At 32.7% G+C, this 72089-nt stretch overlaps 2 protein-coding genes across 2 annotated transcripts; both read right to left on the bottom strand.

Annotated features, from left to right (window-relative positions):
* Positions 1-24399: 24399 nt before the first annotated feature.
* LOC143066552 (uncharacterized) lies at positions 24400-36830 on the bottom strand. The gene is made up of 7 exons (XM_076239444.1): positions 36715-36830; positions 35251-35376; positions 34657-34695; positions 33073-33216; positions 31552-31689; positions 29647-29784; positions 24400-24466 (listed from the first exon to the last, which is right to left on the bottom strand). The coding sequence occupies exons 2-7, from the start codon at positions 35333-35335 to the stop codon at positions 24447-24449; spliced, it is 564 nt and encodes a 187-aa protein (XP_076095559.1). The 5' UTR covers positions 35336-35376; positions 36715-36830; the 3' UTR covers positions 24400-24446.
* Positions 36831-38431: 1601 nt separating this feature from the next.
* LOC143066789 (uncharacterized) lies at positions 38432-63284 on the bottom strand. Its single transcript, XM_076239600.1, has 14 exons — positions 63278-63284; positions 55887-55928; positions 52921-52977; positions 51212-51376; positions 49880-49933; positions 47122-47262; positions 42762-42902; positions 42124-42180; positions 41564-41689; positions 40977-41102; positions 40435-40500; positions 39602-39727; positions 39016-39141; positions 38432-38541 (listed from the first exon to the last, which is right to left on the bottom strand). Exons 1-14 carry the CDS (start codon positions 63282-63284, stop codon positions 38432-38434), a joined length of 1344 nt encoding a protein of 447 aa, XP_076095715.1.
* Positions 63285-72089: the final 8805 nt, after the last annotated feature.

The following is a 72089-nucleotide window of genomic DNA, read 5'->3' as shown; positions in this document are numbered from 1 at the left end:
CTACAGAAAAGCCACAGGTCCTCCGCCATTGCCGGTCTCAAGCACGGATGAGAAAGGGAGGAGAGTTATGCATAGGGCCAGCACCCCTATCATGTAAAAAAAACCTACGCTACGGAAACCACACTAGTAAATCAAAATAACTTCACCGGTACTCAAGGAGACATTCATCAAATTGTTGATGGAATGACTGTTATTAGTGAAAGCAGAGATGAAGCTAATAACACGAGAAATGGACTTCTGAGGCCAAAATCCCTACTTAGAGTGGGTGGATGGAATGTCCGCACCATGTACGAAGTAGGAAAAAATGCGCAAATTGAAAAAGAAATGTTGAACTATAACATCGATATACTGGGCATAAGTGAATGCAGATGGACAGGTTATGGGTCAGTTATAACAACAAATGGACAGAAGATAGTTTACTCTGGGAGAAAAGATAATATCCATAGAGAAGGTGTAGCCATCATAATGAATAAGCAAGCAAGTAAAGCTCTTATAGAATGGAAACCTATAGATGAGAGAATAATAATAGCAAGATTCCATTCAAAATATGTTAAACTTACTCTGATTCAATGCTATGCACCAACTAATGAAGCAGACATTGAAACTAAAACCGACTTCTATGAAAAGCTCAGAAGTGTAATGGAAGGAGTACATGCCCATGATGTTGTACTGGTAAATGGAGACTTGAATGTAGGTAATGACAGTGTGGAGAGAATAATGGGTAACAACGGATGTGGAACTTGTAATGAAAACGGAAACCTGCTGATTGAATTTTGTGGACTAAATGATCTGGTTATTGGTGGTACACTATTCCAGCACAAAGAGATACATAAACTTACATGGACATCGCCAAACAGGAGAGACAAAAATCAAATTGACCATCTAATGATAAATGGCAGATGGCGGTATTCACTGAATGATGTATCTGTAAAAAGAGGGGCAGATTGTGGAAGTGACCACTTCCTGATTATCGGCAAAATTAAATTGAAACTCAAGAAAGCTCCGAAGATAAACGAGCTGAGCAGGAAAACATTTGATCTGCAGAGACTGAAGGACAACAAAATAAGACAAAAATTTAATACTGAAGTAAAAAACAGATACCAAGTACTCCGTGAAATTGATGACAATAATGAAAACATGGGTGAAAACATAACTGAAATTTGGGATAACATAAAGGAAATTTATACTAAAACAGCTGAGAAAGTATTGGGTTTAAAGAACAGAAAAAGAAAACAGTGGCTGTCAGACAAGACTTGGGAAAACATCAAGGAAAGGAAAGCCATAAAAATAAAACTTAATGCATCTAAATCTAACAGATTGAAAACCAAATTGCAATCAGACTATAGAGATAAAGACAAAGAAGTTAAAAAAGGGGCAAAGAATGATAGGAGAAACTTTGTTGAAGAACTTGCAAATGAAGCTGAAGAAGCGTCAAAACGTGGAGAGCTCAGTGTAGTATATAAAATCACTAGACAGCTCTGTGGAAAGTCCAGGAATAATGATGCACCAGTACTATCCAAAGAGGGGAAGCTACTAACTACAGACAAGGAAAAGTTAGATCGTTGGGCCGAACACTTTAAAACTATCCTGAATAGGGCTGAAACCAACAATGATATACCAGACATTCAACCGTTTGGAGATGCACTTGAAATAGACACAGAAGCTGTATGCAAAGATGAGATCCAAAAGGCAATAAGACAACTGAAAAATGGTAAAGCACCAGGCATAGATAACATCAGTGCAGAATTATTAAAATCAGACATACAATCAACAAGTGAAATACTACATTATCTATTTACGAACATATGGATAGATGAAGAAATACCAACTGAATGGGACAAAGGAATCATTATAAAACTGCAAAAGAAGGGAGATCTGAAACTTTGCAACAACTGGCGAGGAATATCACTACTTTCAATCCCTAGTAAAGTATTCCTTAGAGTCATCAAGAATAGAATAACTGATTCCATTAACAGTAAGCTGCGTGAAGAACAGGCAGGTTTTAGAAATAACAGAGGCTGCATCGACCATCTATTTACCCTCCGAAACATCATAGAACAATCCATAGAGTGGCAGAACAAAATAGTACTAAACTTCATTGACTTCCAAAGAGCATTTGACAGTGTTATAAGAGAATATATTTGGGACATACTAAGAGCATATGGAGTACCATCGAAAATTATCAAGCTGATAAAGATATTCTACGACAAGTATGAATGTAGTGTATTGCACAATGGACAGCTTTCTGATTGGTTCTCAGTGGATACAGGCGTCATACAAGGATGCGTAATCTCTCCTCTTCTCTTCTTAATAGTTGTTGATTGGTGTATGAGATCAACCTTAGGAAATGGAAACACTGGGATAAGATGGACACTCAACTCCTTTCTTGAAGATTTAGACTTTGCAGATGACATTTGCTTACTATCCAGCAACAGAGCACAAATGCAAAAGAAAACATCAAGACTGAACACCATGTCAAACAAACTTGGGCTCAAAATAAACATCGAGAAAACGAAAGTCATGTCAATCAACGACCAATCAAATAAAATTCCATTAAAGATTGGATCCGTGAACATCGAGGAAATAGAAGACTTTACATACCTAGGCAGCATAATAAGCAGTGATAATGGGACCACCAAAGACATCAAAGCAAGACTGAGTAAGGCTAGAACATCCTTTTGTCTACTCAGACCAATCTGGAAATCGTCATCCCTTGCAAGAAACACAAAACTCAAAATCTACAACAGCAATGTCAAATCTGTACTGCTTCATGGATCAGAATGTTGGAGAATTATACAAACTGACTTCAACAAACTGGCCGCATTCCACAATACCTGCCTGAGAAGAATATGCAAAATCTTTTGGCCAAACAAAATATCCAACCAGGAACTTTTCAAACTGACAGCACAAAGAGATATAAGAGACGAAATAAAAACAAGAAGATGGAAATGGATAGGTCATGTCTTAAGGAAGGAACCAGCAAACATCGCTAAAGTGTCACTGAGGTGGACTCCAACTGGTAAGAGGAAAAGGGGGAGACCTAAAGAAACATGGAGAAGAACAGTGGAAAGCGAGATGAAGGAGGTTGGGATGTCTTGGCGAGAAGTAGAGAAGAAAGCACAAGACAGAGTGTTATGGAGAGAGCTAGTGTCGGCCTTATGTGCATCAAAGCACGAAGAGGAATTAAGTAAGTAAGTACAACTTCAAGTTTTGAAAACCTATCAACTAGCTACAATGAAAAGCTCACACAAAACAACGAATCTCACACCCTAAACTGAAGGTAAACAGTTTGTCGTTGTATTTTAAATCGTCAAAGCTAACCTGGTTTCAACATTCTATAAAAAAAAAATGCACAAATGTTATTATAGTTATTTATTTATAACACATTATCATTGGGATTTAATACTGGTGGTTGAAATATGTCACCAAAATAATAATGTTTTGTGTTAATTTCAACAGCTTTTGTAAGACACAATTTATCTAATTTAAGACACATAAAACCAATCAACAAACGGGCGCGATACAAACAAAAACAAACAAAACACATTTGCCTTTAATGATCTCCCATATGGTTAATAATGTACTTTTCGGTGCCTTTTGTTAAATAGTTATGCTCTCTTCAATTTTGTACCATTTTTGTTTCATTGTTAAAACAATATATATTAGAAAATGTCAGTATATGCATTGGTTCTCACGTGCAAAACCTGTAACACTTTCAAAGATAGACCTCAAACATTTCCTTCGAAAAAAAGCCTGTATCAAGTCAGGACAATAACAAAAGTTTTCAATCGGTTCGTAGATTTGTTACATTTTGTTATGTCAGTTTTTAAGGACTTCTCCTTTTTCAATTTACCCTAATCTTTTTGTTATACTTTGTTATACTTTTTGTCATTAAAATCCCTTAATAAGATAGGTTTCTTGTATAAAAGAAATACATGAAAAACTAATTGCAATAACATGATCACTGTTTGCATGCGCCTTATTTTCGTTTCCTTTTTTTTTTTTTTTTTCATTTTCAGAAGTTTCTTTTTATACGTCTTGAAAAAAGTACAATAACTGACCAACAACTTGAACAATCTTTCTTCATACATTCTTTAAATTCTGTCAGGCATGTATAAGTCTAATTCAGATCATTGATATGGTCTCTGTTATATCTAATCCCATTTTCCTAGCTGAAGGGGAAATGTCTATTCTTGAAAACCGTACGTTGTCTTATGTTCGGTTTTTTTTTTGTGAGTAAAATCTTATTGACGTACACTCGATACTAATTGTGTTATCTTTTCACTTCGTATATTAGTATAAAGATAAAAGATTTTGGTAGGATGGCCAATGAGACAACTATCCATAAGTGACAAAATGACACAAATATTATCAATTAAAGGTCACCAACTTCAACAATTAGCAAAACCAAAACCGCATAGTAAACTATAAAGGCACCGAAATGCCAAATGCTAAACAATTAAAACGAGAAAACAAACGGATAAATTAATGTTAGAAAAATAAACGAAACACAAATACGATGCACATTATTAAACGAAAAAACGGAATTAAAGGTACCTGACTTTAGACAGAAGGTAGCGGAGTTATTCTAGTTTGAAGGCGCAAACTTTCCCCTAACCTGGGATAGTGGTTTAACATTTCAACATAAGAAAAAAACTATAAGTATTGATTCAAAAAGGCTTAACCCATCAGATGGATACCAATATAAATACACCTAACGAAAAACACGGTGACCGTGGCAGGATACTTTAACATCCTGACAACAAAAAGACACTAAAGTGCAGATCTGAGAATACTCGCAGCTACTGACAGGTTATTCAAAGCCAATGACAACTGATAAAAAACATAACACCTCCAAGACTGAAATATAAATCAGTCTACATCAAACATCTCAAAATGGATTAAGTGTTCCCGTCATTAACAGTCAGAGAATTAAAAAAAAAACTCTTTAAATTTGCCAACTTACATTGTTTTATATCTCAGTGATGCAGTTAACGGTCTTGGATTTAAAAAATTGAAATACAACCTACAATTTAACGTCAACCTACCCAATCATGGATAGAAATACTTGCAGGAAAGCTTTAATGGCCCAAATAATGCACACCTATAACTTCAAATGGTATTAGTTGTATTTATGTAAAAAAAAATATTCAATTCTTTGTTTGTAGCAAATACAGAGTCTACAGCATTCAAATGACAAACATATTAAGGTAAGAATTGATAATGTGATCATTTACCAAGCTGTTATTTAGATTTTAAATGAATCTTTCTGCCAAAATGTATACGTTAATATCATCATACAAAAATATAAACTGCAATAACTAATTTTAACAACGTTTCATATTCTGTTTAAAGTATTCAGTTATAGAGATATACTATATAGATTAATGGTACCAATAATTTTAGTGAAGCCTTTATGCTTAAATCGATCGTTGTGAAATATTTGTGTCACATTTGTTAAGAAATTTTTTAGTTATCTGAGTCAAAATCCTTTGTGTTTTTCCCCGATTGTATCATCAACGCAGTGATTTGTCACCGAATTCTTACTTACCATGTGCAATAATTGTGTGTCAGTAGAAGATCTGCAACTTCCTATCCTATCGGATCACTTTTTGTGTAGTTTCTTTTTATTTGACCCTACTCGCAGTTTAAAAATTAAGTTACAAGCAGAAGTCCCTGAAATAAAACATTAAAATGATAAAATTTCAAAGACAAATATTGACCCACAGAAAGACATGAAAGACATTTTCAAGTTATTCATGATTAAGGTTTATGATTCTTGTCATATTCATGTGTGTAAAACGTATATCTGTCACATTTTCATTTATTGTTTTTATTTGTATCAGTAGGTGGTTATTGTTTATGTGGTTAATTAACATTCCCCATACGACTAGCCTATCAAATGAAAACTGCAACAGCGACAGATATAATGAGGGTGAGGGATCCGACAATAAAGACGAGTGTGATGGTGGTAGAAAAACGGAACAACCGTTGCTGAAATACACCGAGATGGAAGGGTAACTATCATTTTTTTGTTATTATCATTATTAGCAACCTTACTACATCTCTATATTAATAGAAACAAATGTCCATGTTGCTCAGTCTTGTGTTGTGTATTGTGTACTACTGTTTGTCTGATTGTAGTTTTCTTTATTAGCCACGGCGTTGTCAATTAATAATTTGCTTGAAGCAGCCATTTTGGTTAAGTTTTGTCAAAATAAGCAAATGAAAAACGTTAATGAATTGTTCACTTGCAAGTGAATAATTCGCCCTCGTTAAGTATGTACGCATGTGAACTGCAATTCAACCCTAAGCTAGAAGTTACGCATGAATTAATCGTGTTTAGTTACTCAAAAGAAAATACTTTCAATAGTTGAACTGAAACATGGACAAACCATTTGGTTGACTGATTCGATCTACACATACTAATTTTTATGCAGGAAAAAACAATATCAACATAATTTTTAAACCCATTATATGAAATCAAACAACACTAGAAAAGTACAATAGCACGAGCTCGATATATATGTGTATGTTTATGTCGGGTTATACGACCGTTTTTATAGTGATTAAGATTAATAACACAATGTTGACTTTTTACATATTATGTCTGTTTGCTTTGTTGACATATCGTTGTCAATATAAGCGAATTTTATATGACTGACTAGCTATACAACCAGGTTAAATTAACCATTTTCTACATAAAAAATGCCTGTACCAAGTCAGGAATATGACAGTTGTTGTCCATTTGTTTGATGTGTTTGAACTTTTGATTTTGCCATTTGAATACGAACTTTCAATTTCGAATTTTCCTTGGAGTTCGGTATTTTTCTAATTTAACTTTTTGGCATTCTTTGGAAGTGACTGCGATGGTGAATTAAATGGCGTCTTGACTAAAATACACACGAAATACTTATTCATATTATCGAGTCCATGCGTCGTAAATGATTTATTTCAGACTTTTTAAATATACGTTTTAGTGTATTATATGTGTCAATATGATAGTTTGGTCTCAAATCAGTGGATATGATTTTGCCAACTGATGTCCCTTTCAGTTGAAAATATAGCAACAATCATGTCTTTGTGAAATTTAATAACAAGGTTTATCTGATGATGATGCTGTTATTTGATAGCGTTTTCTTCATAGCTAAACCACAGCTTATTGAAATTTTTAAGCTTGGCGTAAGCTTGTTCCAATTCCTTGTTTATCTGTTCCTGTTTACTATACTTATATGTTCTTACACGGTTATGATCATTTATAACATGTTTGTCTCATTTTTTGCATCAAGGATGTTTTCGACTCTTATCATTGTATTTTTTCTCGCCAACTCTTACTTTTCGTTTCATAGTTTCATTACATAGGGGTTGAATATCTAATGAAATCCTTGTTATTTTTTCACTGTTTTTTATATAAAGAAAATGGTGCCAATGTTAAATGAATGAACAGTCTAGAATGAACTATTTCCTGTGACATTTTCAAAATATTATATCTGAAAAACAAAAACACGGACCTGTCCTTTTTTTTATTGCTGAAGTTCCGTTATTGGTAATCTACCAGTGGATAACCTTTTAAAAGCTTGACATTTTAAAAACAAATTTGAGAACAGCATAAACTTAAAACATATCAAGGCTTTTTGTAAAATGTAAACAACTGTCCCGTGGGCAGGCTTTATCATATGATGCACATTTATATTTATCCCTTATGAACTTCTCTATGGTCGGGTTATTGTCTCTTTGACACATTCACCATTTCCATTCTCAATTTTTTTCCTATTGACAGAACATTTACAGCAGGAATATCACTAATGAGCAATAGCTCTCAGTTCAACTAGTGTGAATTTGTGTTGCAAAATGACACTTGGTTATTGCAACTTGATACAAAAGAGATTCGAAAGATACAAACGGAGCATTTAAACTCAAAACAAAATGACAATGAATGTCTCGACAAAAAAACTAAACCAAATCGACAGACAAACAACAGTGTACTAGTACTCTACAAATCAAGACAGCAGTAGTATACCGCTGTTCGAAATTTATTAATCGATTGAGAAAAAAAAAATCCGAATTACAAACTAAAACTAAGGGAAACACATCAAATATAAGAGGTGACTTACTGTTTGCAAAAGTATGAATTATTCTAAATAAGAAGGATGGTTTTATCCCAGGCATAAAATCCTAGCCGTATAAGGCACAACGTTTTGGAACGTTTGGTCTCAATGCTCTACAACTATATACTTGTTTTAGCTTTCGATTTTTTTCATCTGAGCGTCACTGGTTAGTCTTGTGTGGACGAAACGCACGTCTGGTGTATTAAATTTTAAACATGGTACCTTTTCTTAGCTATTATTCGTGTGTTTCTCTGTCATATTTGTTCTCCCATTTATTTGTATTGTAGTCCTGGTGTGTAATTTTGTAATTTTAATGTTATAATTAACATTGCCATAAAAGCGGGAGCTTTCTCATGCCACAGAACAAGGTTCAACCCACCATTTTTTTCTGAAAATGTCCTGAAACAAGTAAGGAAAATGGCCATTGTTATAATATAGTTCGTTTTAGTGTGTGTTACATTTTAATATTGTGTCGTAGTTCTCTTATATTTGATGTGTTTTCCGCAGTTTTAGTTTGTAACCCTGATCTGGGTTTTTTTCACAATCAATTTATGAATTTCGAACAGCGGTATACTACTGTTGCCTTTTTTCTATGTTGCTTTAAGTGCAAACAAGATGATTGGAACATATCCGTCTTCATCTTTGTTGCCCTTTTTTTTAAAATGATAAATTGAACAAGGTCATGTTTTCTCTGACTGTTAATGACATCTTTACAATAAATCATTTGAATGTGGGATCTGTTCTAATTGGTATTTAGTCTTAGACACATAATATCTGTTTTATTAGTGCTTAATTGCTTTGAACTAGCTGTTAGTAACTGGAAATACTTTCAGACATGTTCTGTTTGTCATTTTGTTGTTAGGAATGTAAAAATACCCTGCCACGTCGTGTCGGTGTTTTGCATGTTTTATATGTTAATATGTTAAATACTTAATGTAGTTTTATCGATCAAAAATTGTACTTCAACAACATCATTATTCCTTTTTAAGGTTTGGGAGCTCCCAAACATTTTAACATCGCCTCATTTTGCATACGCCTGTCCCATGTATGAAAGTATAGTTCAATGGATGTCTTTGGATCATGTCTGTCATATTTGTTTTTCGTTAATTATTTTGTTTGAAATAAGAACTTAAGTTTCCTTAATTGAATTATTTCATATTTTCCATGTCTGCCCTTTTATGGCAGAATTTAAGTGGGATACTTTGTCACTGTTAAAGCCGAACGGTTGGTTTTATTGGTAAATTCCACTAATTTGAACGTTGGTAAATAGGTGTCTCATTGGAACGTTGGTGAATAGCTGTCTCATTTGCAAGCATACCCCATCTTCTTAAATTTATATTGCACATACTATACTGTTATTCGATTTCGACCATTTCTTATGTTCTCATAAATGGCTGGATTATTTGCCATCATATTTTGTTGAACATATTATACTGTCATAAATTTTCCAATTTATTCGATATTCAAGAGCTTTCAGCTCCTACTCATACTTTGTAAAACGTCATCAGTGTCTCAGTAGAAAGTTGATGAACCAGGGGTATGTCAAAGAACGTCTCGTCCTTTTCCTAAAAAAAAGTTTATCGGAAGGTACCAAGACCTTGTTGATAAATATTCCGTATCAACTTCACAAATAATACATGATGGTCTTGATGTATAGATTCTGCATACTAATGTTGTTTATCATCTTAACAACGTGTTATGTTGTTCTTTCATTTGTCATTGTTCTATTATTAATATTATTTACTGTTGGATTGTTTTATGTGATATCCATTTAACGTGGCTCGGTACTTTTACATCCCGTCAATTTGTTTGTATTATCTTTCATTTTTTGCTGGTGTGTTTTGTATATCCGACTTTTTGTGTTTCTTTGGTTCTTATAACGTGACTCTGTACTTTAAAAGATCCCGTCAATATGATATTGTTCTATATATCATTATGATATATTTCTGCTATGAATTAGAAAATACGTTAAACCACAAACGTCAAAATTATTCCGAATCGGAATAAACTATTTGTTGATTCTTATAAATTCTATGTAACTTTTGGTCTATTTTGAATCTCGGTCTATTTCTGAAATAAATTCTTACACACTTTGATTTTTTAACCCTGTATGCTAACATTGACCATGTGAAATTTTTAAATTGTTTGTAAATACATTGAACGACAAATGTATGTGACGTTTAAAATTTTCTGACTTCAGACACACGAATCAATGAATGTGTTTTCAGATAGATGTTTTTTTGTGTTCTGTTAAATTGTTCCTTTTAAAATTGTTACACGATGATGACTGCTGTGCCCATATTTTGACTATTTTATTTATTATGTCTGGTTAGTTTACGCATCATTGTAAATATAACGGAATTTGATGAGACTGCGGTCATCAAAGTGAGAGGTTTAGCGCTATAAAACCAGGTTTAATCCGCCATTTTCTACATTTGAGAGCCTGTACCAAGTCAGGAATATGACAGTTCTTGTCCATTCGATTTTTAAGTGTTTTGTCATTTGATTTTGCCACGTATTTCTGGACTTTCCGATTGGATTTCCTCTGAGTTTAGTATTTTTGTGATTTTACTTTTTGATTGACTATATTTTGAGAATTACACCTAGAATGCGATCCGAGACTCCTTAATAGAAAGTTTCCATATTTTTAAATAGAAGTTCTGTGACTTTAACTTATTGATTTATTATCTTTTAAAGTAAACCAATCATAGCCTATTTGTTAACAGCAACAACCAAAAGCTTGAAGTTATCTTATTGATATATTTGTGTTTCTGTTGTAAATCTTTGTGCTATTCCTCTACCTTTTGCTTTTTACACAGCGGAATGAGGAGGATAGTTTATTGCAATCTTGTTAATTTTGTCTTATATTTGTAACAGGGCAAATGAATGGATGTCGCTTCCAGAAAATGAAAAACAATTATATGATTTGTTTCGCAGTGGTAAACGTCATCCTGCAATGAAGATGGCTGATACTGCAATGAAAATGAGGAGATCACCAAATCAAGTATTTATATTGCTTGTTGGGGTAAGTGGCTCTGGGAAAAGCTCAACGGTAAATTACTTGTTCGAAACAAATATTGCAAAAACGGACGAGAGCAAGTCAGAAACCCGCTCGACAACTGAATATAAATTACAGTTGAAATCAACTGAATGGAGAATTCCAGACCTAACGCTTTCGCTAATAGATACTCCTGGTTTTGGTGATACCGACGGCTTGGAGCAGGATTCCAAAAACATTATGTCTATTAAATATTTTCTTAAATCTCATCCAAACTTGCGACAAACCAGTTATCCAAATTTGGTGATGATAGTACAGAGTATTAATGACAACCGAATAGAAGGAGAAAGCTCCAACTTTGTTAAAATGTTAAAAGGATTAAGCAAAATTGGCGCAATTGACCATAGCAATCCAAATGTTGTAATTGTTCTTACGCATGCTACATCAATTGCTCGGAATCTTAAAATTTGGATAGAAAAAGTAAAAAAGAAAAAGGAAGAAATTAAAGCAATTGTTCGACTTTTTCTAGGGGTTAAACCAGAGATCGTGATTCAAGAAAATTTGCCTGAGGACAATGATTTAGAACGCGATGGCGATTGGCATATTTTACCTGATGGTGAAAAGCAACCAAAGATTCTCTATCAAGCATGTAAAAGAATTCTTAATCAAGCGGGGGACATAATAGGACATGAAGCCGTTGCAGTTGGCTTTAGGCATGGTATGAACAAAAAGGTTGTTAAGGGAAAAAGAATTTCATCATCAGAGGTTACACGAAAAGATGAGGATGACATGCGGACAATCTTAATTCAATCGACTTTACTTGTACCTTCTTCATCTGAAGTGGGCAGCATGCTAGAGAACTACAAAAAAAAGAAAAATATGAAATCTCTTGAAAACGATATTTTGATACTTCAGGTTAAGTTACGAGATCTTTATATTTCCAAAACGAGTGATCTGCAGACCATGACTATGAACCAATTAATGACGATATGTCATCCATTGCAAATCACATCGGAGATGCAAAAAATTTTATCAGATGTTTTTGGTTTGCATTATAAACAAGAAGCAGGTTTTGACTACCATATTGGAAAAGGTTACAATATTTTGACTGATTCAGCGACACTGATGTCACCGCTAGTGATGGAAAAACCTGGCAACCAGTATGGACTACCCGTTAATGTACAGTTAAATGAATGTTCGGTGTTTAAAATGACATTTGATTCTGTTAAGGATACAAAGGAATATATAAGAGAAAGACTAAGAGAATTACACCTCAATATTGATGGATTGGTAAACTTTAAGGCCTTTAACACAAAACTTCGAAGTGGTTACAATAAAGAAAGTTCAAAAATTCAAACTTTTGCAGTCGAGCATAGAATTAAGAAAATAGCAGTTACTCAGCCATTTCAAATAAATTTAGATTTTAAAGATGATGTCAAAGATCTACCTGCAGACTTTGACCTAAAAAATGATAACAATGTGATGAAGTGGAGAGCTTTCTTTGATAAGTGGGGAATGTATGTGGTGATCGGTGCATACATAGGTGGGTCCGTAACTGGTCGAATTAAAACAGAAAATGATATCTCCTTTGACGATGCTCAAATTGCGTTGGAAACAAAGTTCTCATTTCTAATGAGAGATGAAGAAACAGATTTTTCCAATACAGACAAAGAAAGTAATTTTCGCAAAGGTTCATCTGCCGTTCGTTCAATGTCATTAGAGTGGATCGGTGGTAACATAAAAACATACAAGACATCTTTAGAAACAATAGAACAAAGTGATTGGAAAGCATGGGTTGACTCTTTAGAATATTCTCCAGTTCCTCTATGGAGTTCTCTTGACCTGTATCCTATATATCAAATTGCATCAGAAATAAGCAAACAAAAAAGCTTAATGATGCAAAAGGCTATGAGTAAAGCTCTTATTGACGAGTTCATTTATCGGGATCCAAAAGCAGAAGAAGATAATAGGGAAATTACAGGTAAATCAGATGAAGCTGGTTATTGTTTTCATGAAGATTCGATTATAGTGCTCCATGGTGGGAAAGAGAAACGGATAAAAGACCTTACAGTAGGTGATAGGGTTCTCGCATTAGACGACAAAGGTTATCTTGTGCAAGGTGAAATGATTGCATGGCTGCATCTTCTAAGAACTGGTATATTCAAATTTCTTAAAATAACTCATGACTTTGGAGAAATCAAACTAACACCGGATCATGTTATATTTGTTGGAGAAAACAGATCACCACAACATGCCTCCACTGTCAGACCAGGAGATAAACTTAGTTTTTTAATGACTGCGCAAGACCGTAAGACAGTATATATGACAACTGTAATATCAATACAAACAGTGAATGGAACAGGAGTATATGCTCCCTTGACCTACAATGGACGCCTATTAGTTGACAATGTTGATGTTAGTTGTTACAGTACCCTGGACCATCTACAAATCATGGGACAAGATGTAATGTCATCACATGCACTTGCACATTTGGCTTTCCTCCCGTTGAGAATGGCTTTTACATTTGGTTTGAATATAAATAATAATGAATATGATGACGAAACTGGGATTCATGGGTACGCAAGATGGTTAATGAAGTTGTACTGGACTTAACATATCAAATAAAGATAGTGTATACATATACACAAGACGTTTGGGTTAGATGATATTCACGTAAAATTTACTAGTTAATTGTGGATTTAATTTGTTAACTTACGTGCTCTCTATACAAAATAATATGTATGTTAGTATTTTTTTTAAAGTATAATTGTTGAAGGTTTCACTTTGTAAATACAGCTGTTTCTCAAACCATGCCTCTTTGGGGAGATTTAGAATATTCAAAGAAAATTAATTTTGTTTACATACTGGTTCCCAGTTCTGATCTGTAGGTTGCATCTCATGGACACATAACTTGGGAAAGTTACCAGAAAATATGCATGTGAATATTGTTTATATTGAAATCTATGGTATCCCTTCAGTCGAGTGTTAGTTTCAACTCTTAGAAGTTCGGGCATATAAACGTTGAAAATATGCCGCACAGCCCTATATTTTGACCTTTGAAAAAATAGTGGTGCACATGAACTTTCCGTTCTAGGATAGGATTTTTATCAAAACTTCATAGTAAATTAAAAGTGATACAGTTTAAGCCGTAAAGAGAGTTCCTATGGGAATATGCATTGACAATATTTATAGAAATGCAACCTGAAAGCATATTACGTTGGTATTTGTTGAGCATTGGAGTTCTGTGTAATGTGTGAAAATATTTCCTTTTAGTGTTATAAAAACATGTAAGTTATGTTTATAAAAAAATGCATGATTAAAATGATCAGACGATTTTCCAAAGTCTAAACCCGAACACAAAAAAAAGAGACCGGATTGGTCTATATGCTATATAGAAAAGTAGCGTATATGACGCCAGTTTAATTTGCAATAGATTTACAAAAAGAGAGAATACTCTATTTCCCTATTTCGATGTCATTAAGACAATGAAGACACTTAATCGAAATGATACACGCAGCACCAGAAGAAAAACAAAAGAAAAATCAGAAGCAAATGAGCATCTATACACCCATAACATTAAGAAAGTGAACTCAAGTGTTTGGGAGAGACATATCAATAGGTCGATGATTCTGTCACAATTCAATTTTTTTGTAACTTTTTCAACATTTAGTTCGCTAGTAAATTTATCCGTTTATGGCATAATTTTCAGCGATGAACTTACTTTACTAGATTGTGTCTTTGATGGAGAGATATCTCTTTTGGCAATAAATCCTCTTATTTTTCTATATGCAAAGATCGTTTTACAAAGGGCAACATGACACCACTATGATCCTGAGGATTTAAATGATTGAAGATATTGCACATAAGTCAATAGATCAGCAGCCGAACGATAAAACTATCTCTAAGCTCTATTTATGTATTAGTATTCGGATAAAATTTGCAACAGACGGACTTCATAAATGGACAAACGTTTACAACATATACAACGATATGTACCGTCCTTACTTTTTATAACATATTGTTTTCAGAACATTGAATATTATGTATGATGGTCTTGCTAATCAGGTCCTGATAGAAAGTTTGCATAAGCAGTGCAGCTTAGTCTGCGTCTGTTGTTACATCCATATTACATGGACGCCTGTAACGCCACAACAGCAACATGCATGAAAATAAGCAGTGTTGCAGTGCGATGTTTTAGTATTGAATTATACAGGTTAAAACGAGCTCAAATTTGTATACTGTATAGTGGTAACTTCAATAATAATTTAAATGTTTCACGCCGTAAAATTATATTAGCTACAATGCACAACATTGAACAAAACCTGTTTAATTACCTTTAAAAGTCGAAAAAGAAAATCGAATAGTGAAGCCAGTAAACAACTATTATTTTTTTTTTTTAATCTGAGCATCCAAATTGAAGGATTATGATATTTATTTTACATTAAACACATTCGTTAAACTAGACATTTATCATAAGAGTCCCAGACACTATATTAGTTGACATAGTCCCCACAAACTCCAAGTGTATTTAAGTGGTAGCAAACTAGTAGTAGCTCACAATGCACTGTAGTCCATTGATTCGATTGGTCAGTTTTTCAAGGCCATTCATGCCTTCTCTCTGGGAAATTACTACGTAATTATATTTTGACGTAAAGAAATCTCGAGCTTCCGACCTGTTAACCAGTATAAATAATAGAATCAATACCTAAAGGGTTGATTTTGAGTTTAACCGTATAAATGATATTACCAATACCACAAGGGTTGATTTATGGTCATCTGGACTTCTGATATCCTGCTTGGTTGTATGGTAGACATCTATACTCCGTCAATTCCAATTAGAACGATAAATCGGAAGCCCTTTGAAAGGAGTGTGTAATTATTTTTATGTCTTAAAAAAGCCTTATGTCAACTATTTTACAAAAAAATACCATGGCACGGTAACTCAATGGCGGGATGTATAGATACCGAGCAAGACCAAAAGGTAAATACAAAATATGACTTAACAGTAAACTTTTAAAATATACAAAGACGAATAATAAGAAAACTATAACATGTCATTACGATGATTAAAGACTTCAGTACATAGAATCTTTACTTCATTTGATCTCTTGTGATGAGTTATCTCATTGGCAATCATACCACATCTTTTTTTTTTATTCCAGACCTTCATGTATTATTTGTGAAGTTTATACATGTATATCTCATATGCAGGTGAATATGGTATAATGCTCCTCAGGATGGGAAATCTATAATCCAAAACTTAAAATCGTCTCGTTTGTCGTAGATTATGGTACTGAAATGACTGGTTGAGCGAAAGGTAGCCGTATCTGTAGATAAGGAGACACGGTGGGTATGGTTGTCCTGCGAGAGAACGTTCTGTGCTGGTGATTTGGTCCTGTCAGGTGCTGGTGGGTCCTGATTCTGTGCTGGTGGTTTTGTTTACATTGTATCAGAACGGCAATAAAACGACTGTTTTGTTGCTTAATTTTTCTCTGATGTGTCATAAGTACCATGCAAAGTATATTACAACAATATTATATTGCAAAAGTCGTGAAAGTTCGTTAAATGGAATTGTCCTGACGCTGTGCTGGTGATAAGAAAAACGGTCCTGGTTCTGTGCTCCTATGTCCTGGTTCTGTGCCTTTATATTTTAGTTAAAAGTGGCATATATTCAAGATCATTGATGCTGTACTGTTATTGACTAATTAACTGTTGTCTGCTTTCTTGAAATTGACATTGTTGTGAATCTGTTTACTGTTATTATGAGAGAAAAAATACCCCTATTTTTTTTTTTTTTTTCCTTAAATTAACTGTAATCTTATTTATTGGCCTGTTAATGGAACCCTTCTTGCCGCCTTTTAAGATAAGAAAATATGTTTACGATTTTCGGGATTACGATCATTTTGCAAGATCACCAAAATACGTTGTAATTTATACAATACTTATATAAAGTAGATGATGTGGTATGTTTGTTGTCAATGGACAAATTTCCATAAGAAACCAAAAGAAGTATGTGTTAACAACCATACGTCATCGTACGACCTTCAACAATAACCCATAAAATAAAAATGTAAAAGGTTTTGCATAAAAATGGAGAGCAAAAATATAGAACAAAGGAATTTCTGAGCGTTTGAAACAAGTGTCTTTAGCAGCTTAAAACACATTTGTGTGTGAACAATTTAGAGCTGACTATAAGAATGACAATAGTATTGCGGGTTTGTTTGTTTGGTTATTTTTTTTTTTGGGGGGGGGGGATATTAGTTAGAGCGAGGTTACAGTGAAAGTTTTAAGCTTGGAATAGTTTCTCGTAAGATTTAAAAGTTGTATTTTAAAAGAAAAATGTATCTTATAGCTATTAAGAATCACTTTCTGTATCTGTAAGATTTTTCAACATAATTTTTTTGTCTGAACGGTTATCAGGTATTTTTTTTCTTTTCGAAAGTTCGATAGGCCACTAAAAAAATTCACTATTTTATGAAAGGGCAGACTAGAATATGTCAGAGAATGAAGACGAGATAACCTTTGTACAGAGATTTTTGTTATGTTTAGCATGGGTTCAACACAAGGGTACATTATCCTTAAAGATCTATTTAAAAGTATTTGAAACTACCGTTTGCTTTGTCAACTGTGCCTTCAATTTCAAAAATTAAAATATCTCGTAGCTTCATACTACCAATTGAGTATAAAACAAGTATATAAGTTTAAAAAAGAGATTCTTAGATTAAACACCTACATTAAACTTTAAAAGGTCATAACAGTTTAAAACAATACAAATCTACACACACAAAAAACTGGCTTAATTTCAACTGGTTATTAACCCGAATCGCTATAAGATCATATATAAGCTCACCTGTGTCGAGGGGTCGTGTGAGGTTCATGTATTGTCTTGGCGTCCGCAATTACAAAAAGATCTTTTCTGAAATTACTTGACCAAATGTTACCAAATGATTTTTCAAGAGTGAATCTAGGAAAAATAATATTCATCAACAAACATGACCAGCAGGGCCGTAACTACATTGAGGCAAATGAGGCATATGCCTCATGTTGGAGATTTAAAAAAAATAAAAAATAATGAAACAAAAGATTGCCTTCATATCAAATTGCAAGAAGCTAGTTCTCTTCACTCTCTAATGACATCATGTCGCCCCTGCATGTTTTTCTTGATCAATGTTTCTATTTTACTTTTAGTTTTCAGAGTTGATGGTCTATTGTTTGTACTTCTGTGTCTCGGGTTTATCTTTTGTTCATTTTTTTTCTCTGTATGGCTATAGTCTGAGTGTTGATTTTCATTTGTAAACATGGTTCTGCAATGTTGCATGTCCACCGATGTCCAGACATTGTGCTAGAAAGAATATACGATGCCACTGGACACAGAAAATAAATGGTCGTTTCTGCATGGAGAATTGAACTTGATATTAAAGAATACAGAACTAGCTCTTTTTTTTTGTAGATACAATTGTCTAGACAGCTGACATGGTTTAAATTAAAGTGGTAAAAACATCAATGTATTGCCACGTGACCTTTTACATTGAAGGGTTAACTGACCTGCATTAATTCGTGTTCAGACCCTTTAACAGAAAATATAGGAATATGGAGTAAACTTGCAGGGGACCTAATCTCACACAAAGTCAATGCATAGAAAAAATACAAATGATCAATGGTCAAAGTTTTTATTCCCATTCTTCATCTTGATAGTTGCTAGAGGGTCTTCAACAATGAAAGAATCATTAATAAATGTACCGTTAAACAAGTTCATTATGGTCCATAGTGTCGACTTAAGCAGTACTAGTACTTAAATTATAATACTGCACTGTTTAAATCTAGTCATAAAAAACATCACCAAGGTCTAAGCAAAATACAAGACAAGAGCAGACAGACAGATACGGTTTTAATGATTATGAGAATTATGATTTTTGTTTTATCCTACATATCGGTCTAGTTTCAATGATGTCCCCGTAAAACCTAAAAGTCTAAAATTACAATGAATTTATATATTTACTTTGAGACAAGAAAAATGTCGAAAAAAATAGCTAAAATTTAATTGCGTTTCAATGTAAGAAAGAGTCTGGGAAACGCTCAGAATGCACGATTTTGAGTTATTTTTCTCAGAGCTCCTGGGGGCCTTAAGCGACCCCCAGACCCCTCGCCAAAATTTTTTCGCCTCGCTGCGCTCGGCGAAATATGTTTTGCCTCACTAATTAAAGAGTCTAGGTACGGCCCTGGACCACTGTCTGTTAAAATGTATTCGAGTTTTTAGTTACAGCCGATTCCATTGAGTATGTAGACAAAGGTAATATCTTTGGTTAGCTTGCTTGTTAGTTAAACCGTGAAGTCATTGTTAGGTAAGGTATACTACCCTCCTTTCGAAGTAGCCTGGTCCTACAGACAGAAAGATGTGTCATTTGTCGGACTAGTCTACTCTTAATTTAGGGTAGTTTACATAACCTAACAATGACTTTTCTGTTCAGCAAGCAAGATAACCAAAGATATTCCCTTTGTCTACACACTCATTGAAATCGGCTTTAATATTGCAAAAGTTCAAGCAATTAGGGCAAAACTTACCGAGTAAAAAAAATCAAAAGGCCAATGTCTATCTACCTTGCACATTTCAGAAAATTCAGATCAGATAACGAAACTGGGTCCAGCAACATTTATAAGCAATTTAAGATTTTGACCCTCACAGTTTCCATTCACCACAAATATTCTCGTTACAACGAATCATTTCAAATACAAAAATACCAGTTGCAGCCTTTTGTTTATCTATTAATATATGTATACTGATAAAGTTATGAATAGCAGCAGAGTCACCAGGGTGAGGAGTCCATGTCATCTGAAATAAATGCTAAGCATAGATCTAGAAAGCGACAGATAATCATGACATTAAAAAAACTCTCTTCTTTTCGATTTTTTTTTCGAACAAATTGACACATAAAATGAATTATATAGTATTGTGGAATTTTTAACTTGTGTTCAATTCATTGGTTACACCTTTCACTAGGATAACAATCCTGTCAAGTATGAGCTGGGAAAAATATTTCAGAAAAGAAGATGGAAATGTGAAAGTTTCCGTGCGTCAGGTGCAACAGCATACGAACAGCTAACATGTCTTGTCAGGGTGGAAGCTAAAAAGTCCACGAAAATTTGATTTAAAACCTTTATTCGTTCCAACAAAGTTATTGAGATTTTGTTGAGGATTTAACCATCTAGGACAACAAGAATTTTTTTTTAAGAATTTACAGCTCTTCTATAAATATATGCAAAGCAAACCATTGATCAAATTGCTTGCTATGATTGTTTGGATGTTTGTAAACGACAGGTAAGTAGTCTGTTTACTATATACTAGAATTTGTTTGGACAATAAACATTAACTTCAATTCCTGTCAGTTTGTATTTGTCCAATCAAATCCCAGTATGTATTGAAACTCCGCCTACCTTTTGTTTGAAAACATCCAAGCAAACATAGCAAGCAAGTCAATCAAAGTTTTTTTTGCATGCTTTTATAGAAGAGCTGTACAATATAATGCAAAGAAGCGTTTAAGTCTTTCGCCAAAAAATACTATCAATTTCTTTTTGTCCTATGTAAACTTCCGTACCATTTCCTTCCATTCATGATCATTAAATTGAACTGTAAAATATTTCTTGGTACCTACTTAATTCCTTTATGAGTCTTATATAAACATAATTATGACAATAACTGTTGTGAGCACAAGATTCACTGCACACTTTTAAAGTTCTGCTTCATCAAACATTAAAATGTGAACTTAAGTTTTGAGACTTTTTTAATCGACACGATTGGAATTTTTGTATATGAAAACATGGTTTATCTATTAGTTGAAAATGCGGCTTTGAACTAGCTTTCAGTACCTGCGAGCATTCGCTGTTCAATAATGTGTGTCTTTGTGTTATCATTTTATGTGATAAATTGTTTTGTTGGTACACCACTGTAACAATGAAGGAGGAAATGAGGAGGGTTGGTTGGGTGGAAGTGGGGAGGGGTATGCGGAGCGCTAATAAACATGTCTATGCGGCATGGGCTTTGATCATTGTTGAAGCATCAATGTAAGGGGCATTTAATATCTTAATAAAACTATTCTTATTTTAGATACTATATATTGTTATCTGATATTGGACGAAAGATGTTGCCCTTTTATGTAATTATGTAATACAAGTTACGATCATTTGAAAACACATATTAAACAGCCAAATGGATGCACAAGAGCTAAAATAGGAGTCATAGATCCTATTGACAACAATTATCTGCCAAATTTTATTGATTTTGTAACATTTGTTTCAAATATGACCAACTTCTTATCCAAAATCACCTGCACCGTATCAGGACCCACCAGCACAATGACAGGACCCACCAGCACAGTATCAGGACATGACTAAATTGAGAAAATGCTAAATTTTAATAAATTGCAATGTTTTTTCACAAAATAGTTTTGTCGTGTGGATTGCGGTATAGAAAGCGGACTCTATGAGCATTTTTGTTTTATTTTTTCAGTTCTAGATTTTCTGAAAATGAGCATTTTTGTGTTACGCTTACTGAAACAGTTTAGAGGGTCAAGTTTTTAATGGTTTACATATTAACCCATAAGAAACAAAATTGAAAAATCTCAACTGTTTTCTTCCATTTTTTATGAGTGAAAACGTCAAAAATCATCATTTTCGTCTTTGTTTACATTTTTTCATTGATCCCCAGCACCCGTCAGGACCGAATCACCAGCACAGAACGTTCTCTCGCAGGACAACCATACCCAACGTGAGGAGAGGCGCATTTTACTATCGAGGATTCGACATGGTTAAAAAAATACCATTTCCATATTCACAATACACAGATTTTCATTGTTGCAGTTTTACTCCAGAACTGTTTCAGGTTTGTGATGCACAAATATTATTTTTTTCTATATTTTATTCGATTTAGTTCATACAAAAAAAAGTTGAAAACATATTTGAATATTTTTTTAATGTTGCCCATATGATTCGTTTCTTTTATCTTCCAGCTGCGAATACGTCAGTTTAAGTGTATATTATAGCTATGTGTGTTTCTGATTTCCTTTTAAAAAGAGCATTTTATGGTATTACACATCTGATTTGTGTAGCATCTGATCGTTGTGCCGCAACATTTGTAGAAATATATAAACAAACTTCTGTTACACGCTTAGACGATACAATTATGTTGGTTTATTATTTTGACGGGGTTCGTGTTATTCAGTCTTTAGTTTTCAATGGTGTGTTTTGTGAACTGTTGCTTGTCTATTGGTGTAAGTCCTTTTAAAGCTATGGCGTTGTCTGTTTGTTTTCGACATAAGAGTCCTCCATGGGATGGGCAACTGGGGAATACTGTGAAATATGGTCACTTGTTCTTCTTCAGACCGGTAGTAAAAAGCTTACCAAAAGTTGGACGTCTGTTTGGCTGTGCGAGATGTACAGGTTTACATCCAAGTCCTGTCAGAATAGGGACGTTAAATCCGATGCCTCGTGTTTCAGGGGTCCGTAAGTGGCCTGTTGCGGAACAAAATTTCTGACCCTACCCTTTAACCTCATTTTTCTAGTGTTACATGTAGTCCACATTAACCCGACCAATATTCCGGATGGCCTCTATTACAAGAACTACTTATTGTGTTTATTTTTTTACTCCTCCTCGTCCTGAACATGCATCAAATATTTGCCACTGGACGTTTAGGAGCAATCAATCAATTAATAGACATATGAGCCTGAATGCTCTCTGGTATCTCTCGTCCCTCTTATAAATATTAGGCGTGATCATTGTTCCCTTTTATAACGGGGACAGCGACTGACTTGCGTAGGGTTAATTTCCTAACATAGCGAAATGAATACAAACGAAACGCGACAATACATCGATGTACGTTTATATATTTATACATTTGTGTGCTTTTATATGTAAATGCTTCTGTTAACCTCAAGAGTTAATAACAAAAAGAAAAACAGATTAGAATTTGTTTACACATCAAAAAGTTAATAGTCTCGAATAATTCGACATGTAAAAAGCTCGATTTATTCTTAAACTTAAAAGACCAGAGGGACATTCAAACTAATAACCCCGCCATATTCTGTATGTATGTGCCTGTCCCAACTCAGGAGCCTGTAATTCAGTGGTTGTCGTTTTTATTGTGTTACATATTTGTTTTTCCGTGCATTTTTTACACGTAAATTAGGCCGTTAGTTTTCTCGTTTGAATTGTTTTACATTGTCATTTCGGGGCCTTTTTAAGCTGATTCTGTCGAATGGGCTTTGCTCATGGTCGAAGGCCGTACGGTTACATATAGTTGTTAATTTCTTTGTCATTTTTGAAGTTGTCTCATTGGCTATCATACCACATTATTTTTTTTTGTAATAAATCGAAAATAGACTGCAGACAATGCCATGGCTAAAAAAGAAAAAGACAAACAGAATAACAATAGTACTCCATACACAAGACAGAAAACTATAGACTGAGCAACTTTAACCCTATTAATAACTGGGGTCTGTTTTAGTTGCTCCGGAAGGGATGGCAGATTCTGCTCCACAAATGACACCCGTTGTGTTGTTCATGTTAGTGAAAACCTGGCAACAAGTCTTTTTCGGTAGGTCACATTCGTGAAAGGGGACGGGATTGTAGTTATGACATTTGGAACATTTCTGCTATTATCTGTGTAACAGATATCCCATAACGGTCAACCAACTCATGATGGCGTCCATACAATTTAGGCAGCAACCATTTGATTTTCTGGGGGGGGGGGCTATGGTTTTTTTTTCTGGACAAATTTTTTTTTTCGCCTGCGGCGAAAAACAATCTATTTTTTTCGCGACAAGTCGAAAACAATTTTTTTCTTTCAATTTTAGCATTACATATAGTGGCAGCTGAGGGTGAAACAAACAATTTTTTTTTCTCAGAATCAAAAACAAATTATTTTTTTCTCCAAAAACTGGAAACAAACTTTTTTTTTCAAAAAAAACCATAGCCCCCCCCCCCCCCCCCCAGAAAATCAAATGGTTGCTGCCTTACGAAGGAATGATTTCAACTTCACAACTTGGAACTCTTGGTTTAATCGCTTCCTTGTAAGCAGCAAACATCTTTCAAAAAAATCATGATAGGAAAATTAATACAAGCCCGGGAATATCGTATTAATTGGGAGATATATACTCCGTATGCAGGCGCTACATAAATATAGCTACATACAAATGAAAAGTTCACAATTGGCAAGCTGAAACTTTTGTTATTTGAGCTAAGCAAAGTTTATACTTTTCTACAGAAGCGACAATGATAAACAAAATAAACAAACACACGTGTAAGTTGAATTTGTTTAATAAAGTTATAACTTTGACATGTTGCAACATCAACCAGGTAGCATGTAAACTGTAAATAGAAAAAAGTAAATCAATGTTACTAGCATTTAAAACAACTTTTGACAGTTGCATGGTTGTATACGTTTTATTTGATCTGTCGATGAAATTTAATTCAATATTTTCCTTCTTTTTAACAATGAAAGCTATTGGAAAATATGATTACAAAGGCGTTTTGGATGAAATCATGTTAATGGCTCCAGTTAACTGCACCAGATGCGTTCGCTAATAACAATAATCAGTGATGTTTGAGGCCAAAATATTTATAAACGTTTAAATCCTTATTCAAACGTTTAAGTAATGATAAAACGAAAAAAAGGACCAAGAGTAAACTCAAACCCAGATAAACAACGAGGGTTAACTTAATAAATCATAAACTATTTCAGATTATTTGAAGAAGTAAAGTATCCATCTGAAAAGGAGCCTTTTTCAACTGACTTTTATTGTTAGTATTTATGTAGTAGTCTATCACCACTCTCCCTGGTTAGGAGAGGGTTAGTACTTCTGTTGTAGCTATGCAACATACTTTTTTCGTTCATTATTCTGTACATAAAAAGGCCGTTGTTGTTGTTTTTTTTTTTATTTAGGTTTGAGAGTTTACATTTTTTAGTTTTGAGCCTTTTAAAGATGACTATGCAGTATAGGCTTTGATAATTGTTGTAGTCCGTACGTTGAACGATGGTTGTTAATTTCTATTGTATAAAGTCTCTTGTTGAGAGTCTCTTTATCAACCATACCACCTCGTCCGATTTTATTCAAATACCACAAACACAAAAAACGCAAGACGAAGAATAGACACAAGTTCACAATATTGTTTCATGAACGAAGAAATGTTAAATCCATAAAAATTGTAAAAATATAACGGAAACAAAAAATATATATCACCAGAGTGAAAACATAAAATATCAAATGCTAAACTGCGCCTCTTAGATATCAAACAAACGTTTTTCAAACTGATTTTTAAGAATTTCGACAGAACCGCTAAAAGTGCCCGCACACAAATTTTAAGGTATAAAACATAACATTCTCTTGTTAATCCTAACGAGAGGGATCGTGCTTGATATTCACATCATGAAGATATACTATTTCAATCAGTTCAATGGAGGTTTGAAACTGGCATTGCAGTAACTGCTATTAGTCCTTTGTTGATTTATGTATCATTGACATTATGTTCAGTTTCTTCTGTTACCATTTCTGACATCGGACTTAGACTACTTTTAAACTGAGTAATACTATGCGTATTGTTGTGTTTGTTTTTTTTCTACATTGGCTAGATGTATAGGTGGAGGGTTGAGATATCAGAAAATTATGGTTAACCCCGCCGTATGTTTGCGCCTGTCTGGAGCCTCTGGCCTTTGTTAGTTTTGTATGATTTTAATTTTAGTTTCTTTTATATATTTCGGAGCTTAGTATTACGTCCATTTTCACAGAACTAGTATACATTTTTGTTTAGGGCTAGCTGCAGCAAGCCTCCGGGTGCAGAATTTTCTCGCTGCATTAAAGACCCATTGGTGGCCTTTTGCTGTTATATGCTCTTTGAACGGATTGTTGTCTCTTTGACACTTCCCCTATTTCCATTCTCAATTTTATCTTATGTTGGTGAAAACAAATTAGATATTGACCTTTTAATTACATCTTCTGAGGTGCGTTCGACTTTTGTAAACAATAAATGCTGCCACCTCATTGACAAACATCAGGTAAGTTACCCATGTTTAATCTTTAAAAACGAACATCTCTGTGATCAAGTCTATAGATTTTTGCAAAAAGCATAGTTTTCTATTGAATATTGCTTTGAACCACTTTTCCATTGATATATGTACAAAATGGCACGTCACTTGTATTCTGTATTTTTACTGTTTTGATATCATAGAACTTTTAAAATTTCGTAGCATACAGGCTTATATGAAGGGTCCTTAACATTATTTACAAAAATATGTAAAACAAATCTAAAAATGAACAAAACGTTATAAACATTTAGCTTGCAAATATATCGTAACATTTTATGTAAAATTGAAACGAATTAATAAACCTAACAAAGACTCAGACTCTAGAAATAGAACGGACAGAAACTGATCTAGGATAGAACTGCCAAGAACTGATCTAGGATAGAACTGCCAAGAACTGATCTAGGATAGAACTGCCAAGAACTGATCTAGGATAGAACTGCCAAGAACTGATCTAGGATAGAACTGTCAAGAACTGATCTAGGATAGAACTGTCAAGAACTGGTCTAGGATAGAACTGTCAAGAACTGATCTAGAATAGAACTGTCAAAAACTGATCTAGGATAGAACTGTCAAGAACTGATCTAGGATAGAACTGTCAAGAACTGATCTACGATAGAACTGTCAAGAACTGATCTAGGATAGAATTGTCAAGAACTGATCTAGAATAGATCCGTGTAGACCTGTTCTATGAATTGATTGTCAGAATTAATTCTGTGTTAAAATTGTCATTCCGTCGGTGCGTCCGTTTGTCTGATCCTCCGTCATATATGAGCATATTATATATTATGTGAAATTAGTAAACTGTGTCATTCTTTGTCAGTCACCACGTACGAACTTCATGTTAATCAATTTCCTTCATATAATTACGCATTATGGCCATACATGAAAAAATACGAATCAGAGAACGCCGCATTTTAGAATCATTCGTATGAGGATCATATACCCTATGGTGCACTCTCAAATGTATTTGTCTTTTTTTTACAAACGGTTTACTGAAAACGTACGGTAGGTGAATCCTTAGTGAGCAATATGTCACTGTTCAACTTGTTTGCTCCTTTTTTTCAATATATTGATATTCGAACGTAGGACGAGGATTATGAGTATTGCTATTTTTGTTTCTTCGTGTAAATAAAATGTAGAAAGACGATACATATATGTATGCCCTTATCCTAAACAATAAATGAATTTAATGGTTGATTTCAACAAAGATGTCACAGTACCCGGACACATTATTTGAACACAGAACCGACCAATTTTTTATCTTTCTCCTATATAATCGTGCTTAGACCATGACAACTAGCAATAGACATAAACACGCTGACACGAGACTCCAGAGCAGTTAAAAGAAGTGATATTATTAATATATATATATATAGATTAGATGATGACCGGTTTTACAAAAAACTTAATTCGGACCCCACCCTCCAATTCAGCGAGGAAATAACAGAATGTTTAAAGGAAATGTGTGACAATAACATCATTGATATAGATACTTTCAAATATTTAAAACCTGAAAATTCAAGACCTGGGCGATTCTACCTGCTCCCTAAAATTCATAAACCTGGTAACCCAGGTAGACCAATCGTCTCAGCTAATGGTCATCCCACCGAAAAAATATCCGAATTCGTTGATTACTATCTTCGACCACATGTAGAAAACTTGCCATCTTTTATTAAAGATTCTACAGATTACTTACTAAAGATGCAGGATTTAAACCCTCTACCTGCCAATACTACTCTTGTCACTATGGATGTCACCTCTCTCTATACGAATATTCCCCATGCGGATGGTATTGAAGCATGTAGAGAAGTTTGGGACTCTCGATCTCCTAAAATTCCACCTACTGATTGCTTAGTTGAAATGCTTACTATGGTCTTGAAAAAGAACAACTTCACATTCCAAGGAGAACACTATTTACAGACAAATGGCACTGCTATGGGTACAAAAATGGCTCCATCTTATGCCAATATATTCATGGGTAAATTTGAAAAGCAACTGCTGGAGTGCTCCATCGAAAAACCGCTTTCCTGGTATCGATTTATTGATGACGTTGACATGAAATGGGACAAGGGAGACCAAAAATTAGAAACTTTTATAACAAATGCTAACAATCAACACCCTACCATCAAATTCACCCATGAAACATCTAATTCCACCATAAACTTCCTTGATACATCTAGCACCCTCTCTGTAGGTATAATAAACACAGATATATACTCTAAACCTACAGATACTCATCAATACTTGTCGCCTGAAAGTTGCCATCCTCCACACTGCACGAAGAGCATTCCATACAGCCAAGCTCTCAGAATAAGGCGAATCTGCTCCTCTGAAGACACTGCAAAACAACGTCTGGGGCAGCTTAAAGGACATTTAAAAAGAAGGGGATATAAACACAAAAACATCAAAAATAGTTTTCGAAATGCGGAATCCATCCCCAGAAGCAGTCTGCTAACTTACAAAGATAAACAGAAAAGTAAAAGAATCCCATGTGTGCTCACCTACCATCCATGCCTGAGAAATAGTTTCAAGACCATTCGTGATCATTGGACAGCAATCGAGAAACATTCGAAGTTATCCAAAATCTTTCCTGAGCCTCCCATGATTGCCTTCAAACAACCTAACAGCCTGAGAAATATACTTGTCCGTGCTGACCTTTCCAAACCTAACCATACTGTAGGTAATTGTCAGCCTTGTGGGGACAAGCGCTGCAAATGTTGCAACCAATTGCAGAATTCATCAACATTTCACAGTAAGACCACAGAAAAGACATACAAGATATTTTGCAATGTCAACTGCAAAAGCTCAAACGTGATTTACGTTCTTGAGTGTCCTAGATGTGGTCTCCAATATGTTGGTGAATCTATGCAGCCATTTCACAAACGCCTCAATGGCCACAGGAGTGACCTTACAAAAAAACCGTACATTCCTGTCAGCCAACATTTCAGGTTACCAGATCACAACCTGAAAGATTTTGATCACATGAAGATCCTTGTGATCGAACAGCATTGTACATGGCAAAATAGGCAAAGAGAAAATCGGGAGAGGTTTTGGATAAAAACACTGGGTGTCCTCCATCCAGATGGAATCAATAGAAAGAAATAATTAAATTTACAGTCTAGTGTTAATATTATTATATTCAGGATTTTGGATTAAAATCAATCGACCAAAACTTACCTGTATTATTAGTGATCTATGTTTACACCTTATACATTATATCTCATTATTGTTAAAACTTTTGTCACCGAAGAAGGCCATTTGTTGAGCCGAAATATTTGCAATTATTGTATAATTTATATCATCTGTTCAGTTTTTCCATCTTTGTGCAATGATATTCAACACTTTTTAGTGTTTTGTTTTCCATCTATTTATCGGTATTGTTACACAATCTTTCAGACTCATATATATATATATATATATATATTTATCTTAACTGCTGAAAAAAAAAGATCTACACATATATTACCATTTCTACAACACACCGCATATTTATCAGTAGGATGAACGTTGCAGTAATATCCCCTTGGACAGTTCTGACGATTCAGACCACGTCCACAGTTAATGTTAGATAGAGGTTGTCCTACTCTACAAATTGGTACATTATCTAAAAAGGAAAAACATATATCTTTTAGTCAGTAAAAATATAAATCAAAAGTATTACGTGACAAGCGATTACGGTGTTGAACTCATTTTACATTATAAGAATTATACCGTGAATCAACACGTATATTAACTTCGTAATTAGATAAAGTTATAAAAACGACCAGAACTGTGTCCAGAAGTCATATCTAAAAAGAAAGATATTTGGAGATTAAGCCTTGTCCAAGGTAGATTTAAAAAAGAATTATAAGAATACTAGAATGACCAAATTGCAATTCTAAATGCATAACACAATACTATATATCAGATGGATTGATATTTGAAAGAATTACTGTATTCAATTGTTGTCAAAAGATCAATGAACACCTTGTCATAATTAAATAACAGATAACATGTCATAACACACTGACTAGTTTGTTTCACAAACAATCTTTTCGTCACTTGGTCACACTTAGTTCGATGTTTTTTTTATATAATTAGGAAAGAAATAGTCAGTAAATAATTTGATTGAAATTGAAAACAAATGCAAATTTATAATAGTAAAGTTAACATTAAGTTTAGATATTAACAAAGTATCAAACTTCATCTCTATAATTGCATTTAGAGAAAACACAGATATATGCATACCTCGAAACAGAATGCGCATGACGGATAAAACTTTCAAAACCCTTTTGATGATAAAGTGTAATAGTCGTATTGGATATACTTTTTACGTGTAATTATACTTTTTTTTTTAAATCAATACATGGAACAGTTACTGCTAAAATCTTTTGTGACCTCATATTGTTTTCCGAAATGTTTGATTTTATTTTCACTTGATAATAAGATTTACAAAAGTGATGTATAGTTCAATGCATTACTTGGTAAAAATAATTGCAATGTAAAGCATTGCTTTGATAAATACATGTAATTGTAACTGTAATTCAGTGCAAGGTTTGTCAAAGTTATTGCAATCTAATGCATAGCATTGCAATATAATTCGCTCCTTGTCTGACCCGAAGTCAGATTAAAAACAAGAATGTGTCCATAGTACACGGATGCCCCACTCACACTATCCTTTTACATATTCAGTGGACTGTGAAGTTGGGGTCAATACTTCAATTTGGCATTAAGATAAGAAAGATCATAACATAGGGAACATGTGTAATAAGTTTCAAGTTGATTGGACTTCAATTTCATCAAAAACTACCTTGACCAAAAACTTTAACCAAAACTTTAACCTGAGCTCCGCACTATTTTTTTTTTGTTCAGTGGACCGTGAAATTGGGGTCAAAACTTTAATTTGGCATTAAAATTAGAAAGATCATATCATGGGAAATATGTGTACTAAGTTTCAAGTTGATTGGACTTCAACTTCATCAAAAACTACCTTGACCAAAAACTTTAACCTTAAGCGGGACGAACGGACGAACGAACGAACGGAGGCACAGACCAGAAAACATTATGCCCCTCTACTATCGTAGGTGGGGCATAAAAACGCATGCTGTTTTAAAACATTTGAATATATTTTGCTTTTATTCCATACTTCTTCAATTTGCTACACATTTTATTACAAATGTATGTTGTTGCGATATTCGCTGTAGTTTTCCAATAAGAATCTGTATACGTTAAATGTATATAAGGATCTCAATAATATTTGGTATACATATCATATTTGACTCCTACAATGTAAAAATGTTAGGAGTTGCACGTTACATGTTGTAAAAATAATTTATCAAGTATAAGGATTAATTTCTATAGTTCATATAAGTCACTATTCATATTAAATTACCATTTCGGCAACACACAGCATATTTATCGGTAGGATGAACGTTGCAGTAATATCCCTTTGGACAATCCCGTCGATTTGGACCACGTCCACAGAAAACGTTAGATAGAGGTTGTCCAACTCTACATTTTGGATCATTATCTAAAAAGGGAAGAATATACATTTCAAGCAATTAAAAAAAACGAATTACAATATTTTCATAATTCAAAAGTTTATCTTAGTTCATCTACTATACAGTAGTATACTGTTTTGGTGATAAGATAAGGAATCATTTATTCTTTTAAAAACAAATATTTTATAAATATTTTAATTAGGTTGTAAGGTACTAGCTATAGTATTTGAAGGTAAAGTATCAAAACAGACCTACTTATACGCCGACAAAAATATGCATGTTGTGTAAATAGATCGACCTATGTCAAGTTATAAGTCATGGTTAATATTGAGGGAACATGCAATTTAAAAGTAAAGCGTGGTGGTTTTTAAATGAAATAAAAATACAGTGGCAAAAAGATAGAACGTTGAGCTAAACACTAGGTTTACTTTTTTTCAAGACGGTCCAATAATTTTCTCAAAGGTAATTTTATTATTCACCTTGCTCGATGAGTTCCCCATTGCTCCCCATTTTAAGTGACTAGTGATGGAATTGTAGACGTTTCAAACATCATCTTTATAATTAGATCGAATAATATTGTAGTGAGAACATTATGAAAAGTTTTATATTTAGGTTTAATCTACTAGCATCAAGAATTCGGATTTATTTTCGTTGTTAAAAGTAGCTATACGTATTTCAAAACACCATTTTGCAACAATATCCCTGTAGACTATCATGACGATTCGGACCATGTTAGATTAATTTTTCACGTATTCAAAATTTTACTCTTATGTTTTTTGCCTAAATATTATGGCTGAATCTATGAAAAATGTGAACATTTATTGAAAATCTTATCCATAAATAACATTAGCCGAGGATCACCAGAGGTTCAAACATTGTGTGTGTAACCCAGATGTTGAGGATGCTCTGAATACCAAGATTAATGAACAAATTGCTGTTTAAATTTCTTAGAATAATATGTAAAGCAAAAATTCACTTATTTGAAGGCCTTTTTTCATTCCTTGTTATCAACAAAACTATTGATTATCTCTTCTACAAAGATATCATTTTAACCTTTGTAAGACGAATTCAATTTTGAAAATGATAAATCAGATATATATGATACATCTTTTAAAATAGTTTATTTGATATTCATATAGAATGAGTATATACTACTTGATATATTTTTTATTACATTATGTGTTTTTGTTAATTGATTTTATTTAACAAACTATTATTACTTAATAATATAATATGCTTTTAATTATATATACGCGACTAACATTTAAAATCTTCAATTTCCTGATTTATTGAAACTTTTGTTTATGTGTATTCAGATCATCAAAAACTGACCAGAAAGCCGATGCAAAATGAAAGAAAAAGCAATTTCAAATGATAGGTGTATCAAACTATAAAATTCATTAGTATGGTACCTTCAGGAGCAGAACATTCATTTCCGCAGCCGTTAGAACAACATTTTGCATTTCCTGGACAATCAAAATCTCCATTGCATCTCTGAAGACAAATACCCGCCGTTCCTGGTTTGGGCTTTGGACAGGACCCTGGTTTTGATTTTCCTTGAAAGTTAATTAGTATACGTTATAGAAAAGGTTTGATGACCTAATTCAGTTCTTTCACTTTTGTTATTTTGTCTACTCGAACATGAAAGTCATAACTGTTTTTTTTTGTCACAATTACACTTACGCATATTATGATGAGAGGGGTTTAGCGTCATTAACATATCGTAAGTGAATTAAGAAGCGACGAATGAAGTTACCAAACAGACAATCATCATTAAGGAGTAAGATCGGTTTCGTCGATATGTTTTAGAGTCTCCTTGTATATTTCCATCATCCTCTCTACGAGTTCAAACTTATTAAAAATGTCATAAACGGGAAAATGACACAATGTGTAAAATAACAAATCATTTGACTATGACATATAAAAATTTAATACCGCGAAAACATGCACATGGTGAGAAGAGACACATACATGTACACATCGCTCTGTCAAGAAATTCGTACTGCTAACCAAAAAACTTAGAAAAAAAACCGCTTTTAAGCCATTATAATAAACTCCATGAAAACAGTAATTAATCAGAATTCGCTCGTATACAAAGAAAAACATAACAATCATTTGATATCTTTTCAAACGATTACTTAGGTGTTTTTTACGAAATAGTAATTTAACTTAAAGGAAAAAGATTTTGACTCACATCTCCGTTTTGTTTTAAAAGATATAATAAAAAAAACAAGAATATCTGTTTGTCCTTCCGATGTATCCTCATTAAAATTTGTTATCCTCGCTTTTAACATTTTAGTATGAGATACCATGAACAGAACTTTAAAATATTTCAAATATTTTGTATTCTTTATTCAGTATTTACCAAAAACAACTGGTATATCCTTAAACTTCACGGATAAATAGACCATAATCAACAATAAATTGTTTTAAACAGAAATTCAATAATCTCGAAAACTCGCCATGAAGAAATAGATTAAAAGATTCTAAACATATCGAAATAAAGTTGCATTAAAACCAGTAATTTTTTTATTAGGTTGCTGTCTCGTATATCCAAACGCAACTATATAAGAATATTGTTACTAAAACATAAAAAAAAAAGATTAACAATGAAACGCAATGAGACGACAATGGCTTAAAGTAAACAAACAGAAAGAGAGAACACATCCAAATTATCAATAATGCTTAAAGATATAATACAATCAAACAAAACATTTAAACACAAAAACGCCACAACTAAATGAAACACCATCTTAATTAGAAATCAACAAATTCATCACAAAAACAGAAAAGAAAAAAGGAAGTAATTTGGTAAAATTTTTATCCACAAGTTTACAACCATAATTTTTGAAGTAAATGCTCAATATTAAATTTATTTAGCCTGTTAATATGAAAAAACAGACAAACAGACCAACAAACATCCGGTCTAACGAAATTTAATGGTTAACTGTTTAACATTACATTCATATTAATTGTAAAGTTTGTATCGTACTCACCAGGAAGTGTTGATGGCGGTGGCGGTGATGGTGAAGGTTCTGAAATACATAAGCGTGTTTTTCGTAATCAAATTTGTTAGAACTATCAACTTATCTACACTAAAACCACCGCATCATGGAATGATGTTTACATATGCTAGTTTGATATCTATGAGGTTTGAACACAACTATTACTGAAAAGAAGCCAGGGATGTAACATTAAAACATAAACTCTGTTTTATAAAAGAGAGAAGAAAGATACCAGAGAGACAGTCAAACTCATAGATTGAAAATAAACTGACAACGCCATGGCTAAAAATAAAACGACAAACAGATAAATAATAGTACTGAAGACACAACATAGAAAACCAAGACTAAGAAACACGAACCACACCAAAAACTGGGTGATATCATAGTTAAGGTTGAGAACACGTTAGAAAACAGAAAAAAATCATAACCATTTATTTAATTTTTTTTTTTCATAGAAAATATATTAATGAGAATTTATGCCTTGAATGATAATTTATAGGTTTCGAACGAACATACTAGTTAGTGACATAGATCAGATTCGTTTAAATATGCAAAATGAATAAAGCATAAGTTTATCAAACGTACTTGTTGGACAACATGCAAAGAATTCATCAGCAGCTCCTGCTGCACAAGAATATCCAGTAGGACATTTGTTAGATCCAATCACCATTCCACAGCTTAACGTTGGATGTGGTACTCCATATGAGCAGGCTGTAAAAATATAGAAAACAAAGACATGTTTAACTAAAATGTGTTCTTTTTCTCGCAATAGCACATTCCAAAAAACAATACAACCTATTCATTTATTACAATATCAAAGAAAATTAGATATGTTATTTTTCAAAACAATAGTCTTTAATGGAACATTTTAAAAACTAAGATTGATATGTAAGGATTATTATTAGTTGCTCTAATATATCGAAACAACGGAACATTTTAAAAACAATATCATAGTTTAATTATATCCCTCACCTAGGCGTATTTCTTAACAACACTTCAATTGTGTATTGAAGAAGAAAGTTTAAGAATACACAAAGTAAAATGGATACGAACCAATAAGAAATATCATTATTTACGTTGCTAGTAATTTTCCTTTGAGACATAAATCAATCAGTAATACAACTATCAAAATAATCACAAAATGGGGGGATGCCATGCGAATTGTGTTCGAATTGTGGCATTGGACAATATGATAAAATAGTATTGATGGCTTGATGATAGTTTGTATTCGTGCATTGCATAATTATTACCTGTACTTACAGTCTTTAAATTTATAAAAGAGTGACACACTTATGTTTAATGCAGCGCTAATTGAATTTAACTTCAAAGGATTACAACGTCAATAGAATGTTCTAAGAACACCCTGGGTTGTGATTAAACAAAATATTGCAATTACGGAAATCAAACTCTGCAACGGAATTGTGTGTGCAAAGATACTACAATCTTTAAGATTACTTCCATATATACACCTACTGCTTTTAGAGAAAATGAACATTATACGATCAATTAATGGAAGTTATTATTCCAAATCATAGCATAAATACCTTCCAGATACCTGCTTAGCGGTAAACAAATATTTAACCTATAGTTGGGATTTTGATTGAACGTTGTCTCATTGAATTCCATTTATATCCGATCATTGTTTCCACAAATTACCAGTATGGCGGACAGTTTGTAAAACCTGCATTTAGTTGATATGAGTGGATGGGTTCGTGACGATCTTTGAATTGAAAGAAAACTTGAAAAAGATAGTGCTTAAAAAAAAATATTGGAAACATACGCACATACCGCATTAGAGTTATTAGTGGAGTTGTATTAACATGAGCAACACGACGGGTGTCACATGTGGAGAAAGATCTGCTTTCCCTTCCGTAGCACCTGATTTAACCCCCAGTGGTGGAGTTCTTGCTGCTCAGTCTTAATTTTCTATTGGTTTTTTTTTATGTACTATTGTTTGTCTATTGATCTTTATTTTCTTAAGCCATGGTGTTGTCTGTATGTTTTCGACATATGAGTTTAAATGTCCTATTTATAGATTAATTAACTCACGATTTTGACAGCATACTGCATAATGATCTGTTGGATGGATTTTACAGTAATAACTACGTGGGCATGTTTTACTGGCTGGTCCTAATCCACAGTAGATGTTAGGGAATGGTGTTCCTTTTTCACAAACTACCGGAAGAAAAGAAACAAAACAAAAGCACATTTTTATGATAATCAGAAATGATATCATTAATATCTGTTGCTTTCGAGGAAATATGTTATGAAAAATATTCAAATCGAGTTTCAGTCATTCTCGCTCTACTTGAATGAGTTAAATACCTTTGAAAAAAATATCTGGATTGTGAAATATTCTTAGGCAGTATATTATGGTGTTCACTATTTCCTTGTCTAAAGTAACGTTTTTGATATTAATGAAAGTAATCTATGTATTGCTGGTAAATTTTTAACTATGGGATTAAAGTTATAGTAAATTCACAAATTATTGCGTCATTTATTATTGCGATTTCCAAAAATAGTTAAATACATATATTTATGAAATGTTAAAATGCGAAATACCATTATTGCAATACATACCTAGTCGCATTATTCGCATTAATTAATTCCACGCAATGATTTCTTAATAAACAGTATCATAAATCTCCAGAACATTTACAAAATTCCATATATGTAAAGATTTGGTTTGTAAGTTAAGCTGTAGAAAAGTTAATTAAACATGTTAAAACTGGATGGCTCATCCGTAGTTTTAGGGAGCTTCTTGATATTGGGAAACGATCGGAGTTAATCGACCTTTAACATGTTTGAATAAACTTATGGTCAAAGGTTACCAATTTAACACTGTTATTCGATCTTTAAGTATTGTTTTATTTAGATAAATATTAATTTCGTTATCAGTAAAATAAAACCAAATTAAAAGTATTGTTATATACATATACATATGCATATTCAGATTTCTATAATCTGTCGACACCTTTATTGTGGCAATGCACACAGTCATGTTTTTCTCTGACTGCTGTCAAAAACCGAGAGTAACCTCAGATCTATACATAGTGTCTCTTTGTTATAGGAATGCATACCTTATGACGTGATGTCGGTGTTTTTGTTACTATTTTTTCTGCTTTGTATCGATATGATGAATTTAGCGCTTTCAAACTGCTTTTATTAGTTTATTCATTGTTTTCCCGCTACACAACTGTTACTACACAACTGTCCCAGGTTAGGAGAGGGTTTGACGTCCGTTAACTTGTTTCACTCCGCCATATTCTGTATGTGCCTGTCCAAAGTCAAGATCCTGTGATTCAGTGGTTGTCGTTTGTTGCTCTATATCATATTTTTAATTCGTTCGTTGTTTTCACTATAATCAGGCTGTTAGTTTTCTCGTATGAATAGTTTTACATTTGTCGACATAAACAGACCTTTATATAGCTTTTATAGCTGACAATACGGTCATTGTTGGACGCTAGCATTTGGTTTCGGGTGAAGAATTGTCTCATTGGCATATACCACTTCTTCGTATTCTTATATACATATTTGGCGACTGAATAACAACATGATAACATCATAATACCTAGCTGAAAGTTATAACATTTTCAAAACGGCAAACATATGTTCGAAACAAATGTGTCAAACTCAATTCATTGTTCCTCATTATGAAACAAATATAAATTGACCAATTCTTTAATAAAAAAAAATCATTAATCATAGAAAATAGAAATTCCTGATTCAGCATTTAGCAAAACCGATAAAATTTTAATCATGGTGTTTATAATTTTCCTCTATATTTATCACACTTACCTGATTGAGGCGGAAACGGTGGTGGTGGTGGCGGGGGAGGAGGAGGAGGAGGAGGAGGAGGAGGCGATGGTGATGGTCCTGCAAATACACAAAATCTATGTTAATTACTTTTAAAATTGGTTTCAAAATCGTGACCAAAAATATTATGACAAGTTTTAGATATAATAAATTCTGCTTATCAATCAACATAATAAAAAATATCTTAATCAAAGACTTTTCATCGAATACAGAATAAAATAATCAATGTTCTAATTTGCATCAAAACTAAGATCTAATATCTTTCATTGTTTTTATTATTACAATTTTAAACGAATATTTGTTAGGGGGCTGTTATTTATAAACATAATCTCTGTTATAAGAGTTAGTGATAAGAACAAGTAGGAAAAGAGAAAAAAATCATAACTAATTATTAAACTTTTTTTTCTGAAAAAGAAACACAAAATTGAGTTTATGTCTGTAAAAGTAATAGGTTTCAAACGAGCATCTATGTTTGTTTAACCATACTGTATTTTCTTAGATAAGTAAAGTGGATTAAAAATTTATCAAACGTACTTGTTGGACAACATGCAAAAAACTCATCAGCAGCCCCTGCTACACAGGAATATCCATTTGGACATTTGTTAGATCCTACCATCATTCCACAGCTTAACGTAGAATGTGGTCTTCCATAGGAACAAGCTGTAAAAAAAGATCATTTTAATTACTATGTGTTTTCAATTTGAAACATTGAGAATGGAAATGGGGAATGTGCCAAAGAGATAGCCACCCGACCATATAACAGACAACAGCAGAAGGTCACCAATAGGTCTTCAATGCAGCGAGAAACTCCCGCATCCGGAGGCGTTCTTCAGCTGATCTATAAAGACCCATAAACAAATATATATACTAGTTCAGTAATAATTGTGTTCATTTTTAAAATATATTAGGACTTTTTATACGTTGCACTCTTTTACAATAGATAGTTGGAATGAGAATTGTGAATAAAAAAACTCTTGACAGCCTCCAAAAAATCTACTACATAGTTTCATATGTTTTTGTTTCAAATATGTAACACTAATAAGCTTTTGACTAAAAACACCTAGAGTATAAAATCATGAAAAACTGTTAATATGATTAAAAAAATTTCAGACGAACTTACGATTTTGGCAGCATACAGCATAATGGTCTGTTGCTTCGGTTTTACAATAATAACCACGTGGGCATGGATTCCTTCCTGATCCAAATCCACAGTTTATGTTAGGGAATGGCGTTCCTTTTTCACAAACTATCCGAAGAAAAACATAAAAATAACTTATTCTTCAAAATCATCATTTAATGATGTTATTTAATGTTTGGCTTTTTAAGAGAATTTTGATATGAAAAATTAACCATCAACTTTCTTGCTCTACTTAAATATAACTTGTACATATTTAAAAATAAAATAAATGGAGATACAAATGATGACTGGATTATACCATGATTACATTTGACAAATATTGTAATATCTAAGCGTTATACTATTTTGAAAAAAATATAAAAGGGAAATGATGTGCACTCAATTATTGCATGATTAATGCATTGATACTTATTATGAAAACAAATTAAAATTGATCAATTAAAAAGAAAACATTGTGTTAGAAACTCTTTTTTTCGTTTTTGGCAAGAAATGCTTTAATTTGCATCATAGTTTATATGTGTTTGTGTTAATTTAACACACTCACCTGAATGAGGCGGAAACGGTGGCCTTGGTGAATTATAACATTCTCAAAACGGCAAACATACTTTTGAAACAAATCAAAGGGAGTTTTCTTTCAAATGTGTCAAGTATAATTTATTGTTCCTAATTATGAAAAAAATCTAAATTGACCAATTCTTTAATAAAAACTCATTAATTATAGAAAATAGAAATTCCTAATTCGGCATTTAGCAAAAACGATTAAATTTAAATCAATCATGGTGTTTATATTTTTCTGTTATATTTATCACACTTACCTGATTGAGGCGGAAATGGTGGAGGTGGAGGCGGGGGAGGAGGAGGTGGAGGCGATGGCGATGGTCCTGATACAGAAAAATATGTTAATTACTTTTAAAATTGTTTTCAAAATCGTGACCAAAAATATTATGACGAGCTTAAGATATAATGAATTCTGCATATCAAACAACAGAATAAAAAATATCTAAATCAAAGACTTTTCATCGAATACAGAATAAAATAATCAATGTTCTAATTAGCATCAAAACTAAGATCTAATATCTTTCATTGTTTTCATTATTACAATTTTAAACGAATATGTGTTACGGTGCTGTTATTTATAAACATAATCTCTGTTATAAGAGTTAGTGATAAGAACAAGTAGGAAAAGAGAAAAAAAAATCATAACTAATTATTCAACTCTTTTTTTTCTAAAAAAGACACACAAAAGTGAGTTAATGTCTGTAAAAGTAATAGGTTTCAAACGAGCATGTATGTTTGTTTAACCATACTTTATTTTCTTAGATAAGTTAAGTGGATTAGAAAAATTAATCAAACGTACTTGTTGGACAACATGCAAAAAACTCATCAGCAGCCCCTGCTACACAGGAATATCCATTTGGACATTTGTTAGATCCTACCATCATTCCACAGCTTAACGTAGAATGTGGTCTTCCATAGGAACAAGCTGTAAAAAAAGATCATTTTAATTACTATGTGTTTTCAATTTGAAACATTGAGAATGGAAATGGGGAATGTGCCAAAGAGATAGCCACCCGACCATATAACAGACAACAGCAGAAGGTCACCAATAGGTCTTCAATGCAACGAGAAATTCCCGCATCCGGAGGCGTTCTTCAGCTGATCTATAAAGACCCATAAACAAATATATATACTAGTTCAGTGATAATTGTGTTCATTTTTAAAATATATTAGGACTTTTTATACGTTGTACTCTTTTACAATAGATAGTTGGAATGAGAATTGTGAATAAAAATAACTCTTGACAGCCTCCAAAAAATCTACTACATAGTTTCATATGTTTTTGTTTCAAATATGTAACACTAATAAGCTTTTGACTAAAAACATCTATAGTATAAAATCATGAAAAACTGTTAATATGATTAAAAAAATTTCAGACGAACTTACGATTTTGGCAGCATACAGCATAATGGTCTGTTGCTTCGGTTTTACAATAATAACCACGTGGGCATGGATTCCTTCCTGATCCAAATCCACAGTTTATGTTAGGGAATGGCGTTCCTTTTTCACAAACTATCCGAAGAAAAACATAAAAATAACTTATTCTTCAAAATCATCATTTAATGATGTTATTTAATGTTTGGCTTTTTAAGAGAATTTTGATATGAAAAATTAACCATCAACTTTCTTGCTCTACTTAAATATAATTTTATATATTTAAAAATAAAATAAATGGAGATACAGATGATGACTAGATTATACCATGATTACATTTGACAAATATTGTAATATCTACGCGTTATGCCATTTTGAAAAAAAATATAAAAGGGAAATGATGTGCACTCAACTATTGCATGATTAATGCAGTGATACTTATTATGAAAACAAATTAAAATTGATCAATTAAAAAGAAAACATTGTGTTAGAAATTCTTTTTTCGTTTTTGGCAGGAACGCTTTAATTTTCATCATAGTTTATATGTATTTGTGTTAATTTAACACACTCACCTGAATGAGGCGGAAACGGTGGCCTTGGTGGTGGTGGTGAAGGCGCGGGAGATGGTCCTGCAAAAAAGGGAAAAAAATAAAACTTACTACAAATGTAATTTTCATAATCAAAACAGGAAAATATGTTTCTTCTACAAGAATTGTTTTCAAAATCGTAACTCACAACATTGTGACAGGTTACGATATGTTCAACGATTGGTAAACATGGTATATAAAAATACCAATAAAAATATCAAAACAAAAAAAAATTTATTAAATAAAAAAAAAAATATGTACAAATCAGCGGCTAAAAAAATACAGACATTTCTAAATTGTCAACATGAACTCTTTCTGAACAGAATATTTGCTGCTTTGGAAATAATCAAACGACATGTTTAAGAATAGAAAATCTTTTATTTCATTCTGTCCCTTTGTAAAATCTGGTTGACAGTTAAAGAAAACAAGATAAAGTTAAGTTATTCTTTTGCTCAATTTAAACTAATTTAACTCAATAACATATTGTGCTTGTACCTAGTCCAGCTACTACCATTATCTTTTAGACTAATCATTTTGTTCAGCCGTCTTAACTTGAAATAGTATTCAAAACTTGCAAAGAACATGAAATTCAAAGCCTTTGACTGCTTGAAAGTTTCAGATACCTGCAGGATTGGTACACACATGTCCGCATCCGTTAGAACAACATTTCTGATACCCTGGGCAATTAGAATCTCCTCTACATGCTTCTACACAAATACCAGGTCTGCCGTTTGGCATTGGACACATACCAGGCTTTGATTTGCCTTGAAAGATAAACTATCAACGTTGTAATATGTATTTAAGAAAAGAAATGAACCCAGTTCTCGTTTTTTGTCATTTAATTTCAAATTCTATAGCAACACCTTATTGAAGGGTTTAATGGATATTTGTTCATTTATTTATTTACTTTGCACAAACGTATTGCCAGTTTACTCTGTTACTCAAAACGTACCTTGACAATTGTTACTAAGGAGAATTGTGAAAATAAAAAACATGCATTGATCGTGCTACTATCAGATTCAGATATTTTCTTGTTCTACTGGTTTATAAAGGCAACAGTAGTATACCGCTGTTCGAAATACATTGATACACAATTTTTTATCAAACAGCATAGTGTGGCTTTTCCCGTCGAATCTTTGTTTTCCATATCATCACATTTATTCTATTTATGATAAAATTGAGAATGGAAATGGGAAATGTGTCAAAGAGACAACAACCCGACCATAGAAAAAAACAACAGCAGAAGGTCACCAACAGGTCTTCAATGTAGCGAGAAATTCCCGCACCCGGGGGCGTCCTTCAACTGGCCCCTAGCCAATGTAGAAAAGTAAACGCATAACAATATGCAAATTAAAATTCAGTTCAAGAGAAGTCCCAGTCCAATGTCAGAAGATGAAACAAAAGAAAATAAATAAAATGACAATAATACATGAATAACAACAGACTATTAGCAGTTTACTGACATACCAGCTCCAGACTTCAATTAAATTGACTGAAAGATTATGATTTCATCATATGAACATCAGGCACAATCCTTCCCGTTAGGGGTTTAGTATCATACCATCATAACATATATGAGAAGAACATAACCCGTGTCATGCCAACAACTGGTTTTTGAATAAATGAGTTTAGTTCCGATGCAAAGACCCTATAAGTGAATCAATATTAACGCCAAAATATGCAATCTTTAATGACCTGACAACAGTATCGTAACTATATCCCTTCTTAATAAGTCTTTTCAAAGGTTTTGTTAGTTTTTGAGGTGAATACTGACACCTTTGTGCTTTATAAAGAATATTTCCATAAAAAATTTGATGTGAAATACCTGAACGTGTAAGAAGTCTGCATGTTGAGCTATATTTACGAATGATGTCCTTATACCGATGATAAAATTTAGTAAATGTTTTGACTAGTTTGTGATATCGAAAACCCTGGTGTAATAATTTTTCAGTAATACATAAATTTCTCTCGTTAAAATCTTAAACATTGTTACATACACGAGCGAATCGTACAAGTTGAGATATATAAACACCGTAAGATGGTGACAAGGGAACGTCACCCTCTAAAAATGGATAATTAACGATAGGAAATGAAAAATCATCTCTTTTATCATAAATTTTAGTATTCAGCTTTCCATTAATGATATAGATATCAAGATCGAGGAAAGGGCAGTGGTCATTGTTAGTATTAGCTTTATTTAAAGTAAGTTCAACGGGATAAATTTCTATAATATACATACTAAAGTCGTCATTATTGAGAGCCAAAATATCATCCAAATATCTAAAAGTATTATTAAATTTGTTTATCAGATGTTGTTTCGATGGGTCTTAGCTTATTTTTTGTCATAAATTGTAACTCATAGCAATATAAAAACAGGTCCGCAATAAGTGGTGCACAGTAAGTCCCCATTGGAATTCCGATAATCTGACGAGATACGGAATCCCCAAAGCGAACAAAAATGTTATCTAGTAAAAATTCAAGGGCATATAAAGTATCAAAGCATGTCAAATTGACATAGTTTTTAAGTTTATTGCTACTAAAAAATGACCTAAAAGAGTTTGAACATATACATTCACATTCTGACTTTTTAAATGCCCATTTAATTAGGTGTGTTAATTTTTCCCTAATGAGAATGTGAGGCAATGTGGTATACAGGGTAGAAAAATCAAAACTTTGAACAGATTCAAAATCACCAATATAAGCATCCAATTTATCAAGTACTTCCAACGAGTTCTTGACACTCCAAAAGTAGTTAATTCCACTATTTTCGAAGACTTATTTGAACAATTTATTATTAGGTTTTTAATTGTACCAAGTGTGCTGGTAAGAAGAATAGACAATTTAGTAGTGGAACAATAGCTTGACGACGAAATAAATCTATATTTGTAAGGTGTTTTGTGTAGCTTCGGAAGCCAGTACATATTTGGGACTTTCATTGTATTTGGATCTGCTTGTAAAGCGGTAGCTAAAAGTTTATGTTTGTTACAGATGTCGTTTTCTGAAAATGGAGTAAGTTGGAATGTTGGTTAATTGGTGATTTCTTTTTTCAGAACCTCAATGTAAAATTTACGTCAAAAAATAATAATATTATTAGCAGCTTTATCGGCCGGGACAAAAACAAATTTCTTGGCTAGTTCTTTTAGTTTATGTTTGATACGAGAAATAGGTTTTTTGTGGTTATTGTTAATAGTAAAATGTTCTTTAAAATGTTGAATACGTTTATAGATAAATAGATAATTTAGATGTATTCCGGAACGGACATCTCATAAACATGTTTAACCCCACCGCATTTTTGCGCCTGTCCCAAGTCAGGAGCCTCTGGCCTTTGTTAGTCTTGTATTATTTTAATTTTAGTTTCTTGTGTACAATTTGGAAATTAGTATGGCGTTCACTATCACTGAACTAGTATATATTTGTTTATGGGCCAGCTGAAGGTAGCCTCTGGGTGCGGGAATTTCTCGCTACGTTGAAGACCTGTTGGTGACCTTCTGCTGTTGTTTTTTTTTGTTGTTTTTTTGGGGGTTTTTTCTATGGTCGGGTTGTTGTCTCTTTGGCATATTCCCCATTTCCATTCTCAATTTTATTATCAAAAATTATATTTACTAGATAAGCAGCATATTGAAGTTGTATCAGATGTTTTTTCTCGCGTATCCTTTAAATAAAGGCAACAGTAGTATACCGCTGTTCGAAATTCATAAATCGATTGAAAAAAAACAAATCCGGGTTACAAACTAAAACTGAGGAAAAAGCATCAAACATAAAAGAACTACGACACAACAGAAACACAACAATAAAAATGTAACACACACATAAACGAACTATGATATAACAATGGCCATTTTCCTGACTTGGTACAGGACATTTAAAGACAACAAATGGTGGGTTGCACCTGGTTTTGTGGCACGAATAATAGCTAACAAAAGGTACCAGATATACAATTTAAATTTCCAGCTAATTGGACCATTTGGTTCTTTTGGGTTTTTTTTTGGTTGTTGATAGAGTCAAGTATAAATGTATACTACCATAACACTAGATATTATAAAAAGGAAAATATGGTATGATTGCCAATGAGACAACAAGAGATCAAAATGACGCAGACATTAACAACTATAGATTACCGTACGGTCTTCAACAATGAGCAAAGCCCATACCGCATAATTATTAAAATAAGAGAAAATAAGAGAAAATTAATTCTCTATGGGACAATCGTTTTTGCATATTACTTTTTCATCTATCAATAAGGTTTGTATAGAAATTATGAACTTAGTGTTAACTTCATTGTGAGCATTGTGAGATAGTTACAAATTAATATCATTTCCGGGAACATGAAAAAACTAAAATTGAAGGTAGCATATCGGTCGCCATTAACAGTCATCAACGAAGGTAAAATCAGCCACAGAGTGGATGTTATAAGAGAAAAAGGTCAATTTCAATTGAAGATGACCAAGTGAGTGCAAAGAAAAAATACTACTGTATTACATATATTACTTCGTACGATTCTTTTAAGATAGAAATGACCCTATCCAGATAAAACATTATTTTTGTTATTTGTCCAATCTTTAAAAAATCATCTACTTTGTAATTGATTACATCATCCATCTGTTTTCTTTCGAGAGCCACTGATGAGTCTTGTGACTTAGACGCGCGTGTGGTGAGCCAGATAATAAGCCTGGTATTTTTCCTTAATCTTTTAATCAAAATTTTAAATACTACATGTATGCATACATTGTTGAAGGCCGTACGGTGACCTATAGTTGTTAATGTCTGTGTTATTTTGGTTTCTTGTGGAGAGTTGTCTCATTGACAATCATACCACATGTTCTTTTTTTATATACCGTTTCATCAACATAGAATGTTTTTTTTATCTTTTAGACTAATCATATTGTTCAACCGTCTTAAATCGAAATAGTTTCTCAAACTTGCAAATGAACATGAAATTCAAAGCCTTTGACTGCTTGAAACATTTGTGAAAGTTTCAGATACCTGCAGGATTGGTACACACATGTCCGCAACCGTTAGAACAACATTTCTGATACCCTGGGCAATTAGAATCTCCTCCACATGCTTCTACACAAATACCAGGTCTGCCGTTTGGTATTGGACACATACCAGGCTTTGGTTTGCCTTGAAAGATAATCTATCACCGTTGTAATATGTATTTAAGAATAGAAATGAACCCAGTTCTCGTTTTTTGTCATTTAATTTCAAATTCTATAGCAACCCTTATTGAAGGGTTTAATGGGTATTTGTTCATTTATTTATTTACTTTGCACAAACGTATTGCCAGTTTACTTTGTTACTCAAAACGTACCTTGACAATTGTTACTAAGGAGAATTGTGAAAATAAAAACATGCATTGATCGTGCTACTATCAGATTCAGAATTTCTTGTTCTACTGGTTTATAAAGGCAACAGTAGTATACCACTGTTTGAAATTTCCCGTCGAATCTTTATTTTCCATATCATCACATTTATTCTATTTATGATAATTTAGATGTATTCCGGAACGAACATTATCAAAAATTATATTTACTGGATAAGCAGCATATTGAAGTTGTATCAGATTTTTTTTCTCACGTATCCTTTAAATAAAGGCAACAGTAGTATACCGCTGTTCGAAATTCAAAAATCGATTGAGAAAAAAAAACAAATCCGGGTTACAAACTAAAACTGAGGAAAAAGCATCAAATATAAGAGAACTACAACACAACAAAAACACAACATTAAACACACACATAAACGAACTATAATATAACAATGGCCATTTTCCTGACTTGGTACAGGACATTTAAAGACAAAAAATAGTGGGTTGCACCTGGTTTTGTTGCATGCCAAACCTCCCGATTTTATGGCAATATTAAACATTACATTAAAATGACAACATTACATTACAGGACTACAATACAAATAATGGGAGAAAATATAGGACAGAGAAACACACGAATAATAGGTAACAAAAGGTACCAGGTAAAAAATTTAAATTCCCCATTCGTATACAGAACATGAACATGCAGTTACTTCTAAAGAGCTATTGCAATCTTTTCACGACATGACTTGTTTTGAATATTGATCCTTGTATATGTCTTTTTTCATATAGGGAACATTCCTAGACCCATATATACACTAGGCTAGTGCCACGGGCTAATATTGATTCTCGGGATAGTATCAGGGCTGATAAAAAAGGACATCTTATAATGTATAATTACTATATTAAAAAAACATCTTTTGGCTTACATTTTCAATGTTGTTTTTTTCAACAATAATAAAGGCAAGAATGGAAATTGAGAATGTGCCAAAGAAACAACAGCCCGACCAAAGCAAACAACAGCTGAAGGACACCATTGGGTCTAAAACATATGGAGATAATCCCGCACCCGGAGACGGCTCTGAAACAAAAATGTGGATATTTGTTTGTCCTTATGAAAACATTCACCTAGAATTTGTTATCCTCGCTAATGATATTTCAATTTAAAAACCACTAACATAACTAGAATTAATTTCTTTTAAATATCGTATTAAAATTTACTATATCGTTAATGCTCGCCTTAAAGAAATAAGCTGCTATAGTTGAAGTAATTTGCAAATATAACGAATCAAATGTGTATGCCAATGAGACAGTTATTCACCAAAAGCCATTTAAGCTTATGTAAGCAGTTATAGACAACCGTAAGGCCTTCAACAATGAGAAAAACACAAGGCCTTCAACAAATGATATAAAAGGCCTCGGCCAAATTATAATTAAACAGTTTACGTATAAACAAATATTACAAAAATGTAGCAAAGACAACCATTTCCAGATATTCGTTAACTGGTTCATCAAAGGCGTCGCTAATTGATGCGTTCGGACCATAAAAGACAATACAGTTATCTCTTCTTATTATAAATCCCTACAATGAACGTAAACCTGATTTTATTTAAACTGACCTCAAGAAAACAAATATATGTATGTATGTGTCTGTCTGTCCCAAGTCAGGACCCAATTTTTAAGGGGTTGTCGTTTGTTGCTTTTTTAACAAATTTGTTATACTATTTTCAATTTTTCTTGTACATTTACTAGGCCGTTAGTTTCTCATTTAAATTATTTTATATTTTTGATTTCGGGGAATTTTATAGCTGACAATGCGGTATGAGCTTTATTCATTGTTGAAGGCCGTTTGGTGACCTATATCTATTATTTTTAGCGTCATTTGGTCTTTGATGGAGAGTTGTCTCATTGGCATTAGTACCACAGCTTCTTTTTCATATAATAGCAGAACACTTACATATGCTATATTGTATGGTACAATCAAAGAAATCATTATTTCATCAAAACGCCAGAACTAACAGCATTTGAAATAGAAATAAAAAAAACACACGAATACCAACGCATCTGAATGAAAGAAGAATTTAAGTTACAATCCGGAATATTTGCCTTCGTGGAAAATTGTACAATCAGTATTTTGAAGGTAAAAGAGTGACGAAAGATACCAGAGGGACAGTCAAACTCATAAATCGGAGAAAAAAACTGACAACGCTATGGCAAAAAAAAAGGAAGACAAACAGACAAACAATAGTATACATGACACAACATAGAAAACTGAATAATAAGCAACACGAAAACTAGGGGTGATCTCAGGTGCTCCGGAAGGGTAAGCAGATATATTGATAAACATGTACAAACATTTAAAGACCAATAGATAAATAAACAAATGTACATAAGCGTACATGTATATATTGACAGTAGAGTAATTATCTTACTCACCTGGATCAGTTGGTGGTGGCGGTGGTGGCGATGGTGATGGTGGTGGTGTTGGTTCTAAAATACAAAAAAAAACGAAAAAAGTTTTATTTTTTTTGTTTTGACTCAGTCGAGAAAGTTGTTATAATTACTAAAGTTAATGGAATAACTTTAAATCAATCAATACGGAAAAATGCATTTTGTCAACACAGAACATAAACATTTTGTCATTAACTGCGAAATATCAAATCAAATATTCGAATCATATCGAAGAAGATAAGGCTTTTAATCTTATGATGATCGCGTGTATCATCTACAAAAGACTCATCCGTGTCCAACACAAAACAAATGTCAACAGTAAAAATCCAAATATAGAACTTGTTTCGAGACCTTCAGCAAAGACTTTAAGCTATTGTAAAATTTGCTTAATTGGAAGCTCAGTAATTCAGTTTAATGATAACTGACTTTGGAATATGGACAAGTGCCTTTTCATTCATTAATTTAAAGAATAAATAGTTAACTATTACAGAAAAAAAAATTCTATTGAACACGTTGTTATGTAAATTCTTCTTCATAAACGCATGCGCACAACTGACAAAATCAAAACATTGCGATGTCTTCAATGCACTTATTCCGATGCAAGAACGTCAACGGCAGTCTTAACGTGTGATCAAGACATCACTACACAAAATACAAGACATTGATGATTTGTCTATACCTGAAAATCAAAATACTGTGATAACACATACATGGCCCATATTTACATGTACCTTTTCGGTTATATAGCTAAATCATTACATTAGATGTTTGTTTCACTATAATACGTCGAGTAATTTTTCAACCAATTGCATCACACAATAGAAATTATCACTCATGATGACACGAGGTCACACAATAAAGTGCACGGGTAAATTAGATAAAAACTTGATAAAAATCGTGTGTCATGAACCTAGCTAAAAAATGTAATTATAAGTATTGAATGCTTCTTTTTGTAACTTCATAGGGTTGTATTTTTAGAATGAAGCGCAGAATACAAAATGTACTTCGGTCAACGCTTTTACACCCCAACGAAGTTATAAAAAGAAGCATCCAATTCTTAAATGTGTGTTCATTGATATTGGACTGTCCTACCTCTACTTTTAGTCGTTGCTGGCGAACGAAGTTCAAGAATTGTGCACTGAAAGCACATGTATGACATTTTTTAATATTTTGTTAATGACCAAGAAAAATATACAACAACCCCCCCCCCCCCTCAACAAAAAAAACTTATGAATTGTGGCTGATTAGTCGTATCACATACAGATAATCATTTAATTAAGGGTATTTTTTCTCATTTAATCATTTAAATATACATACTGACTCCTTTGCAATTTTTCATGCAACCCCTATAACGATTAAATCTATTTCCGTTTCCTTTACAACCGCCATAAATAAATTTTTCACATTTCCCTGTTGCTGCGTTGTAGTACCATTTCTTGAATGATCCTTTGCAGGGTCCAGGATCCTTTGGTAATGTACAAACTGGAAGACAGAAACTACGTTACAATGATAACAATTATTACGCTTATAAGGTGCTGTCTATTTCCTTGGACTTATGAATTCTACCAAGTTGGAATCTTCCCTCTAACCCTTTAATACAGTTTTAAATTTGCTTGTTCGAGTCATAATTTAGAGATATGCAAAATCGCCGTAGTATTTAGTGATCTCATTGAGAGTGCATATATATAGAAAAAAAACATAACAACATCACAACTTATAGAGTGTTTATGTTTGAAAATCTAGTAAAAGTATTTTCAAATATATTTTCCGGACGTAATTTCAAAGGGTAAATGCCATCTTAGTGTAAATATTTCTATCATAAAATGATGTCTCTTAACGTTAAAAAAAAACAATGAGAAAACGTATTCAAAAATCACATCAAGTTGTTCTACAAATAGTGAATATTCAATTATCCTAAGCTATAAAAAATGAAAACAACATTTCATAAATTTCAAGCATCCGAAACGCTTTTTGATGTTTCTCCAACAGAAACGTATGAAGGCTATATAGATATTAATTGTTTATTTGCTGCTCTAAGATCTATATGTGTAGAACATTGCATTCTCTACAATGTAAACATTACTATATAAAATTATACCTGACTTTTTACATTCCTGATTGCATTCCCTTTTAGTTTTGAAATTGTTTGCATTGCCTTGACATCCGCCATAGATAAATTTCCTACACTTATACGTGTAAGAATCATAATAGAATCGAGGTATTAATGCTTTACATGGTCCTTTAACTTTTGGGAGCCAGCATGTATCTGGAAAAAAAATTGAATACAAGGTTTATTTCACATTTAAATTTTAATATTTAATTTGTTCTTCCATCTAATTGTATTGTAGTCCTGTCATGTAATGTTGTCATTTTAGTGATATATTTAACTTTGCCATTAAAGCGGGCAGTTTGACTAGCCTCAAAACCAGGTTAATCCCACTATTTTTTTCTTAAAATGTCCTGTACCAAGTCAGGAAAATTCCAATTGTTATATTCTAGTAGTTTTGTGTGTGTTGCATTTTCGTTTGGTTTTTTGTTGCACTTAAGTGTCTCTGTTGTTTCTTTGTTCTCTTATTGTTGATGTGTGTTTCTCGGTTTTAATTTGTGACCTGGATTTGTTTTTTGTCTCAATTGATTTATGACTTTCGAACAGCGATAAACTACTGTTGCCTTAATTTATTCATACTAATTTCCTTTATAGAAACAATAATGCCAAACACGTATAGGAGACTAAGAAATTGGATTATGATAAGGCATGCATTGTACATGCATTATGATGTCAATCTCCTTTCCAGATATTTTACATCTTCTTTAAACAAATGGTTTATTTGTGGATTTTTTAATGAGAATTGTGAAAGTTGATAAGTTGATAATGGGCATTCAAGAAGAGTATAATACTTACCATTACATTCTGGTAAGTCCTGTTACAAAAAAAAACATATAAAGACCGTCAAAATTGAGTTCTTACTCGTACGAAACTATTGTGAATAAGCATACATATTAAAAGTAGAGTTTATGATACTAACTTGGATGTGTTGGCGGTGGTAGCGGAGATGGTTCTGAAATACCAAAAATGTCATTTTCTTAAAAGTTAAATATAAAAAAGTAGTAAGGTAAAACAAAATAGTATATCATATAAGTATAAGATGTGGGGTTAACATTAACTCATCATAAATGACATTATTTATAATCTGTACACCAGATGCACGTTCCGTCTTCAAAAGGATTGTCATTGACACTCGTACACAGTTTTATTGACCAAATAAAGTGCTAAATTTGAAAACATTAGAAAATAAAATTCCTAAAGGTATGCCAAATACAATTAAGTATTCCGTGGCTGGGGTAGAAATCTTTATTATTTCAAAGAAAAATTATCTGGTAAACAGTCGATTAGTTAGTTATGACCATATAAACAATAATTCCTGTCATTACAGAAGTTCTGAATAACGGGCATCATAGCGATAATACCTAAACCACATATAGCTTATCTAATTTTTATGTTTTTTTCATACTCGAATTTTAATTGTTTGGATATAGGCGTTCCTGATACAGGAACATTGAGATAGCGCTTCAGAAGTTTGTTTGACTGACAACAAAAAGCTTTAATTCAATTATCTATAATACTAAAATAACGAGGTCCAATTTGTCAGCCGTCATCACGTAAAAACGACGAATCAAAGAATTCAACTTTATATACAACTAATATAGTACAAAGGTTTAGATTAAAAATTACACCACTCCAGGCCTTTTTGTTTTCCACGTAATTAATATCGCCAATAATTAGGAAGTTCCGGTCGAGTCCGATACCGATACCAATAGTATAATCACCTGTTACCTATTACCTTATCTGTACTTTCCGCATATGACAGGCGCACCACCAAACAATGTATTCAGGATTAATATGCTATATAAACGGGTCATAATCACAGGGTTGACACTACTAAATTGTCAAATAGTTACCTATTGTAGTATTTTAATCCGTAAGACTTTCTAAGATAACAATACGAATACTAAAAATCTGGACTAAAAATAAATTATAATTTGTTAGCGGGCATGACGTAAAACAGCGAATCAAAGGATTCAACTTTATTTAAAACTAATATAGGACAATGCTGTTGATTAAAAAATACTCCATTCCAGGACCTTTTGTTTTCCAAATATTTAATATTACCAATAATTGATAAGTTCCAGTTCGACGTGTTCAAACAGAAAGATTTGAAAGCAGAGAAAATTGTGTATCTTATAATCGGCATGACTTTATCAGATGACAGTACTAATACTAAGATAAGGCTTGAGCATAGTTATATACTTTAATTCAGTCACGGAACCGCGATATCACGGGTGTGTTCTAGTATATACTATATTAAAAGCTTAATGAAAAGAGCAGCAATCAATATGTCCAACAATACGGGCAAACCCAACATGCACAGCTTTATCTTTTACCTCGAATATCATTAACGGTACCAAACTTAACGGTTTGAATTAAATAATTAAGTATTCCAATAATTATATTTGTAGTAATACGTGTTGCAGACTATCTCTAGCTGAAACGAACACTCCTTAATAAGTATATAACATAAGAAAATTCCTGTATTAAGTTAGGAATATGACAGTTGTTATCCATTCATCTTATGCGTTTTAGCTTTTGATTTTGCCATTTGATTATACACCTTCCGTTTTCTATCTCATCAGAATTTGGTATTTTCATTACTTTATTTTTAATGACTTTTCCATTGATTAGGTTAGAAATTATGACGAACTTTCGTTTCCAATTACTTGAGTCAAAATTATCTCAAACGAGTTTAACTTTTCCTTTTGTTTCCGGTCATGAAGCTTCTCTATTAACAAAGTTCTTCTATACCCTTGATTCCAGGTTTTGGGTTTCGGTGTTCCTGATTATTTACGGTAAATCAAGATAACCTTCTTAACTTTTGAGATATTGCCTGATATATGTGTTTCAGAAAACACATGTGGGTACTCATTGAAATTGTTTGAACTCAGACTAGTTCAAGACAGACCACCACTATAAAAAAAGGATGAATATAAAGACACAAAACAAGCAAACTCATTTAGAATCAACGATAACCATTCCATTAATAGAAAATGGTTAGGAACATGTCTTGATCAGGAGTACGTAATTAATCAGTTCTCGTTTGTTTCTGTATATCACATTTGTTTTTCGTTTGAACGAGTTAAGCTATTTCAGTTGATAGTTTATGGTATGTGCTTTTATTTTTCAATGTAACATCCTGTCTTCGTTAAGGGTGAAAGTTAGCGCCTATTAAAGCATGTTGTTCAATGGTTGTCCTTTTGTTGGTGTTGTTCATATGTTTTACTCGTTTCTTGTTTTTATATAATAAGTTGCACCTTTGGTTTTCCTGTTTAAATATTTGTACAATAATCATGTTGGGGGCATTATTAACTTGCTCATCGGTATGAGCCAAATTATAGGCCGTACTTTGACCTATTATTGTAAAAATCACAAAAATACCGAACACCGAGGAAAATTCAAAATGAAAAGATTGTAATAAAAAGCAAAGATCAAAAGCTGAAACACATCAAACGAATGGATAACAACTATAATATTCCTGACTTGGTACAGTCATTTTCTTATATTATGTAGTACTTTGTGTTAACTTTTGAAACATTGTTACTTAGATGGAGAGTCGTTTCAATGGCACTTATACCACAGATTCTTATTTAAAGTACTACTATCTTCTCAATTTCCTTCTCATTATATGAAACTTCTTTAAATGTATAGTTTATTCGGTGTTTGTGTCTGTTCAATCATACGTTTTATTTGTTGCACGCTGATTTTCAATTTGAATGAAGCAAAGCAAATCATATCATTTTACTTTCAGGGAATGAAAATATTTATTTATTTCTGGCCAACAGACACGTGTATAACTTAATCAAAGGATGTATTACGTTGTTTTCTTGTCAATCTTTGTCAACCTGTTTGATATCGTAACACTTAGATGCAAATACATACCTCTACAACTCGTTCCACAATTATCTCCACAACATAACTGTCCTGCAAAAGATAATGATAAAAATGATGATGATTATAATGATTATAAAAGTAATGATAAAAATGATAATAATAATAATAATAATAATAATAATAATAATAATAATAATAATAATAATAATAATAATAATAATAATAATAATAATAATAATAATAATAATAATAATAATAAATGATAAAATCAAAATTGTTGTTTTAAAGAAATTGACGCTGGATAACCAAGATATCCAAATTGGCATGGTTTGGTTAAGCGATTGACATAGTTAAGTTAAGAGTCTAGAAATTCGTCATGGTTTTGGTTACATTTGTCATGGTTTAGATCAAAATTAATACATCTTTGTTGCACCTGAATATTGATAGTTTGTTAGAATGCGATTTTAAAAAGGTAAAGTAACACAATTAACTAATTGACTAAAGAGGAATACAAGTCTTTTGACCAAATTTGCTGGGCGTAAACTGCAAAAAGGCTGGATAAATCGTACATTTATATATTGTTTTACCCCGCGTAACGCATTGCAGTGTCAATGGAAATATTCGGTGTTCGTATTTTTGACCGTCTGTCTGTGCGTTCATCTCATGTTTACAATTCTTGTCGGTTTTTTTTATGAATCTTAATATATCATAGTTTTTTTTATAAAAGTTTTGTTCAAAATTGCATTGTTAGCACTCTAAAATGTACAATTCTTGCCAGAATTTTATGGAACTTACATTATGTAAGTTTCATAAAATTCTGGCAAAGTTTACATCATAGGTTTATATAAGCAATGTCTTGGACAAATTCAATAATTAGTGTGAAAAGAGTGGTGTTCCTTAGAAATATTATGATATGAAGAACTGCATTTTAGGCGCTCTCATATGTACAATTCATACCCAAATTTTATGTAAGTTGAATCATAGGTTGATATCAACAATTTTTTGGACTGATTTGAAAATTAGTACCAAAAAATTATTATTTTAATATCTAAAGCTGCGATCGGATAGTTCTAACGGACGCCAAACGGAAGAAAAAAAGTTTTCCGTAGACAAAATTTGTATCCGTTGGTATACTGACCAAATAAAATGCCTAAGGTAACAATACACAGTTAGGAGTTTAGTTTTGCATTTTGGCCCCTGTGGATTTTTCAACTAGGAAAGTTATAGTGTAATAAAATTCATTTTTAGACAGATGAGTGCTAATTTAGCCTTCAAAGATGGTTTATAAGAGCATCAAGATTATTTTTTACATGTTTTAGGGGCTGTTTTCTGTTTGACAATCCGTATTTTCATAGGTAGACCGGCCATCGGTCCAGAAATTAATGTACTGTTTACAAACACTCTTTTTCTACACGAAGTTTTTGACACAATTTAACAAAAAAATGAGACGAAAGACATATGATTTTCATTGGATTTGCTGAATGATATATGTACACAGTTTCAGAAAAGGTATTACTTCAAGCGATTGAAATTCTACTTTTAGCCAAATTTTGAGGAAATATGTGACATCTTCCCCCCCCCCTTTTTGCAATATTGTATAACAAATAAATGCAGATTGTTGCCATGGATACACCAAAAATAAATTATATATCACCATTTTATATACTGGATATAAAATCTATGGAAGATTCTGATTACATACATATGCCCATATATGACACAAACAGTAAGCTTGATATTACAAGAAAGCAATGAAAAGGGGATGGTAAAATTGATATGGGCAAATTTTAGTATTTTTACCTAACTGTTTATTGCTACCTAACGGACACTTACAGGATATACAATGTACGAGAAACGTAAACGTACTGGACAGAACGGACGTCAAATGTACATCCAACGGACGAGTACCGCATAAACGGAAACCTAACGGAATTTTATAAAAGTTTAGTGTAAGTACAGCCTTTTTGAAAACGATTATAAAAAATATAGGTCACCAATGAGTAAAAAAATATATATCACTTTTAATGCCAAAAAATGTCATTTTTGCACCAAAGGAATATAATTTGGAGCTTTTTCAATGATATAAAGGCATCTGGGGTCATCACAAATTGATTTTTTAATGTTTTTTGTACCATATGATAGAGTAACAACTAAGCGACGACATCAAAAGTTCAATGTATGATAAAAAACTTAATTCATATAGTTTTTTACTGACCCCCCTACCCTCCTCTTAACTTGATTTGGGAAAACTTGATTGACCAATAAGAATATATATAAAATCGATGTCAATTAAACAAAACTTTCAGCAATTTTGGATAGAATGGTTAAACTTAAAAATAATTATCAGCGAAAACATTGTTAAACAGTATTTTAATAGTTGTACATAATGTCTGTTTATTTTGATAGTAACACTTCCATCATTCACGACAGGAATCTCATAACTGAACCATGTCGAACATGAACTAAACCATGACGCTAATGAACCAAACAATGACACCGAAATTTCTGTAATCTTAAATTGTGTGCAAATTTAGGTACAATTGACGGCAGATTGATACTATAACCACTGGTATTAAAGAGATAATAGTAACTGCAATTACGATTATCCCAATATGGCGACGGCAGATATAGGTAAAATCTTTACAGTCAATTTACTTAAATGTAGCATGTTTTTGTCAATAGTTACTCAGCTGCAAGGTGTTTCTATACCATTACATCATATTTGAATCGTAACGGTGCACTGGAATTGTCTAAGCGCTTTGAAAATTGCCGTTGAAAAATTCGGGATGATAATCGTAACTCGGAAAAAAAGATACTCGTAATTATGTTATTAAAAAATGCGAAGATAATCGTAACTGGATAGTGTTTTATTGATATTGACACTAAAAACGTATATCTGATAGCACATGATGAAATTATGGTGATGAATTAATCACGTTTCAACATCTTATGACATATATCTTTTTGTGCATATATTATTAATGGTTCTAATGAAAACAGCTACATACTATCATAAAATTGGAAGGGTGAACAAGCTCTAAGAAATTTTGATATGGGAAAAACACGAACTATGTTAAAATACAGAAATCTCTCAAGAACTAGGAATGTCACAAAATATGGGAATGAGCGATGAGGCAATTGTATAGGAAGTTATCGGATATATGGCAATATACTTGTCAGGGGAAACGCATGTGTCACCCTACATCAGATTTGTGATTAATAAAATTGAGAATGGAAATGGGGAATGTATCACAGAGACAACAACCCGACCATAGAAAAAACAACAACAGAAGGTCCCCAATAGGTCTTCAATGTCGCGAGAAATTCCCGCACCCGGAGGCGTCCTTCAGCTGGCCTTACGACTGTTAAAGAACAATGATTTATCCTGAATAAAAACAAAGTAAATATAGTAATTATTGTTTTAAATCATTTAATGCAGATGGCTATGTGTGCTTTTTCTTCTGCTGGTTCAGTTCTAGTCCATACCCTTTATGCCATAATGAAGTAGGAAAGACGTTTAGTATTCGCCAGAGACAGTTTGACGAGAAATTAAGAACAACAGTTTTGCACTTTTTGGATATGGGATAGTGATTATCACCCTCCATTTTCTCCCAAAAAAAAAACCACCTTAAACGCGCACATAACATTGAAACTTTGAAAACAATTAGAATATCTACTTACCACAATACCTGACCCGACAGCTGCTTCATTGTCAATATATTGAACAGGTACATAGATATAGGAAGATGCGGTGTGAGTGCCAATGAGACAACTCTCCATCCAAATAACAATTTAAAACAAGTAAACCATTATAGATTAATGTACGGCCGTCAACATGTATACATTAGGTAATGCATATTGTTGTCTGTTATAAGGGCATTTTTCAATAAAAGTGCAAATTTCAGACCTAAAAAAATTAAAAATCTACTTGTCGAAATTTTTATTTCTAGAGTTATTTTTAATACTTCTATTGTAGACCTGTTTGTAAATAAAAAGTGCAATGTTAAATACTCTTTAAAATGATATCATTTTCTTAATGTATGTACTGTTTCGCAGGGGACATTTGTCCACTACGAAACTGCTTTTAAACGCACATCTTATTGCATTTTAATGTCTCCTATAGACATTCTAATTTGTTTTACTTTATAAACTAGAAAGATCTCATTTTTTTTCTGAATGTGAGAACCATTTTTTATCGATAAATATTAGACAGTACTTCACATATGAACGTACAACTTATGTTACGTAGTGGACATTTTTATGAGTGTCGAGTGGACAAACACGCTTGGATCGTAGTGGACAAAAAGTTTCGTAGTTGACATCAACCCTATACTATGCTGATAACATACGGAAAGTTACATGAAACAAACTCTTGCTATTTGTTTTGCACGAATAGAATTGAAAAAAATAAAAATCTCAAATACTTGTTTCGTAGGTGACCGTTTTGTAATGGACACATTTACATGTTTACAATCTCCATATTGCAATATTAACAAGAATGATTATATTCATCAAAACACGTATCAAGCTGTACACTGATTTTGTTTCATAATTTTAAAACCAGATACTAAAGGAGATTTGAACCGTTTCGAAGTGGACATAAACAAAAATACGGTATCACTCTGGTCCTTACATCATTTCTTTTGTAAGACCATTATGTTTATATCTCTTGCAAACATTGAGCATAAATGTTGAATAGGGCGTCTAGGGAAATGCCAGGAATCCATAGTTTATTAGTCCCTCTAAAAATAGTATGTTTCTTTGCTTAAAAAATGTTAAATCTAATTCCATGTACTGACGTCTGCACAAAAAAATACTTGTAAAGATCAAAAACATTTTTTTAAAGTGGCTGTCACAAGAAATCACGGTTTTGTAAAAAAAAAACGCCAATAAATCGAGAGATATATAAGTAAATGTGTCTTAAATATTTATTAAGCTGTAAGTTTCTTCATTTTTTTTTATTTTCCGTTAATGTCATCAATTTACTGTACATTTGCATTTTAACTACACAAAATACCATTCAGTGAAATCTGAAAGACACATTTAATTTTTCAGTTACTATTATCCGATAAAAAAAAATACGATTATTAAACAAGAAAAATTCCATAGAGTTACGATTATCATCCCGAATTTTTCAACGGCAATTTTCAAAGCGCTTAGACAATTCCAGTGCACCGTTACGATTCAAATATGATGTAATGGTATAGAAAAACCTTGCAGCTGAGTAACTATTGACAAAAACATGCTACATTTAAGTAAATTGACTGTAAAGATTTTACCTATATCTGCCGTCGCCATATTGGGATAATCGTAATTGCAGTTACTATTATCTCTTTAATACCAGTGATAACGAAACCTGGGATCTAACAGACATTAAAAAATAACTGTACTTTATGCATTAGAAACGAACAACAACTTATAAATTTTGACATACACAAGCTTTGTTCTGTGTCAAATTATAACCATATGATAAATTGTTTAATGTACTAACATATTAACAATAAACAAAGATTCTTACCATCTTGAATTTATATTTAGAGGTTCATTTAGCGAAAAATCCGAATGTTTATATTGTGTCAAGGACGTATATGATTGTGTCAATAAAAATTCTTAACACAACCATGTCTAACTTAACCAGACTATGACAAAATCACTGTACTAAACGACCATCGATATGACGACCTTACTTACCGTGATAATGAAGACCATATTTGTTTCTTTTTCTTTGCACATATGACGTAATGCTTAACTGGTTTTTATGAATTAGGAAAAATCTTCACCCGAATAAAAGTGCAAAGATTTAAACTTTAAAACTCTACAAATCTGTTACTGTTTCGCAATATTTGATTGAATCATGTCTCAAACAGTAATTTGATTGGTGTATTATCAGTTCGATTGACTAATTTTACTCTATAGATTTCTTTCAAACAATATACATGAGATTTTTTTTTTTTGTTTCGTGTTGAAGGTGTCGCTGTCATTTTTTGATACTATTGGCTATTAATAAACCTATTCTGTATTTTACCTGGCTTGCATTCTGAATCCGATTTACATTGTTCGTGAAAATGAACACATCTGATTTGTGGATCAATTGGTGGACATCCAGGCTTCTATAAAAAAAAAAAAAAAAACACATATACTCATGGATAATTATTAACGGCATATGTAACGAGTGACTAGTGAAAAATAACGTCAGTCCAGTTCTTAAACCAATATATATCATATACAGAGTCTTCTGATCACGATGTTTTCCTTTTTTTCGCATCTATTTCGTATAATCGTCACAAAAAAATTGCACTCGGTCAGTGTTGTTGTGACTGCTTATTTCTGGTCGTTTTTTTTGAAGCCGCAGTTTACTAATTGGCATCTTTGTAAACAATCAACAAAGACGCATGAATGTTCAGGTTAGCATGTGTATAACACGTACAATAAGATAAACAGATATAGGAAGATGTGGTATGAGTGCCACTGAGACAACTCTCCATCCAAATAACAATTTTATAAAAGTAAATCATTACAGGTCAGTTTATTTCGATGACGGAGCAATGTTTCTTTCTGCTAATTTGTTTATACTCTTCATACTTGCATAATTGCGATCATCGGATTTTTTACAAAACAGGTCACGCCGAGGTAACTGCATACGAAAAAAAGTCAGCGAATTGTTGTCTGGAATTAAAGAATTTTCTTTAGAAAACGTATATGTACATAAGTTTTAAAATAAAAACTAGCCATTTGTTTGAGAAAAAAAAACAGATGAATAATTTTTTTTTTTCCTAAGTTTCATGTGACTTTAATGTAGGATTATTGTTCAAAACACTTGTTGCTCACATCGTCTTTCGTAATTCAATTCTTTGAAGAATATCTCATGAAAATTTTATACGAAAGGCACAGGGATTTATTACAAGATTACTGCCAATAAGTCTTTGTCTCGAGAATCCATATGACACATTGCTTGAAAAGGAGAAATATAAGAGCAGAACAAAATTAAAAAGTCTGAAAAAAATCTTCCAAAATGCAGCCTATCAGAGTTCCACTGTGCTTAAAAGATTTGCAAGTGTTGGTGCAGATACATAATTAACATGTAGGCATTGCAAATTTGTTGACAAATTTACAATCCTAGTGCAAATAAAAATAATAAAATTGAGAATGAAAATGAGAAATGTGTCAAAGACAAAAAAAAGACAAAAGACCAGACAAAAGCCGAAGGCCAATAATGGGTCTTCAATGTAGCGAGAAACTCCCGCACCCGGAGGCGTCCTTCATCTGGCCCCTTAACAAATATGTATACAAGTTCAGTGATAATGGACGTCATACTAAACTCCGAATTATACACAAGAAAACAACATTTAAAAATCATACAAGACTAACAAAGGCCAGAGGCTCCTGACTTGGGACAGGCGCATAATTGCAGCGGGGTGAAACATGTTTTTTTATATTACCCTCCATCTCTTTACCTCTTGCATATCCTATAAGTATGACCCATGACAAATATTGTGTAATATTATTCACTGAACAGCTAACATTATTGTCATCAAAATGGACTGAGACAAAATTTGTCGACAGTTCAAAATGTGTCTCGTATTATTTTTGCATCTCCAGTCTTTCGATAAACATAAACTGCTGGTGGAGATTTATTTCCCCGAGGGTATCACCAGCCCAGTAGTCAGCACTTTTTTGTGCTGACATGAATTATCATTGATATGGTTATATTCATAAATTTACTGTTCACAAACCACGTCATTCACATCACTGAGTATAACTGTTCTAATCTCTTAGCGTTATGCATCACACGGGGGCTACCGTCATGTGACGTTTGTTGTCGTCTGCCATTGTAGTTAAAACAAGTAAAATAACAAGATGGATAGAAAAGGTCAGAAACTGAAAACGGATGTCAAAAACGTGACTGTGGAAATGTTCAAAAATGGGTTTTCTCGTCGAAAAATCGTCGACATACTTAAAACTCCCAAGTCAAATGTTTTTGACAATGTACGGAAATTTTAATACACATTTTCTGAGGAGAATAAACCAAGAAGTGGCCGACCATTGTTTGTAAAACAACGCGACTACCGCAAGCTAGAACGCATTGTAAAGACAAGTCGGAGGAGTTCTTTGTGTGACATAACAAACAAGTTTAATGAAGAAAACTGTATTTCCGTGTCTAAACTTACCATTCAGCACCATTTACATAAACATGGGTAGTACAAGTGTGTAAATAGGAATAAAATCGTAAAAAGGGAGGTCAATCGGAAAAAGAGACTTGCACGGTGCAGAGAAAAAAAGTAGATGGACGGTTTATTACCACCGAAAAATTTGTATTTTCTCTAATGAAAGCAAAGTTATGATTGGACATGAAGTACGTGTGTACGTATGGAGAAAAAGAGACGAGGGTTGGAGACCGGACCTTGTTCAACCGCGGACTTAACAAACTAAATATCAAGTCATGATTTGGGGTTGTATTTGCTGGAATGGCGTCGGTACACTTACTCCTGTAGAAGGCAATATTAATGCTGTTGAATATGAAGAATACTTGATGAAAATTTGTGGCCAGTGATAGCTCGACATTTTCCGGGAGGACATTATTTTTTCCAGGATGACAACGCCCCTGTCCATCGTGCACCGTTCACTCAAGAGCTTGTAGCTCGGAACGGAATAAACGGTATGAGTTGGCCTGCACAGTCCACTGACTTGAATATAATTGAAAATATTTGGTTCCATGTAAATAGAAAACTTCAAACACGTACTGGGAAGATTAAATCTAAAAATGAATTGTTCCAAGAAATTCACCGTATTTGGGTCAGTATTACCCCTGACTATATTCAGTGCTTATACAAGTCGATTCTGAAACGATATATGTAAAATATATCAAAATGTTATCAAACTCTAAAAAGGACACTTAACAAAATATTAAAGGTAAGTTTTTATTTTTGTTGTATTTCATTGGTTGATTTATTTACAGCGCAAGCATGAACTTTGCCACTTTCGTTTTGAAACGTTAACACGCCGCCATTGTCATCAAATACTTTGTGCATGTCTCTGTACATCCCGTCATCGTTTTATTTTTAATGTGCTATTGTAAATGTTTGTATCAATGTCTGTCATTTATGCTAATGTGTGCTTTGTCTTTAATCCTTTTTGTGCTTCTTTGATGCATATTTGTTTGTTGTTATATTGATCAAGATTATAACACAATGTTGACTGCTGTACCTCATTTGTTTTGACATTTTTAAATATCATGTCTTTTTGTTTTGATGACACATCGTTGTCAATACAGTGGAATTTGATGCGAATTTCATACAGGTGAGAAGTTCAGCTAGATATAAAACCTGGTTTAGTCTATCATTTTATACATTTAAAAATGCATGTAACAAGTCAGGTGACAGTTGCTATCCAATCGTTTTTTTATGTGTTTGATTTATTTAAAAGAACATTTATGTAACCTTAGTAAGTTTAATATGTTTTTTATAGTATTTGTCATTTTTTAGCTTGAAATACTTGACTAGTCTTAACAAATATTTACTCCGATATACATTAATGAGAAAACTATCTCTCATCTAGAAAAGTTTACACACTGGAAGGTTGTAAATCAAAGGAGATTAATTTTGCGTATGGTTAAATTTGTGATCATTGATTGTTATTAATTAAATGGGAAAATAATGGAGCTGAGTACTTATTGCGTTTCTTGGCAAAATATATATGTGTAAAATTGAGAATGGTAATGGAGAAAATGTCAAGGCGCCAACAACTCGACCAAAGAGCAGGCAAGTCCACAAATGGATCTTCAAGCTGTAAGAATATCCCGCACCCGGAGGCGCTGTTTGATTTTAACGATCAAGCACTTGTCAACTACCGGTTTCATTCTAGAATAAATATATTCTTATAAACAAATAGTGGATGTAAGCATAGAAAGGCTAGAAAAAGTTGCTCAAGTTATCAAAAATGCATTGATGGTGATTATATCCGACCACCCTTCAGTAATTGTATTCAGCTGCTTTGGTTTTTTTGGGTTTTTTTGTTTTTGTTTATATGTATATTCTATAGATATAAGATTTCGAATAAATTTATTGAAATACACATCAAAAGCTGTGCGCAAAAAAAACATTTAACTATAAATATAAAAACTTGATTAAATTGACATCGAAATTTTCCAAAAATAAAACGCATATAACATGTCACATGATAATACATGATAAACGAGGTTTCTGACTCATTTCATAGACATGTGTTGTGTAAAAGAGGGACGAAAGATACCAAAGGGACAGTCAAACTCAGAAATCTAAAATAAAATGACAACGCCATGGCTAAAAATGAAAAAGACAAACAGACAAACAATAGTACACATGACACAACATAGAAAACTAAAGAATAAACAACATGAACCCAACCAAAAACTATGGGTGATCTCAGGTGCTCCGGAAGGGTAAGTAATCTAGTTTAAACAGTTTTTGTAGAATTTTATTCTTAGTTCTTTTATATACGTTCTCAACGATTAAAGAGAGGTGTAATCTGTCAAAAAAAACAATTTCAAAGACCGCGATTCGTTGTCATATTATTATGTTTGTTTGTTGTTTGTTGTTTGTTTGTTTGTTGTTGTTGTTTACAAGAGCATTGCATATTGTGTAGACACCCGTCTTTAGATAAGACTGAATGCTGACCTCAACATTGCCTTTGCTAAGTATGTGGTTGAGTCACTCGTTGTCACTTGCCCTTCATCTCCTTAATTTACTTGGAAACTATTCATAATAATATATCCCCAAACAAGAGGTAATCAACGCTTTATATGGGGGATTTCAACATTTGTGTACTAAGTTGATGATTTATACCTCCAGCAGCAAAGCTCGGTCGTCTTGCATATTCGTGAGGATATTAACATTTCAATAACAACTGCTTTTGAAAAGGTTCCTGTTTATTCCATCATATCAGATCTAAGATATTTCGGCATTATTAAATGAATATCTTTTCAATTTAAAAGTGATTAATTACCTACGAATAAAAGTGCTGATTCTTATATGATTCAACTTTTCCGAGAGGATAGAATCATAAGTTAATATTGCTTATACTGTGAAATTCATGTCAGTATATTTAGATGTTTATCTAATCATTCGGAAAACATCTGGTTTCACATAAGACCTATCGCTATTATAAACATATTAGTATTTTTTCATCAATTTGTCAGCGAAAATTGACAAATGACTCGTGTAATAACAAGGCCATTTACTTTTGTGATGATTAACACTTGTTAGCAAAATCGTTAAAATTAGAAATAAACCAAAGATATAAAATACTAAAAGCGTTTCGTACGATGTGGCTTAACTAGGTGTTATATATCAAAGAGCTCTAGAGTGGAAGTCATGGATTGAAAATCAAGTACAACCGACAACGGCTAGCGGACGGACAGAAATAAATACGAATACTCTCAACCCAGGAGAAAAAAAAAGTACTTTCATTTGCCAACCAAGAAATGAATCCCATAAATTAAGGAGATACCATTTTTTGTTTAGTTCAATTTTCTTTCAAATTTCATAAATAAGCCAGTTCTAACATTCTCCCTCAGATGAGTCCTTGATTGGGTTAAACTTGAAACGTTTAATAAATTATGGAGTTTTATTACCATATTGCAGGTAACAGGACAGCCATCAACAATGGGAAAATCTCTATTGTGTAGCAACTTATAAAAGTTCATTCATTGACAAAATTAGTTGCAAACAAACATTTCACTAGTCTACCAGAAAACTAACAGCCTGATTTTAACTAATAACTTAAAACCTAGTCCATTATGTTTAAACATCAACAAACGATGACTGGAACAAATGATCCATTTTCTGGATAAGCCCATAAAGAATATACATAAGGCATTGAATATTCGACAGCATCAACATGACTAAAGGCAACAGCAGTATACCGCTGTTCGAAACTCATAAATCGGTAGAAAAAATCAAATCCGGGTTACAAACTAAAACTGAGGGAAACGCATTAAATATAAGAGGAGAACAACGACACAACATTAAAATGTAGCACACACAGAAATGAACTTAGCATTAGACAAAATCCGATGAGAATAACAAATATAACATTAAAACTAAATACATGAATTTGGGATAGAAAAGTATCGTGACACGTCTTATAGTAAATGTGAATTCACACTCAAATATAAGAGGAAACAAACGACCCAATATGAGACTTACAATCAAGGTTATTGATAACAATTATTTTAAATGAAATATTGCAAATGAGATGAATTTTCTGGTAACTAAATCAAGTTTTTGCTTTGTCTTCGAGAACGTTTGTATGAATTCTGCATCATATGGGAGCATTACAAGTACACATTGGAAAATTGAATGGCTGTTAGAATATTGATATAAAAAAAAACTCAACAAATATGTTGTAAATTAAAACATTTAGAACATTTTGACGACACGCTTCCATCGTACTTGATAATGATTTATGTTACGTGTTTTTTATTCCAGTATAATGACACAACATTTCTAGTGTCCTTTCTAAAGCAGATACCAAACAAGCAAAGGAAAGATTTGTGATTTTCTAAAATCTTCTGTTTTGTGAACTACCTAAAGTCAATTTAGTGAAAGGATCAGATAGTCCAAAAATTAGATAGTACATATTATTAAATGATACCATATGGTTGTCTCATATGCCTGTTTCGACAAATACAACAATTATATGATGCTGGTAGCCAACATATATAGTAAGTCTAAACCCTTTAATAAATTGATATAAACCAAAGAATTAGATATATAAACCCTGACAAGAAGTCAGAGTTATGAATGTGCAAGGATTATCCTTAATTTTTAAATTATACGTAACATTACAACAATATCCGTTTTTCTCAAAGTTTTGTCTTTTGAGTAATGAACTGGTACTGCGTACCAGAAGTATCGACTCAGTGATAAATTATAACTGTAAAAAAGAAATTTACAGCAACAAATTTGAATCTCAACAATACAGTAGTTGTTGTTTGTTTATGTAAATAAACTCATCATAGATACCAGGACTAAATTTTGTATATACGCCAGACGCGCGTTTCGTCTACAAAAGACTCATAAGTGACGCTCGAATTCAAAAAATTTAAAAAGGCCAAATAAATTTATACCAATTTTTTCGTTTTTTATATAGATTAGACCGTTGGTTTTCTCGTTTGAAAGGTTTTACACTAGTAATTTGGGGGCCCTTTATAGCTTGTTGTTCGGTGTGAGCCAAGGCTCCGTCTTTAAGACCGTACATTGACCTATAACGGTTTACTTTTATAAATTGTTATTTGGATGGAGAGTTGTCTCATTGGCACTCACACCACATCTTCCTATATCAATGTATGTAACTTCTATGACATTCGAGGTCCCAATATAATACGATATCGAGCTAATATAACTCAAATGAAAAAAGTATCGTCAAACCCGGCCAATGAATGAAATAGGTAATGATAAAAAGGTCTACAATTAATTAGTTAATATTCTTCGGGGGATTATTGTGGATTTCGAATAAATATTTAGTGCTTTACAAACGTTTTATAAGCATGTTGTAGAAATCTTGAAATCAACGAAATCACTTTTCCAGGGAAATGCCTATTTCTAATTTACAAGTATCAATAAGCAATTTAACAAAATACGTATTTAAAAAATATTGAAGAAAAAAGATAAATATAACAAAAAAGATAATAAAAACAATAAAAAGATAATCATTATCTTACTGTCGTAACTGTCGTACTGCTTTCTCTTAAGGTGATCGTTGTCAAAATAAATAAACCAAAGACGTTCTTCATGTCTTCCTTTTGTCAAACTTTAAAAACAATAACGCAAAACAGAAATGTAGCCCATTCTAGTTCAATATAAAGTGGCTTAACTTATGTTACACGTGTTTATATTTTTATCCGTTGCGAATTTACTTTATCTGATACTGTCAATGTACTTCAACGACATTATATGTACTTGAAATATGGAAAATACAGCTTAACATACAAAATGGTATTGTATGTGATGTGTGTAAAAGGATTAAGTGTGTAAACATAAATAAGGATAATAACAATGATAATTTCGTTTCCTTTTTTCGGTAAAATACTGTTTTATAATTCTGATATCTTTTATTGAGTTTACAACAGCTGGGTCTATGCCATGGCTGATGATTTTTTTTACCCGAGTAAATCACATGCCCAGTAGTTTTGACATGCAATATCTTTGATATGTCCCTTAACTGTAAATTATTTTTAATGAATTGATTGAATTGAAACACTTCTATAGTTGGGTTTTTACATGCTCTTCATCTTTGTATTTGAATTGCAATCACAGCCGTTTTATTTTTATTTTTTAAAAGTCTTATAAAAACGAAACGGTCGAACAGCGCTTGGCCTCTTCGATGAATTTTTACCGAATGTAAAGAAATGCTTATGGACAGTTTTTCAAGTGTGGATTGGAAATATCAACAATGAATACTAAAAAGGCAACGAAACTCCTTATCTTAAACTTATATATTTCTTCTAATTCTTAATATTTTTTTTAAATGATATTTTTGTTCATGATTCAATGTACATTTTGTCTGTTTTGAAAATTTGTAAGTTACACATACCTAAAAGTGTTATAAGTTAGCATTAAATGCGATGAAAGAAATCAAATCACGTTTTTCTTGTTTTGTCCTGATATTGAAGTGGTCATGTCAATTAAAATAATGTGTTAGATAAAGGAAGATGTGGTGTGAGTTGTCTGTATACTGCAAAACATGATTTATAATTACATGTATCCATTTAGTGTGCAATTAGCGCTTAGTGATTTGCGGATACAACCTTGAAGACTTACAGGTTCGACTTATTTCATGATAGTTTTTACATGTAAACCAATAAAAAAGAAAGAAAATATGATGACTAAATTTTGTTAAACTATAATAAGACATAAATTACACAATTCATTGATACATACGGGTGTGTATAATGTAATGAAGTAAGCCTTATTCGACGCAACAACCATTTGAAAATTCGTCTAAATAACATAAACGGTACCAATTTTCCTGCACCAGATGCGCATTTCGACAATACATGTCTCTTCAGTGATGCTCGTGGCCAAAATATTTGAAATCCAAAGCTTATGTAAAGAAGAAGAGCTATAATCCAAAAGGTTTACATGTATCTTGAAAGTATCTCACTTTGACTATTTTGAACTTAAATACCCCCCCCCCCCCCCCCAACAAACTCATCATAGATACAAGGTTTATAGTCGTGTACGCCAAATGCACGTTTCGTCCGTCAAAAATACAGTACCAACATTATTTATCTAGGATCAATTCTGCTTAGGAGGAGATGGAACCCTTTATTCTTTATAAAAAGCATGATAAAAGTCTTGTAATTTCTGAAGCACATACGACCCATGAACTTTGGAAGAATATATGTAAGATGTTTTTAAATGCAGAAAAACTTTTAAAACACATGTCTATCAGACAAAAAGAACGAAAGTGAGTACCATAAAACCCGGCAAAACTCGGCACGACATCAAGTGTTTTGAACAGGCAAGCCGCTCTTGTTTCACAAGTGAGCAATTTTTGTCATTTAAGATATATAGTAAAAACAAATAAGATTCCTTTCAATCATATCAACGCAAAAGCATTTCATATTCTATAAGTTTTATTTCAACTTAAATAAGGTCTTCGCCGCTTTACTTCCTTTCTAAAATTTAAATTATAAGTTTATGGACTTTGATGATACTGTTAATTAAGTATAGTGATAATTTTTGAGAAATCGGAGTAATTGATTTTTAGAAAACAAAATAGTAGGATGACGTTTATTGTACACTGTAAAAGAGAGGCGAAATAGGGGGATATTAAAACTCAATTTTCTAAGTAAAGTACTCGAACAAATAACACTAAAAGTCTTTTAAATTAAATTGTTTAATTCGCATTTGTGGTATATCACGGCCGACACTCGGCTAACCGAGAGATAGGTCGGTTAATCTTTATTGAGTATGCGGCTATATCGGTGGTGGGTCTGTTAATCGGGTTGGCTAAAGTCTGTTAATCAGGTGTTATCGTGAAAATCAGTGCAAGGTCAGCATGTTTCATTGTATAACTTTTTAATTATATTTATATCATAAAAACTATTCATGTCTGACAAAATGATTTGGAGTACTGAATCCAGTGGTGTAATTAATTTTTTTCTAGCTTCAATAAACGATCTATAAAATGAAAAGGCGAGTTACTCATCAGTAAATTTATACACATTTTACACACACAAAATGTACACAAAAATGACAAGTTGGTTGA

Source organism: Mytilus galloprovincialis, chromosome 3 (assembly GCF_965363235.1).
Source record: "Mytilus galloprovincialis chromosome 3, xbMytGall1.hap1.1, whole genome shotgun sequence".
Taxonomy (NCBI): Eukaryota; Metazoa; Mollusca; class Bivalvia; order Mytilida; family Mytilidae; genus Mytilus; species Mytilus galloprovincialis.
This window is presented reverse-complemented; position numbering and strand designations above follow the sequence as displayed.

Bases quoted from the DNA above. Each gene is read 5' to 3' on its own strand.
- LOC143066789 (XM_076239600.1), bottom strand. The intron at 41,690-42,123 runs GTGAGTGTGTTA...TTCTTCGGATAG, and splicing joins ACCGTTTCCGCCTCATTCAG to TTTGTGAAAAAGGAACGCCA. The intron at 38,542-39,015 runs GTACGTTTGATA...GTGTATTTGCAG, and splicing joins TTTTGCATGTTGTCCAACAA to GACCATCACCATCGCCTCCT.
- LOC143066552 (XM_076239444.1), bottom strand. From the start codon at position 35,335: ATGGTGATTGGATCTAACAAATGTCCTACTGGATATTCTTGTGCAGCA. The intron at 31,690-33,072 runs GTACCATACTAA...TTCCCTTTTTAG, and splicing joins TGAATGTTCTGCTCCTGAAG to ATAATGATCCAAAATGTAGA. The intron at 24,467-29,646 runs GTAATATATGTG...TTCTATTTACAG, and splicing joins TGCGGTGTGTTGTAGAAATG to TTTACATGCTACCTGGTTGA.